Source organism: Lepidothrix coronata, unplaced genomic scaffold (assembly GCF_001604755.1).
Source record: "Lepidothrix coronata isolate B3197 unplaced genomic scaffold, Lepidothrix_coronata-1.0 Scaffold21, whole genome shotgun sequence".
Taxonomy (NCBI): domain Eukaryota; kingdom Metazoa; phylum Chordata; class Aves; order Passeriformes; family Pipridae; genus Lepidothrix; species Lepidothrix coronata.
In genome coordinates, this window is record NW_016690201.1 from 6,768,253 (window position 1) to 6,840,341 (window position 72,089).

The following is a 72,089-nucleotide window of genomic DNA, read 5'->3' on the forward strand; positions in this document are numbered from 1 at the left end:
GTGTTTGCTGTAGCTGCAGCACACTAACTACAGTCAGCAGGGTATGTGAGCAGTCAGTTCCTGCAGTAAAATATATGTACTAGAATATATGTAAGACTGCTGATGGAAAATCCAGATCTAGTCTGGGAACCGCATGGGTGAGCCTACGGCTGTGTCCTGGCTGATAAACCTGGGCAGAATGCAGGCTCTAAAGGCACAAATGGATTTGCCTGCCCATCTGTCCTCACAGAGAAAAATAATTTTGAGGAATACCACATTGGATGAGTACTGAGGTGAAGAGATGGCTTTATGGAGCTTTTTTGGAGCTGGGCAAGTCTGTAGCTGAATGAATCACAAGGGTTTCTTCTTACCTGGGTGTCTGAGAGGATTTGAATTCAAAGGCAAAATTGCCATGCAGGAGTCAAGGTTTGATATCCACATTCCTGAAAGAGCACGCACTTTTGGAGAGTGGGGATGGTTAAAATATAACTTCCCTTTTTCAGCATCAAACATAATATTTGATATGTGGAAACACAGTGAGATGATTGATTAGATCTCAAGGTTAATTTTTGGTAGTCAAAAGAACTAATCTGCATGAAATTGAAAATAATTAACATCTTGCTCAGCTACTAAAAGCCTGATAATTACCTTTTTTTTTAATACTGTCAGTGATAGCAGTATGTCTTTCTTTGCTATTTAGTGCTATTATTAAAGATATTTCCACTGGTTTGAATGTATTAGTATGTTAAAAGCATAATTCGGTCCATTTTTGTTTCTGAATATTTTGTTTACAGACTAAGCGGATGATTTCATGATTTTTTTTTTCCTCCTCACATTTTAGTATTCAGGATATGAAGAATTGTGCCATAAAAAAAAATTGGGAACGTGATGGTCTGAAATGAATCCTGAAATTGAAATTTTATTCAGAAGTTACTGTTTACATTTCTCATGAAGATAACTTTCAGTATTTTTTTCCAGAGATAAAATTTTAGTTTGAATATATGTATTTGGATAAAACAGATATTTACATTAATTATTTTTTTAATATAAATTAGGAAATTTCCTTTGCAAATACGAATTTCCCTTTTAGTTTCCACTTATATTGTATTATTGGAGAAATTGCATTGAAAGTAACTACAAAAAAATGCATTTTTCTTCTTTTGAAGTTAAACTTAGAGCAGGGTTTTCAGATGTGTTAAAATTTGTATGGTAGACTTCTGACTGTAGAAGTTTAATTTTAAAACTGTTTTTCACCTTAATATGAGAACAGAGGTGATTGATAGCACAATTTCTTCATATCTTTGACAAAAACCTCTTAAAAGGGGACAAAAGTAGTTTCTTATAGCTCAGGAGTGAAAAATTGGAAAATATGTGTAGAATATATGTGAATCATGACATTTATGGCAAGTTATAAAAATACAGACACAAACACAAAAATGTTTGAGTTAATGAAGATTAAAAAAAAAAAAAATTAAAAATACCTCACAACCGCCAAAACACCACCAACAGCAACAACAAAAAACCCCATCACTAAGTGGAAAAGGAATTGCAATTATTTTAGGATTTTTAGGAAAAAAAAGTCCTATATATTTAAGGTTATCATTAATTATTGTCTCACCTTACTGACTTCTTTTTAGAGCTAATTTCCTTTCTAGTGTTGCACACAGTTATGCCTGAAGTTTTGTGAAGCTGGGGGGGGGGGTTGTTCTGTGTTGTTTTGGCTTTTTTACTTCCACATTTATTTGCTTTTTCTTTAACTCATACAGCCGTGGGATCTTGTAGGTAACTATGTTTGTCTCTACAAGACTAATATATATGTGGACTACTATAAGACCCTAACTGGTATTTTCTGATGCTTGTTTTCTAGATCTTGGAACTCTGCTAGTAGACCTCTCAGCCATGTCTTCAGCCAAGTAAAGTGTAAGACAGAGTAATTTTCCAGAACTGTTGAAATACACTTGTCCTGCAAATGACTTTTTTTTGCTATCCTAAAATAGGTTTTAACCTCAAAGAATTTCTATTCCCTTTTGTTTTGTGAAAGAGATGATTAAACATTCAGTGTCGGGATATGTTGATATTGACTGGATACTTTTCCTTCTAAAGAGAAACTTATATAAACATGTGGTGATTAGATTACACAAATAACCAAAATCTGATCCCAGAACCATTAAAGTTCTTTGAGCCAGAATTCTTCCTTCCCATCTGCAGCAAAAGTGTATTCTTCTAAGATTTTGGTCCAGTAAAGAGGCAGTCAGACTAGAAGATATTGGTACAGCATGGAATGTTTCATTGTCCTTTTGTTTTAATGGGAAGATTAAAGACATCAAGAAATATAATTCATTAATTAAATCTATTAAAAGCATTTTTGAATAGACTGTTATGATAATTTAATAGAAAAAATGAATGAAGATAAAGAGTTAAAGGAAAATAGGGACAGGAAAGAAGAAGTAAAAAAGTTGAAATTCTATTGAAAATAATTCCCACGTTGTCAGACTCATATGTCATATTTCAGAATGTTTTTAAGAACTGTTCAATAGTGTTCTGCAAATAGCATTAAAATGATTAATTTCTCTACAGAGGTAAAAGTCCTTAAAAGTACTTTTTAATGCATGTTTGAAGACTATGACTTGCAACATTTGTGAGCATTACCCAGCTGGTAGCAGCTCAAAGATAGCCCAGTATTTCCAAGTCGGTAATGGTCAGCTTTACTGCATACAACATCACTCTTACAAACACCCAAAACATCTGTTAAACCATCAGTCTTTGCAAAAGAGTCATTGCTTTTAGTTCTGCTTCTCCACACAAGCTCTCAAATATTTCTAGAGTGATAACTTAGAATCAGGTGGCAGTATATGGTTCCTTATCCAATGTCTCAAATTTTGTTCGTAGTTGATAAGAATAGGTTTAAAAACATTGAAACAGATGTTTTAAGAGAGAGATCATCTAAATTACTAACATTCTATATAGCAATGTTCTGAAATGAATAAAGATGAGAAGAGTTTCATACTTTCTCATCAACTGTACTAGCCCAAAGGCTTGGACTGCTGCTGGTATGAAAGCCAGCTGTAGATAATATATTCTCATTTTAGCCCAGTCAGTGTACAGCTTTTGGATATGTCTTATCATGACCATCAGACTTTATAGATATGAAGTTCTGTGAATATATAGTTATGTAGCAGCTAAAAAAAAGATTGACAAGAATCAAAGAAAATCACAAGAGATTCCATTCAATTTCTTAAGTCTTGTATTGTCTGGGTCTGCTATGCTGATGCTTTCTAACATTAAAAACTGGCTTAACAAACACTTTTATTCAAACTGTTAAGATAAAATCAAGAAAAGAATGCTAACACATGATGTATTTGGTAAAGACTTTTCTATATTTGTTTCCTCTTCCTTCCCTGTCATTATTTCACCAAGATATGAACAGTTATGAAAGCATACACACTATGAAACAGTTGTGTTTAAGATCTCCTGATATTGATGTAATTTGGTGACAGGATCCCAGCTCTAGAGGTGGACTGTGGAGTCAGTGTTGTACAATGGGGAAAACAAAAGGGTACATGTGACTTTTATAAACCTTTTGCTATGCAAGCAAAGCACTCAAAACTTCTGCATGAGAGATTCCCTTCTCCAAAGTGGTGTGACTGGACCTTTGGTCAAGGCTCCTCTATGTCTCACAGAAAGTTATCCATCCTCCTAAGGCTTTACCTGAAAGGCAGCATACTTGGGCACAGCATGCTTTCAGACTTGTTTGTCCTCTGAACCCAAAGGAAATTAACTGTAAATTTGGAGACATGAAAAAGGAATACAGATCCATCTATAAGTTCTGTAGTCAGAGCTGCTAGTCATGAATAATCTGGTTTTTTTTACCTGGGGCATGTGGAGCTACCTTATTCCTACAGACACAGAAAGCACTTCAATTTGTGTTCCTTTTTTCTACCAGACTTTGTCTAGAAGCACTTTCACCCTTGAGAATGCATCTTGCAGTAGGAAGACGGTGGTGGTGGTTTTGGTACTTTTTATATTGCAGCAACCCTTCGATGTGTTTAATTTTACAACTGGGTTAGCCAGTCTAATACTTGTGTCCCCAAAACAAATGTAAAATAAAGCCATTCATGTCAGCTTGATATCCTTCAACAAACATGTGTGTGCATACCTACAGCAGCTGGCTCAAACACTAAACTCAAACCACACCATTTTTCTGAAGGCCTTGATTTTTTTCTCTAATTCAGGAACAGTTAAATAAATACCAATGTTTTTAAGCTTAGCTGTGCATTTTGAAAAATCTTTATTAAACGTTGGGTTTGACTTAATTCTGTAAAAGAATGTTCAGAGACACTGCTTCTAAGGAATAGGGATCTTTTATACAGTGCCTGGCTAAAACACAACACTAATTTTTTTAGCTTAGAAATAGCAAGATAAAAATTCAGCATTAACTGTATTTGTTACTTTACAACCAATTAATGAAAATCCTTCCTTTTCCTCTGAGTCTGGGGTAAAAGTGTGTGTATGAGATATCAAAGTAAAATTTGAGTTAGTTTTCCTCAACTTAGTGAAAATCTGGAATGCACTGATTTTACTCATAGAGGATTGAAGCTTAATTTCCCTTTGCATCTCTAAGTTTTAAAAGTCATTAGTTATTAATTGGGGAAACTTTGTAATGAATTAATTATTTCAGTATTAAGTTGTTCCATACAAAAATTTGCAAGTGCCTTTTCAGTTGAGTGCATTTTTTGAGCGGCTCGATTTTGTATATCTCTGTTCTTTTTCTTTTTTTGGCGATATAAAAACTGCATTTGCCCTTTTTGATCCTGTTTCTTTTTTAGAATATTCTCTATGGCCCAATTGAATGCTCAGCATCCTCTCTCTTCAGAAGAATATGTCAGGTCTCAAGTGTCCAGTAGTTCTTTTTATCTGATGTGGGCTCTTTAAAACCCACAAGCATGTCTAGGATATCAGATTCGTTTTTAAATGCTGCCATTCATCCGCTCAGTTTAATGCATTCTCGGTTGGGAGTTGCTCTATTGGCTAAAGGCTATGCCACACTGCAGCTTAGAAAATGAGAAAAGAAAGGCAGCCAGGCTCAGGCTAACTATACCATTAACTTTCCTTCAGCCTGCAATACATCAAGAGAGCATCAGACCTAATCATGTGGTTTGTTGTTGGTTTCTCTTTTTTTTTTTTTTATAGCTGCTCTACCGCAGCAAATAACGATCGGAGATATTTATTCAGAAAGGAACACTGTTTGGTCCTCTGGAAATTTGCTGTTCTCTTAAACATAATGTGCAGTGACTGCCCATTAATCTTGTCATGCATTTTTCTCTCTACTTTTAGAAAGCAGACTATTTATGCTTTGAATGCTAGAGGAAAGGCGGAAAGGGGAAGTCTCTAGCTGTAAATGGTAAGATAATGTACTTGGCTAATCCCACAGAATATCTAAAATAAATGGTGTTATTTCCTGATAGTGAATATTGTAGAATCATGTATATTGATTAACTAGTGATGCAAACCAGTTTGTTTTGTGTCCTATTGACTGGATCTGTGTTGTACTTGCTAATATCTAATTGGGTCTCAAGGCAGTGAAGCTTGTGTTTAATTTATAGACAGTTTGCTTTCATTCCATGTTAACAAAGTCAGGTTTTAAATACCATGGGAGCATAAGATTCAAAACTAATCATCTCTAAACCTTGAGAAAAAAATGAGTTTGAGGCAGTATTTCTGAAAAATGTTTAACTTTTGGAAAGAAGGAGGATGTGTCAATAATAGCTGAAATGTGAGTCTACTATGGGATTTGTCTGTATGAGACTTGTGAAAGATGTTTAGTAAATTCAGTAAAAATGATGATAGAGAGCTGCAAATGAGTTTCAGCTGGAACATGAATTTTCATGAATTTTATGTTTAACAGTACTATATAAATCTGCAAAATAAAATTCACTATCAGAGGTTAAAATTTGGATTTTAGTTTAGAATATTACTATTCAATTTACTTCAGAAAGCAGAAAGCCAAGTGACCTATTTAGAGTAAAATAGTAAAGACTTTCCATTTTCTTTTATTAGAATAAATATGTGGATAACTATCACCATAATTTGTGCAAAAGAGATCAACAAGCAATATTTTCACTTCTTCCTCTTCATATGCACACCTACAAATCATCTGTCTCTGTAAAAAAATACTTGAAAGGTTGTATAAAATTTGGTATGTGGCCAGATGTGTTATGTTTCACTTGATTGCAGATGTTAAGTGACATCACTTGAGGCATGCTTCCTCATTCCTGAGCAAAAATAAAACGGAAGAAACAAAATCTAACACCTTGTGGCCACCACCCTGCATGGTAGTTGTTCTCCAGGGAGCTCCCATGCTACTCTGTGTGTGTCAGCAGTGGGGGACACAGGAATTCCCAAGTATTCAGGAAAAGGCTGCTGAGCAACAACATGAGAACATTAAAGACCGGTTCTCCTCCAGCTGCTGCTGCTCCGTGGTTTGAAAGTTGCAGCTGGTTCCTGGTGCTGCTGGTCGTAACTACCAAAATCACTACAGGAATAGACTTCATTTCTTTATTTCTACCTGGGTGACAGAAAGTCACATCACAGATTCTCACAGAGCTCTCACAAAGATCAGGGCATACTGCTGACAGGGAACATGGACAACAATTCACAGAGCTTCCAAAAGTGTGCACAAACACCCCATGTCTGTTCCATAACTCATTTGCTTTTTCTGCATTTCTGGTGCAAGAAAAAGCAAGGAACTAGTCTTACCAAACTTCAGTCTTGATATCTCTGTAGGAAATTATATAAGAGTCTTGAGACTAAAAATCATACTGAGGTGAAAAAGGAGGTATGGGTGTTTGAGGAGGTAGAGTTGTCTTTTAGCAGCATTCTAATAACTATGCTGAGAACAATTCTTATATTTTTTGAGGGTTTCCTGTTGACCATCCCAAGGTTCATGCCACTAATGTGTTGCATATCCATTGTCGCCGCCCTGTGCAATCGTGCTCAGTATGACAAGCACATACATATCCATGGCTCATTTTCTCCTAGCGAAGGTACTTTCTCTAGGATGGCAAGAGAATAATGACACAGTGCTGACAGAAAAACATTTACCCACTCACCCCAGCCCCATTCTCCTCTACTGTGTAGTGACAGCAGACCCTGTTCTCTCAGATCATTTCTGCTGCTGTGCTGACATCAGACTTGGTTATGGTTCCAGCGAGGCACAGCCTGGGAGCGTGCCTGGACTCTCGCACGTAGCCTATCTACAACTCAGAATTTCGTGCTGATAACTCCTGACCAGGTACGAGTTTTGATCCCTTTTGACTTTTCCCTTCACATCTTTTTTTTCTGGATGTACTGATAAAACAGGTTCAATGAGACCAACAGTGCTTCTCTTGATTTCAGGAGGTGTAACCTTGATATCATTTCTCATCCTTACATTTCTGTGCTGTCAATGTGTGTTGCAAGGAAATTGGTGATGAGCTTGGAATAGCCAACTGTTGAATGTTTAGAAAATAAGGGTGAGAAGAAGCTGCAGGAAAATATCAGATTTTAAAAACTCAGTAGAGATCTTGGAGTGCCAGTGAATGTGTAGACTCTTGGCATAGAATTGATAGTGGTAGTTTAGGAGGCATATCTTAGTCCTTTTTATGCTCTTCCTCTCAATCAGAAACAAGATATGATTCAGACAGGAGACCTTCAAGGAGCTGTACAGCCAAATTCCTCCACTTTCATCTTGATACCTCTCCAGGGCTGGGTGCCATGTAATCAAGGGTGCAAAATAGTTTAGACCTTAACAACAGCTTCAGAAACCTTTGTGTTCTCTGCTTGAACTGTTCCCCTCAGCCCTGACCAATTCTGAAGAACACACACATTTAAAACTCTATTTACCAAAGGAGACCTAGCAACACTTGTGATCTGTTCCCCAAGATGGATAGGAAATGAGACTGGGATGGGAGAATATGGACATCAATATGGCTTGTGCCATACCAAAGTGAAGATAGCTTCTGTTTCTGTGCTTTCCTTGTGATAACCACTGTCCTGAGGATCTTTATTATCTCTCTGTGGAGTAACTGCTTGTCTTGTTCTTAGCTGGGGGCTCTCATTGCTGCTGGAATGGTAATAATAAATATCTGCTTTGCTGTGTATTCCCACTGAGCTGCTTCTGTGAGGTTACTTGTGGTACCAGTGCCGCATCCGTGTTCGGAGATTTTGTCTTTAATCACCTGCCTGAGTCCACCCACCATGTGGCTGGAACAAAGCTGAATTGAAGGGAGCTTTTACTGGAGGCCCAAGAAAAATAACATAGGCAAATTATTTGAATCAAAACCATGTCTGCATTTGTCACATGCGTTACTTAAAGTCTATTTCTCAAATCTCTGCAGAACGTTTTTTTTTCAAAGAAACTCTCATTTCCAACTGAACTCTGTCTTCTTACTTTAAAATTATGAAAACTTCTAAATGGAAGGAAGAAATCCATATATGAAGTTAGAGCTCTCTGGGTTTTGTTAGCTCTTTATTTTACTAAACTATGCTTAAAGGAAAAAATGTTTTATTCATGTAGATTGCCTATGTGCTACAATATGTCTTAAATAAATATTGAATATTTAATATATTCTCAGTATACTATGTAATTCATGCTGGAAACCTTTTCTGAAAGCAATTATATAGTTATTAGAAAGCTTAAAAAAGAACACAAAGCATCTAGTTGATAGTTTATCCTTAATGGCTTGCTCAAAGTAGTATTTTGCTGAACTTAAAAAAAAAACACTGTTGTGTCTTTATTTCCTCTGTATAGCCTCCAGTAAAAATGTGTTTTAGAAATGGTAGCTGAGAAGATCTTGAGAAAAGAATTTTTTTTGTACTTTACGTGTATGCAAATGTATCCTTTTATAGATGTTGGAATGGACAGCAAGAAGAAATCTCACTTCATTCACATAAAAGAGTATGTACACTGTTTCTTTACAGTTCTTTGATTTGTCAGAATAACCTTGTAGCTCGTTCACACTGAGAGTTTTTGTCATAGAAGAGATACCTCAAGGATTGCAATGGCATGCACTATTATCTTCTAATGGAACTGGAGTCAATACTGGTGTGCAGACTGTATCTGATCAGCCAGGCTGGCAGGGACTAAAAGATATTGATTTGAAGAAAAGCTTGAGGGAGTGACATTGGCAATACAATGATGTATGTTTAATGAGAAGGCTTATGACTTACCAATAAAAAGCTTAACCATATCCCCATGTTACTTAGGCATTATTGCTCAAAATAAGTTAAATGATTCGTTGACTACCTTTAAGTGTCTTTAAAGAAAATAATTTTTTCTGTATTCTTAATGTACAATCATCATCAATATGCTTACTGTTTCTTATTTTTAAAGATGATGTTTCTTCTTTAGTAGCTTAGTGTAGTTTTAAAGAAAGGATTCCATAGCATCGAGTTGTCCCAAATCCGGAATCTTTCACCCCAGGTACTTTCTATGTGCATCAGTCTTAAACAGTGACAAAAATCTACAATTTCAAAGGGATAAAATGCACGTCTAAAGTCACTGTACATGACACATTAGGAGTTTAGTGATCCTGAGAAAGACAGGCTTGCTAACTTCACAGTTCTTAAACATGGTCATTACTCCTGCAATAGTAAGTAAATTTAGAAAGTGCTGAGAAATTGCATCCTAAGAGGTATAGTCCCAACTCTGTAGCCATGTCATCCTGGGAGCCCTGCCTTAATATGCATAAAGCCTAATCACTGCTGGAAATGAAGTGAGCATTAGTCTTCTTGGAAACAGCATACTCGAAAACCAGTTCCTCTTCACCTGGCACATGTGCCAGGTAATCACATCCAAACCACGTCTTGAATTGAATTTCCATATGGCAAACTGTTCTTTACATTTTCTCTTCAGAAATCCATATTGTGAAAATTTCATGTATCATTGGAGTTGCTGTGTGAGATGTGGTTCTGTCATCAGCCTGTGTTTCACAAGGGTAGGATTAGCAGAATGTGGAAGAGAGGAAGTGTATCTCTTTGGTTGCTCCATTCCCTTCCTCTGGGAAGCTATGATGCTTTTCCAGCTCTCATTTCAAACCACAAATTCCCAGAAATGAATGAGATGGGTTCTTCTGACTAATGCTGAGCAGAGCAAGAGCTCTGTTATTGTGCTTAACTTTACTGAGTACAAAGAAGTAATGACAAATAAAATCACAAAATTGGGGGGAAAAACCCAACAACAACAGTGTTTTATTTCAATAGGTATATTATTTAAGACAAATGCTTTTTTAGCCAGTTTCGAAGGCTCCTAATACTGCCAGCCTAACTGTTAACTATGGGACCACAATACATTTTTCATTTAGTAAATATTTTCCCAAGCCAACGGAACTATAAATTATAAATAAGCCTGTAATGAAAATACATGAATAGGTAATACCAGCTACAATCTCTTATTATTAGCAGCACAAGATATTGCCTAATGCTGTATTTAAATTATGCAGATCAGAATAATTTGGTATATATCAAGGGATAAATTATATTGTTCTGTGCCACCTTAATTATAACTTTTGACATGAAAGAAGCTATCTAAATGCTTTGCTAATTAATCTTGTCACTCTTGACCCAGAAACATACTGTGTGTGGGTTGTTTCAAATTGCTGCAGTTAAAAATACTAAATATATAATTTAATTAATATGATATTAGAAGGAGTTCAAATCCATCCTGCTGTCAAGGAAAGTTTGAAAGCTGATTCTTTCTACATCATCATGCAAATGATAGGGGTGTAGAATTTATTTACTTCATTTATAAGGTTTTTTCTTTACTGCACTTATTACTTTCTGTTACACTGACTGGTCATTCTTTTTTACCCATCAGTGTCCAAGATGATCAGGTAGTTTTGCCTGTTGCAAGCGTTTGTTTATGCCAATATCTCACATCTCTCAAGCAACTCTTCCTTCCTATACCATTTTCTTTTAAAAAAAAAAAAAAAGATATTGTTTAGGTAGGATCTCCTTAAAGAGGTGGTACTTTTGCAAATGAAGGAGCTAAAATATATACATTTGAGACAGAAAAAAAAGCTAGATCTTTTCTCAAGCTCAGTATAGAAAGTAAATGGGAAAGCCTCTTTAAGCACTCATTATGCCATCAATGGATCTAATCATTTTTAACACCTCAGTTATATAAAATAAACAGGTTGCTACTTACTGTGTTCAGGGCTCCCTTAGCTATGAATTATACCCCCAGAGCCCCTGGATATGAAACAGACTCTTGTTGCTTTTCTGTCCTTAACACAGAGAATGTGTTTATTCTTTCACTGTGGTCATCATCTCTTCCACTGTTTGAAGGATTCATTCATGCATTCTTGCAATACATAAATGCACTTTTAAACGTAAAAAACACTGTTAGAAATTACTTCCTAGGCAGAATAGGGGAGTTTAAGATAACTCAGAAAAGTTTTAGAGAAGATGATGATTCGGGCCATTTAGATGTGTCTCTCCTTGCTCTGTAGCAGGCAGCCCCCAAAACATGTATTATAAGGCAGCACAATATATTGAAGATGTTACTGATTATCTTTGTTGTTCTTTACTGTCAAAGTTCAAAACTGGTTGTTCGTTTGTTTGGATTTTTTTTCCCTTATTTTGCATGTGTTGCAGAGACTGCCTAACTTAAAACTATCTTGCTTTAGGAATAAGTGGAGGAGATATTTTAATTTGTCTGTGCAAATATTCAAAGCTTTTTATGGTAGTCTAAGAACTTACAATAGAAAATCAGAAGAATCAGTGGATTACGTGAAATTATATTCCACCCCTTTATACCTCATAAAAAAAACTAGTAAAGAGGTTGGAGTGTTATGGATTGGTTTTACTACTTTTGCTCTTTCTCTTCTTTCCTGGGGTACTAACACCTCCAATTTTTTGAGTGAGAAACATTTTCAAATGCAAGGACAACAAAATTGTTCCAGGTGTTCCTGAGACAGCTGTTGTGGTGGCATCTGTTTGGTCATTAGCAGACTAAGTCAACTAAAATCAACTATCTAGAGATCTTCTCATGTTCTTATTTGTGTGTCAGTATACTGTGGTTTTTTGTTTGTTTGTTTCTTTTTTCCTGAGGAACTCCCTCAGGAATATGACAGAGGGAAATAAGGCTGCTAAACACAGGGATGTTATAGAAAACACCAAGGACTGGGTGGTTCCTTTAAAACTTGGAAGGAATTTGAAGCAATATAAATGCAGTCTACATCCTTTAGAGAAATGTTTCCAGATCACCAGTTCTGTTCAGCTGCAATTAATAGATCAGATATATTCCAAGATCGGAAAGATTAGTGTATCACAATGATAAACATTCAAAATAGGATCCAGTTTGCAATATGAAAGTCTTAGCTGCTTTAATCTTAGGACCAGTAGTACTCAACTTGTCTCAGTCCCTCAGTAAATTTGCAAGGTGTTGTGAGACTCCTGTGCCTTGGTCATACAGAGCACACAGGTACATTTATGTGAAGAACAGTAACAATCATCCAAGCAAGAGAGGAGAGAAAAGAATGTGGATTGTATCAGGTGCAACTCTTCCTGCTGAAGTTTGATCTTGCCTTCCTACAGAGAACTGTGTTAAAAATCTATGCCTTGATTTGCAACAAGTGTGAACAGGTAATATGGAAAGTCTGGTTTCTAGCATGGGTTCTGATGCTTTCCATCAATTTCTTTGCCAAAGACAGCCAAAGTAATAAAGTCAGGAAATAGCAGGTAAACTTGTGCTCTAATTTCCCTTATTTCTCCATATTTATGTTAAAACTGCATAATATTCTATAAATTTCAGTAAAACAAATCCCAATATTGTATTAAAAAACGTTTTAGCCAAACCAGATTCTCACTGCAGTTAAAAGCCCATGTAGCCCAGATATGTAAATATTATTTTTCAGACTGAACTTAGTATATAACTCAATGATGACATTGGTTACACTTTGACATTTTGTTATATTTCATCACATGATAAAATTTTCTTATAAAGAAGCCTTAAAAAAATTATCAGCAAGATGTAATTATTATGCAAAAATAAATTTGTCTTAATAAATTAATAATGATCCCTAATTTTTAGTGGTCACAAAATCATTGTGTTAGCTATAGTCAGAATTTATTTAGGTCAATACTACAGTAGCCATTTTTAGCATGTATCAGATTACAATGAAATCTAGTTTTTATTGGGGAGTATTGTAAAATAGAGCCATTAGTACTGAAAATGCACACATAGAATCAAAATGTTATATATAACAAAATTACATTAAGCTCAAACAGGAGATTTTGGTGATCAAAATGCTTAATGGGTGTGGCCAACGGCTTCAGAAATGCTGCTTTGTAAATGAACAATATTTATTAGTTAGTTGCTGGAAGACTATTTCCTTTCACTTTAAGGTAACATATAGGTTTATTTTTCATTGGGCAACAATTTTGAAGAAACTATATGGTGATTATAAGGTTTTCTCAGTCTGCTAAATGGGAGTGTTGATTCTTTCTTATTCCTCTAAATATAATACAACTTTTTGCTGGGGTTTCTTGGACATACTTCATCATAAAAGATTTACATCACTTTTTTTGCTTAGACACTGCAGCTGATCCCTTTCAGCTTTCCATTTTATATATAGAGAGAGATCACAAACGAGAAAACACATCTAAAAAAGGCACTTTTCTATTCACTTTTGTTTATTTATCTAGAAAGTGAGAACAATTCCCCTGCAGTAATCATGTTTTTAATTACCTCATTAAAAAAAGACATGCAAGAGGATACAATGAACACTTTATTTATTACTACGAAATAGATGAAAGTGGAGAGATTCCTTAAATGTCCAACTATAATCTCCTTGTCATAGAAATTGTGCAATTTTAAAGTGTGCAATGGCATCTTATTAAAGTCCCCCATGGCAATTTAGGTTTTATTAGCTAAAAAAAAATTACAATAATCAAATTACTGGTTGGACTAGAGCAGACAGATAGAAAATACCTTCATATAAGTCATGCCTAAGCTAATTTACTGGCATTAGAATGTTTGTAAAATATTCTTTGGCTCAAGGTCCTTAATGTTTTTAGCTCTTAAAGGAAAAATTTACTCCTTCCTTAATGTTTAATTAAAAAAAAATTACTTGTAATGAAGGCAAAATCTCATTGTGTTTTAAGGGCATGATCTGCTCTTCTCTTCTTTCCTTAAAAAAAAAAAGTATTTTCTTAACAGAAATTGATTTTTCTGTAGCCTCCTGTGTTTAATTAATGATGTTATGTATGCTATCTCATGGTGTTATAGGGTTTAATTGGAATAATTTTTGTAATATGATGTAGTCTTTTAGTGCCACAAGTGTTACCTTTTTTGTATCAAAAATCATGGTCGGAATCTTTCTTAGTGTAGAAGCTCAGTAGAGAAAAAGTGCATCCTATGTAGCTATTATTTATCTTAAATGCTCATTACCTTTTATTGTCACTCCCAGTTTCTCCCTCTGAGTTTTCTCCTCTTAGTCACACAAATAATCTTTATTCTCCATATAATTTGAGGTTTTTCCTTTTTTTTTTTATCCCACAGTTTCTCTGAAATAGATGGCAGTAAAACTTTCAAAGTCAGGGCATCAGATCCAATCCTGTCATAACTTTGCTTATGACATAAACATAAATCTCAACCCATGGTATTTGATCTGACAATAGATGAGACAATATCATCCATCCCCGCTTCGTGACAACATTATTTTAAAATATATATGTTGAAACTCCCTAATAGTTATGAAGTATTAGCTCTTCCTTTCTTTGTTATAAATCAGATGCTCAGAAATTAAGATGGGTTTTGAAGGGACTTTCTCCAAGACGTAAAGTAAAGTATGAAAAAGAATTCAGAGTTTTGGAAATTTTTTTTAAATAAAACAGAAGGTAACCTGGTGTGCTTAGTGATGATAAACAAGGCTTGTGTGATTTCAGGCTTTTCTCATGCTTTATTAGTAAAAATAAATCAAAGTAGTACAAGCAGGACTTCTTAAACGAAAATTTCATCTCATGGTAAATTTAAACACTTTCAAATTTCTTATAAATGAGGATAGTTGCATTTTCAGAACTTTTAAAAGGAAAAGAACTCAGGCACTATGTCAATGCAAGCATCAAAATAATCAAATTTTGTTTCCCTATAATACTTACACTATTATTAAATTACTCTTTTATTAAATAGTTTTCTTTCTAAGTTGTCTGCAGCTCAATCAGTGTTTAAGTAAATAGGTATCTTAATGAAAAATTCCACTAAGCAATTTTTTCTCCTATTGGGCATCCTTAAATTTTCCATTACAAGCATGTATAGTATTTTAATCTGCATTCATCCCAATAGACTTTAAGTACAAGTTTCTCTATTTAATCTGAAAAAGCTAATTCACATTAATAGCATGTTAATCTATATGCTTAACACTTGTCTTTGCTAATAATTGCTGTTTAGTTTTATAAAGCATTCATTAAATGTCTTTCTAAATTACATAAAGTTCATAATAGGCGTTTAATGGATGCTTTTTAAACTGAAGTAGAAATTACTTTAGATTATAAGTAACTCTAGGTTTATAAAGCCATCATTATATGTCTATTAAGACCATTTAACTTAAGCGTTCCATAATTAGAGAAGAGCCAGAATTTTAATTGCACATTTGCAAACTGCCAGCTAGGACTTCTGAAAATAGATTTCCTTTTATCCTAGACACTGTTGAAGACAGTTTGTACTTTCTGCAGGTTTTATCTATTAAAGGTTTTTTTTAAAATTTGTAAGTATCATCCTACTAGACTATAATCAGTGACATAGACAGAAATAAGAAGGCATCTAATATACTCGTAGTTCCTTAAAAAATACATCTAATATTTGAGAAAAAAATTACAAGATAATTTTTGTTTGCCAAGTGTTAAAATTGAATTTCAGTGGGAACCGTTTTGATCAGAGTATTGACAAGGGGAACCAGAGTACTTTTTCCTCTGGATGAGTAGCTGAAAACAGGCAAGAACAATAAATCTGACCAAACTTTAGCCTAAATCTCTCTTAGATAGCTGCCCAAATCGTAAAAATATACTTGTCTTTGGTTCTATTTCATTCATTATCACTGGAGATGGTTTTTTTTTTAATCATGGAGAAAATAAAGTGTGTTCAATTCCCAGATACACCTCAGTGTGAAAACAGAGTTCTTGAGGACACCAACATTGCTCGTCTGTTCTGTTCTATGCTTAGCTCAGTTGTCAGATCTCAGTTTTCTAATAGTTGAAACTCAGAATTTAAAATGTTCTTCCATTTTTTAATAAAAAGAGATTTTTCACTTAAAATCTTTATTTAAACCAGTAATATCTTGGATTTTTATTTTACTTCCATGCAAACACAAAGCAGATGTTCCATAGCCAGGCAAATGTGTACAAAGACCATTGGTTTCTCATTCTTTTCAGAAACACCATTAAGTGACCTCAGTGATACATCAGATTGTATTTCCCAAGATGGACATTCAGAACGAGAGATCTTGGAGTGAGATGGTCTCCCATGAAACACTGCATGACCTGCTTCTGTTTATATTGTTTTGAATTTCCCAGTGCTTATTGATGTTCATATTTTCTCTTTAATGTGGACTCAAAGCAAAAGCAAAGCGTTTGCAGTAGTATGAGTAGTAGAATGTTAGAAATGGAAGAATGGCAGGAATGGTTAAACTTCATCTTACACCCATCACTGCTCCCCATTCCATTGCACCCTTTTCCTTTCCATTACCTTCAGCTCGAGGCTGACAAAATTACATTTCCTCTGTTCAGTTTTGTTATGCTTTCTTTTTAAGTCTTGCATCAAATACACTGTGTTAGTGTCTTTGGGCCCCCAAGAGAGAATTAAATGATGTGACTAACAGTCTTGAAGGCCCTTTTCTATTAAAATGCAGTTGTTTTCTTTTGTAATTCTTACCAGTTGATTCTTAATAGGTTTTTCCCACAAATACATTTAGCTTGAGAGCAATTTTTTAGGGCATTGTACTTGGATAACTATGTGCTTTTCTAGTTTGAGGATCATAAAATATTCCATAGCTGAGGGAAACCACAGGGAGTTCTTTCTTTTTTAAAAAAACTTAGTATCTGAAAATAACAAATAAATTTGTCAGGAAGTTTAACTACCCTGCAAAGTGACTGTATTTTCTTCACCTCTGAGCTAATGTTCTTTAAATTTGAGCTCTGGTCAAGTAGTTCTCCAGGTTTGCTCTCAAGGGTCAGTTCCCTCTGTCAGCTCAGTCACAGACACAGACCTATGGCAGGAAGTAACTGCCAAATAATATTATTCTGATGTAGTCTTGCCTACCTACCTTGTAAAATGTTTTTCTGTTTATTCATTTATTTATCATTGCAAGGAAAAGAGGCATCAAACAGTATAAGGAACTAGAAAATTAGAGTGATTTATGAGAAAACAAAATGGCATCATGGTTATCAACTAAAACGGAGAGCAGAAAAGTAATAGTGGAGGAATGAACATATGTAAAATCACCTGACAGTAGGAGAACAGGAAGGTAAAAATAGAAGATGGAAAAACAAGGAGAAAATGGGAAATAAAAAGGGAGTAACACATGAAGTCCATGTTTTAAAAAAAATACAACAGGAGTTGAAGAAACCAGTTAAAGATTTAGTCAGGGAACTGCACTGGAACACATTTAACCTGCAAGCCTGGCAAAGAAAGCAGCCAGACTGTATTAAATCCTCCAAAGTGGAATAAAATAGTCAGTTAACAGCTGTGCTTTGGTCAGGGCAGACTTTCCCTGAGAAGCAGTGCAAGGGAATTGCTGTGTTCTAGTCTCTTCTAGAGATACTGGCATTATACTCACATATGGGGTTGTGCATTGGTATGAAAAAGCAGCTATAAAAACCTTAATTTTTCTCCTTAAAACATTTGAAGGTCTGTGCCTCCTGGAGCTGGTATTCAAAAGGAAAATATTAGGATGTACTGCCTTTGATCTGTTTTGCCAAGAGAAAAGTTTGAGTCTGATTTTGTTTTTCTTTTGTGCTTAGAATAATTTAGAATTTTGTATTATCTTATATATCTCTCTTCTGTGTTTCTCCATTAGCTGAGCTCTTAAGTTTGATTTGAGTAATAAACCTAGTAGAAAACGCTTGCTTTTCCATATTAAGTTTAGTTCCTGATTACTTGATATTTTAAGCATAAAAGGATTTATGCTACTATGACAACTCAGTGGCACTGGTGTTTTCCAACTTCATTAAACAGTAATATACTGAAGGAGGATCCTCCTTCTTGTGTAACTGCACCAGAGCTTTAAAGTACATTAATGACTATGGGTTTTGTCCTCCAAAATCATCAAAAAAAAATCAGTTTGTGCAAATATACAAGTAAAGCATTTAGTGCTGGACAGAATAACAGTATAATACTGGCAACCCCAAGTGAACAGCTACAGAAATCAAGAGGTGCAGACAGCCTCATAATCATGGCACCAAAAATTGTTGTTATGGAAACTGAGTTTCCCAGGACACGTCTGCAGATCTTAAAATACTTCATGTTACCTTGTAGGTAGAAGTTTGCAGCTGCTCTTTAATTACAGTATAAGAACTTACTAAGAGCTTTTCAGCCATCCCTGGTTCAGAAATTGCTTTCCTCTGAGGGTCCAGCAGTATTTTCCCAAAATTGTTCAGTTTAGCTACCTTCTTCAAGGCACTGTTGCTGAACGGAACCACGGCTTTTTGAGTAGGATTCTTAAATGCAGCAAGGAAGTACTGACTTGGTACTACCATAATAAACCCTGACATCTATGACATTTTCTTTAACACAGCAATTCATCAATTGTGACATGTTTCTAAAGCTCCATAATTTTCACTTCCATCAGGTGGATACTATACTCCATTAAACCATTTGGATTAATTTAGCTCTTAATTTTTCAACTGGATGCATATTTATTCTCTCTCAAATGGAATACTTAGGAAATGACAGAGCCAGCAGCAGACCATATGCAGTAATTTCTTTTCCTAGAAGGGGTTTGACAGTTAATATTTGTTCCCTTTAATTTCAGTGCCTGATTTCAGTTGGGTTTTTTGCTTTGCTTTGAGTTTTTTCTTCCTGCTCCAAAACACGACAATTTTTCTAGAAATAAAAACTTCATTATATATTCAAACCTACAATGGATGGTAATATCTGATCTTGGAATACATGATTACTCATTAGTCTACAAGTATTAGCTGATCTTTAGATGATGTGTTATAGTATGGAGATAATAAATATGATATGAGAAAAAAAATGCCTTGAGGTGAAATCTTGGCTTCATTGAAAATCAATGGTAAAACTCTTATTTCCCATCAGTGAGAGAAAGACTTTGCTGTCCATGTGAGAATTGAAAGAGAATTTAATTTCTTCACTTGTGAGAACTTGTATTATGTGATTATTTTATTTGGTTTTAATTCTCAGTTATTTCTTCAGGCAAAACTCCAATTGAAATCTCTTGTCTCTTGTAATCAGTGGGAATTTTTCCTAAGGAGAACATTTTGCCAGTGCTGTGCAATTTGTTCTTTTTCATTGCTTATCTTATGTCCATTTTATTATTTATCTTATGGGAAAGTAAGGGAAATAGGCAGCTTTTTGGAACTGAGTAAAATGAAAAAGAAAAAACCAGACCCTGAAAAGGAAGCAAAGATTAAATAGGGTTGACCAAGGTTAAATTTATATTGTGAATATGGAATTAGGGCTGCCCCACTTACATAGTCCCCTTTCAACCCAAACCATTGTATAGTTCTATGATAAAGGTTCTAGCACTCCTTCATTATTTCTTTAGAAAGTGTAATAAGATAACACAGCAAAAGTGTTGAAGGAGTTGGCCCTCAAGCCTGTGTGTTCCTTAGAGCCATTTTTTTTCTTTATTTCCTCTGTGACTTCCTGCCACACCAGGTCCTCAGGGTGGTGTCTGGCCTCCTGCTCCCAGGGAGCTGCCTCTCCTGCTGGTGCCTGGGGAAGGGGATGGATACCCAACCCATCCCCACTTACCTGTTCTGTTTTACCCCTCTGTCTGCAGGCACAGCCTTTCCCCTATCGGTCACAGTCATGTTAGTGGCTGCCACCACTAATGGACCCCAAGAGGAACCTCTACCATCCTTCAGGAACCTTGCTATGGAGATTTCTGGAAGACATCTACTCTTGCTTTCAATACTTAACATGGAAGGACTCTATTCCTTGGTAACTAGTGGAGTAATGGAATTGCCCTGTTATTACTGTATCTACTTACTGCAGAAGTCAATAAACTAACATGATCCCAGTTTGGAAGCAGAAACTGGAATGCTTTATTGGACTCACAAGTTCATATTTAAGTTCAACAGGGGGTTGTAACTATTACAATTTATTACAAATAGGAGGTTCCAGGGGATGACGTAAGGGAAAATCCTGACTTACACAATTTGGGGTTTTCACAGAAATAACATCAGGGTAAAATCCAAGTTACACTTCTAGGGGTCTTAGGAATTACCTCGTGGAAAACCCACTTTATCTTAGGGGTCTTACATGGGGGGAACAGGTGTCTGGGTTTACAGAATGCAAGGATTCAGATGACACAAAGGGAGAGATAAAACACAAAAGGTTTTCCCACAGGTTTGATGAGATCAGGGTATGGTTTCTCTGGGCTTGGGCAGGACATTCCAAACCCATGACATCCATGGATCCTTGTCTGGACTCTAGATGGAGGCTTTTTCCCAGACTCTGTTAGCCCAAGTCTTTTGTTTAAACCTTGCAGTTTTCTTTTACTCATATCCAAATTTTGGAATCCAGCTACTTTCTAGTTCTACCCAGTTTTTTTCATATGTAAATACTTGTAGGCTAAACCTGATGCATATTACCTGTTATTTCCCATTATAAAAATAGATTGAACTAAGGTTTGTAACTATAGGCAGGTTTTAAAAATCCAAGCTGCTCTTCTACAACTACTTTTAAAGTCTGAACACCCTATTGATGTATTTTGTATTTCGTTCATCAGAAAAATATGTTGTATTTCAGTAATAGTCTCATTATGATTTATTTAATAAACCCTATACATTTAGGATTCATCCAATGAACGGACTAAGTTAACTTTATCTACATCACCTCAAAGCAAGGTACAGTTGTGTTAGTCATTGGAAAATTGCTTATAAACTCAACAAAATATGCTTGCTAATGTCATGTTGCAAGTCAGCCATAAACGAAAGCCATAGAGAAAAATTGCAATGTAATTTACCCCCACATTGCCACAAGACATTGAAATTTGTTAACTTTTTTCCTTCATCTCAGAAAGTAGTTAATATTTGTGCTACTGATTCAATAAATATCAACAAAACTGCATATCTAACAAAATATTTGGATGTTTCTAGGCCATTTCACAATGTAGACCTTTTTTTTATGTCTTTTGTATTTTTACTTCTATGATTCATCTTTTGGTCAACTTTGCAGGAAACATTAGAAGTATAAATCATTATAGATTTTTAACTGCAAAGATTTTATAACTGCTGCACAATAAGGGTAAGAAGTTTTGTCTATGAATTTCCTAAATGTCTCATCCATTTAAAAGTTTCAGTATTGTCTTTTTTAAAGATTAAAGATCTAGTTTATTTGGTGTCACTTCTCCTCCCATGTAAAAATGAAAAATTGTGATATTAATTTTACAAAACAAATCCATCCTTTTCTTATATGCTTAAGACAGGCAAGATGCTGAAGAAATGGGGTGTGGAGAGAGAAAAACACTTATAGTTCTATGTTTCATAATAGCTTCTTTCACTATTTTGTTTGATTCTGGTGTGAAGAACTGCATCTGGGATGGTGCTATGTGACCTGAGGGCTGGCTGGAGGCACTAAACGAAATAGCAAAAGCCATTTCACTTTTTGTACACTGTTAAAAATAACCAGGGGAAAAAAACAGCCTCCAAAAGTAAAGGGAAAAATGCAGTCCCCTGTAGTGTCCATGTATTTTTCAGCACAAAATTATATAACTCTTCAATTTTTTAGCTTTTGTTTTTATGCAGGAATTTCAAAAGGCTTTTAAAAAGAGTCTTTGTTTGAAAAAAATATGCAAATATTCTATTATTTACTATAAAGTAAAAACAGTTTAATACAGAATTTATAACGAAGTGTGAAAATATTTCCAAATTACATATTAGTAGAAAGACATAAATAAATAAAATTAAAATGTGATATGGATACAGCTGTATAATACAACGTATGCAGCTAACATCAGCTATTCTCATATGATAAAACCAGTTCATTTATTCTAGTTCACAGTGCTGATCCATTTCCTTTGTATGATCTTGGGTGATATGGTGACTTTCTCTTAAGCTTTTTCATTGTTGATGGTAAGACTCCAATACTTGTAGAATATCTGTCAGCTCTAGCCAGCATTAACTGCCCTTAAAATGAAATTTAAAAAATAGGACAATAAATATTGTCTGGAGAGATCTGTAGAAAATAAATTGTCTATAGATGCTGCATTTCCATTTACAATATATTCTTTGTTTGTGTGTTTGAATAAAAGATACATAGCAGTTTTTTATTTGGTACGTTGAACAAATACCCAAATAATTATGTGTGACAATAAATACAGGAAAATTCCACTGTATTTTATTTAACCTCAATTATTTTTCTGTTAATAAAGTCAGTATTACTCTGAAATAGTAGTAAAATTAGGAAATTTGCCTCTTATCACAAGTGCTTTAAAGCTAATTTTAATGCTGAAGGCGCAGTACAGGTTAACAGCTTTGGGGTTTGGTTACTATACACTAGCACATCAATGGAAAATATTTACATAATTTTTTTCAGTAGAATAGCTGAACTCCATGCCAAAAAACAGCTAATGAAGGGAAGAGGGAATAGAACAAGCTAAATAAATGATGTGGCTGGGTTTGATTTAAAAAATCACTTTTTATTTAATGATTTAGGCTCAAGTCTTTAAAGTCATCATTGCTTAGAACTTTAATATTAGGAAAATTACACCAAATATTTTAAGAAATTGCAATTATTTACCTCTTTGAAAATTTTGTTTGTATTATTCAATTAATTCTCGTGTTTTATAGGGTTTTTATATACTTTTATCAATGTCATTGTAAAAAGGTACATTTGATATGAATGAAACCATGTGTTTCCAGTTCCTATGGGTTTTCTTTTCTCATCCTTTACTCAACATGACATAGCTTAAAGATATCTTTTTTTTTTCCCTTCTATGGTAAACCACTAAAAAGCAAAAGGACACGTTTTCCATCTCATGCACTCTGAAAACAGCCAGACTGTTTGCAGAGTGCCTTGTTGTTGTACAGGAAAGAAGGCCAGCAGAGAAAACAGATGTCTGGGTATGATTTCCAGGACTTTTAAGACAGGTAGAGAAAAATGTGACTCTCCAGTTAAATAAGCTTTGAAAATAAATCAGAGTTGCAGTTTAGAAGTGCCGTCTAATGTCAGCATGCACACTCAGGGCAACACTTCAGTGGTTTTAGCAAGCCAGGCTGTGACTTAAGTTGTAATATCTAAGAAACTTAATCAGGTTCAAGAGAGAGGCTGTATAAAAAGCCCAGAGTACCCTTTCTCCCTGAAGTTTATCACACATTTTAATTCCTTAACTAGTTCACAGGTGCCTGGTTTGCTATGGCTCAAAAGTTTGCTGAAAATGCCTTTTACAAAACTTAATGTGATAAGGACTGAAGTTCATTTTGTAGACCATTTGTAGGTCTTTGCTTAAATTTAAAGATGTGTAAACTAAATTAATAAGCAATAGTTTATAATAAAAACCACAATATATAAAAGGATATTCTTCCTTTTGGCCAGGTTGAAGAAACCAGATTATTCTTATTCCACTGGGAACACTCAGGGCTTGATAGGAATTTTCATATCTCAGAGTCAGTCCAGTGGGAATATTTTTGACATGTCTTTAGAAAAATTCTAAACCCCATTTCTCACCTTGACTCACTCACAGGTGATGAGTCAAAAGCAGAAGCAATTTCTGGTGCCTCAGATATTGTTTGCAGGATCAAAAGGCCACTTCTGGCTGTGAAATTCTGGAGATTGAAATGTTGTTGTGTATTTTGGGACACAGGTTATGCTTCCCTAAAACTTCATCCTGGGAGCAAATATTCAGAACTTGAAAGGAAAACATGCAGTTACTAAGAAAAGTGGCCTAGATTATTATAAATCATTATTATTAATAATTTTAAATCCCACAAAAATGTGCTCTCATGTATCTCTGATTTAGCATGACCATACACATTTAATAAGCAGGTTGCACTACAAAAATATAAAGTGCATATAAACTGCTTGTTATCAGTTTTTGTTCTCACTTTTAAAATATATCTTGTGTATTTTCCATGTATTTTCTCATTCAGCACAAGAGAGGACTCATGAAACTTGAGAGCAGAGCTTGGCCTTGGGTATTGATTTCACAGACGGTATCTTTGCTGCTCTCAGAATTTGCATTTGGGATCAAAATGATGAAATACACTTTTATTGGAATATTTTTCACAGTTTCTTTTCTGCCTGTCAGTAAGTTCTCAACCTCTAACCATCACAGTTCAAGCAAGAAATGTCATTAGTATTGTTGGGGAAGAACACTACAATAAGACCTTTTAGAAATAAGAAACTTCAAATAAAATAATCCTTTATTGTCAGAAAAGCCCTTCTAACTGCAGACATATCTTGCATGATGACCTTGCAAATATTCTGTGTTAAGCTGGAGAATCTGAAAAATTCAGACTATACCAATGTTGAGGCTTTGTACTAAAATCTGAGTTTCATAACCCTCATGTGTCCCTTTCTTGCACAGTTGCTCTCACACTCGCTCACATGCTCATGCACACTCACATGTACTCATGTACAAGTTCACAGTCAAAGAGCAAAAATTCTTGGTACTTTACCTGAAATAGAGATGGGATAGTAAAACCATTTGCGTTTTGAAATGATTGAAAAACGTTAATGTTATTTTGTGGCTTCAGATGTTGAGACATTTTGTTAATGTGGTTGCTTTCGATTTTATTTTTGGGGTTTTTTTAGATTTCTGAAGTTGAGGTTTTCTTTGAGTTGTAAAAGCAGAGAATTGAAAACAGAATTCAGCTTCTGTCCTTTAATCAGGCTGTGGCCACCAATGTCATTAGTACCAGGTCCATCTGGCGTAGAATCTCCACTACCAAACATCTGATCAAAATCAAAGATGTGCAAGTCCATTTTATGGATTAACCCTGATAATTCAGAGTACACTTCAGAATTTATGCTGAATTTCTGGTATTATTACGTTTTGTTGTTTGGTTTTTTTCCTAATTCCACACCTCTTGCAGAAAACCAGGTGACTTGGTTTATGGTGCTTGATAGTAGAAGAATGGCATAAAACTACCACTGACATCTTTGAACTGCAAGATGATGGTACAGGAAAGAAATGCTCTGCCAGGTTTTTAAAGAGCCTTGGAGGCAGATCTGTGGTCAGATTGCGGTCTAACACTTCTATGTCTGTGAAATGAGAGACAAGCAAGGTAATTACTGGTTTCATGTCCCATATTTTTGATTTGTAACCCCATGTCATTGAATTCTGTCAGAGGACATCATTGTGTCGGGTACTGTATAAAAAAAGACAAAAAAGATGTTGTCTCTTAAGGTAGGTAACTCAACGTGGTTTTCTTCATTCTGTAGAAATCACCTACCAATATTTTTTTCAAGCTTCATAAAGTGACTAGACTTTTAAATAACACTCAAATTTCACCTGACTTTCCTCTCTCTGAGCCTCCTAATCAATAAGATCCTAACCATCTTTTGTTATCATTTTCTATAGATGCTGTCCTCCTTCTTCCTTTCCTTTGCTGTTGTGTCAGCCTTCTTGGGTTGTAGTTACAGAAAGCTCCAGTCTAGTTACATTTTTGAGGCAATTAACATACCAGGTAAATACTTGCACACTTAAAGAGTTGAAGTATGAAATTAATTACAACACTAATGTGATTACTTCTTTTCTGACAGTATTTTACCTTACCAGGCAGTTTTGACAAATCTATTTCATGACATTAGTGTCAGATTGAAGTAGAACCATTAGTGTTGTTAATAGCAAAATATTAATTTCTCTGAATTCCAAATTATAGGTTCCTTCCCTAAACTACAGCAAATAATGGAAAATACATGTCTTTTCTTTTTTCATCAACGAAGTTATCACATCATTTGCCCTAGAGTGGGGAACACAATCTAGTCATGTATGCCATAGTGTAACCCAAAGTCTCTGGGAAATCTGCAGGTAAGGACAGAAAGATCGGAATGCAACAGCCAGAAATATTAGGAATTCAAGTTTGCTGCCTAGTAAATGCTGCCTTTTGAAACTTGGCTTTTCCTAGTTTTACACATATACAGGATTGCCTTTTTTTCTTGATTAAATCTCTGTTGTAACTCAAACACTTGTAAATACTCCTTTATTCAACTTGTGACTGGATAGGTATTTGAGTAGAATCATATAAATTGCTTTTTTTCAGTAACTTTTAGAGAAGTATAGAAGGGTTCCACTTCAGACTATTCTAACTGTTCCTACAGCAAACTGAAAATATTTTATCAGGTAGATTAAGGGTCACAAACTGAAGGAGAAAGGATAACTTACATTTTTAGATGCAAAATTGATACTAAATCTTCCTGTTCATATAAAAAAAAATATAGAGGAAAAATTAGAAAATAATTGTGAAAAACAAGGAGTTTTAGCTTTCATTCAAACAGTTTTCCTTCTCCCAAGGCAGGCCCATGGGCTGTGAGAGTCTTCAGAGCTGCGATTGAATTAATGGAGTGATGCATGTCTACCCCAAACAAAAACTCTGAGAAACCAAGTGAATATAGTTATTCTTTGAAGAATTAAGCATTTAACAAAGCCATGGAAATCTTTAACTTAATGATATAGGGCAGAGGAGCACCTGCTTGGTATGACAGGTCTCAAAAGTGAAGGCACAGGATTCAGGTAGAGGAGTAAAGGCATGACATGGTGGAGAGACAGGACAGAGACTGAGGCTGGAGGGCACAGGGCTATAAATGGACATCCAGTGAACAGATGAGGAAATACAGACCTGGAGCTGGGAAAAGTTAGATTTTGGGAACAAAGAGAACAAATATAAAGTGCTTAACGCAAGTAAAGATCCTCCATATGTGGTAAGATTAGATGTTACATGGAGTTGCAGATCGCAGAAGAAAGATCACAGTGGAAAGTATGCAACAAAACAAATAAACAAAACTAAAACAACAAACAAGCAAACAAACATAAAACTAAAAGAAAACACAAAAAAGCTTATTATTCATCCTGAAATATGAGAGCATTAACTTCAACATTTTATTCCTCCCAGGAGAAGGCTCTAGATGCTGCCCTCTCACCACACCCGTCCAAAGACTGAAGTCAGTGACTTTGGGACACAGGAGGAAACTGTAAGTGTAAAGAAGGGGCAGGTGCCAGGAAGTTTTTGTACAGCACTTTTAAATATTGTGATTTTTTTTCTTACCTGTTTTTATGTGTAATACTAATTACTCAGAAAATCTGAACTTGTTCTGTGATTACATTGTCATGATAGTAATAACACTCACAGCAAATCCTTGGCTTTATGTTTCAGTTGTCTCCTTTTTATCTGTAACAAGAGTTTCAGCATAAGAGCTGGTATGTTATCAGTTTCCTAGACATAAATTAATGAAAACAGTCACTTTGGAAACAAATTTCTGAGACAAATANTTTGTTTAGAGTGACCTTCTCTTAGATGGATTGCCACACAGGGCTAACGAGCTCCATCTGCCCGGGGGGCTGGGAATCGAACCCAGGTCGTAGCGGTGAGAGTCCTGCACCCTAACCACTAGACCACTAGAGACAAATAGAGGGGTCTCTAACTCTCCAGTGTTTTCAGATCACAACAGTGTGCCTTTTCAAAAGACTTAGTTTCAACAAATGCAATGTATTAATTAATTAAACAAAAGTCATTGGTTCACTATAAACGTGATTCCAGAAAATGGAAAATATTTTAAAAAATAATAAACAGGATATCAGAGTGTATGATCTACTTGGCTCATCCGACCTTATATTTTGTGAATGTTATTTGGAAAGGATATGTGTTCCTGTAGTGGATATTTTTCCATCTCCTTCTTCCATGAACTGCTGTACTCTCCCAGGTTTCTGTAATGTCACTTGTTCTGCTTCAGTAACATCTGTGACTGCTGGAGTTCCACTGACTATTCTGGGACTTGGTAGCTTTGGGCTTTGGCCCATAGATTGGATTCTTGTAAGAAGAATTTTATATCATTAATAGAGTAATTAAAAAAAAAAAAAAGTAAATGAGACTGGAGAAAAATACAGGGTTTGTTTTTTTTTCAGAGTTCCCTGGTGTCAAGATTAAAGTAGGTAAAGGAGAAGTATGTGTAAGCTCATATGTTTCTAAAAAAGATTATTATTGATGGCATTTTTATTATTTTAGCATATTCATTTATTGTCTTATTGGTCAACTTTCTTTCTTCAATTATAAATAACCCAGCAACAGGTTTTATTGGGGGGGTTTGTGTGCTTTTTTTTTTCTTTAGAGATATCTTTTCAGACTACTCCTTGATGTTTAAAAAACAGATGGTATCTATTAAGTAATCTCTAATTGCAATCAAGAGTGAATGATGAACAAATTTTAAATTAAATTATGTTTGCAGAAGTATCCTTATATCTTGTTTTGCAAGAGATTATATTTCTTGTTAAAATCCCAGCATTAATCAGTAGATGACTGAATGTGTATGCTATTAAGTTTAACGTTACTCTTGAATTCTCCTAAGCTGAAAACAGTACATTGTGGAATAATAATTGAGCAAGAAGGTTAATCTAAAAATTGTAAATCTCCTGTAAGTGCAGGTTTCATGTGGCTATAAAATTGCATATGGAATTTAAAGGCATTGTTCTGAGATTGCTATCATGGTGATAGCACTTGACACAGACTCATCTCTTCCCAGTTTAATAAAAGAGAGAAGAGAGAATCTAAGTTAAAACATTCAATCTAAAAGGGAATTGCTGACAAAATTAATAGGGATGATATCCAAGCTAGTTGTGACACAGAATTAAATTTACTGTTTGTAGGAAAACTTTGTAGGTCATACTTTTTGCCAGCTACAATGGGTTGCTTATTTTCCAGAGAACATCAGAAAAATTACTATTGAACTGGAGAATCCTGTGCTCTGTTACCTGGGCTATCTTGTGTCCATAGCTGTTTCATTTCATTATTTCTAAATCATCTGTGATGGATGTTCATACCCAGTTTGCGTAGCCTCTGAATATTTATAGCAGTGGCAATTCTGTGATTTCCTGCTAGAATCTAATTATTTGACTGTCTGTTTTGAAAGTTTATTGGCTCTTTCATTCTGTGAAATTGAATCTGTTTTCTCAGCTGCACTTTTGTTTTTATTCTTCTTAACTCTCTTCTGACATTCAAAGCAGCGCAAGAAAATGCCCTGTAACTGTAAAGATCAGCAAAGGGAAGAGAGAAAAATTGAGCAAGGACTTCTTTTTTCTTATGAGGTATAAAGGAAGTTTGGAGATCAGAACATACAGGTCAGTGAAATAGAAATAAGACCAATAGATCAGGAAATGCATGCAAAGCTGACCTGAAAGCTTGGTGAACAGATAGACCACAGGTAGGATTACACATTAGAAACACAGATCGAATGAAATCTGAGTAAATGTGAATGGACAGGTTCAAACTGTTAAAATTCATATTTTGGTGTCCCTTTTTGCTTAAACATCTTACTTTACAAATCCTAAAATCACTGTAAGAAAAGAATTCTCTTATCCAACAGAAGAATGTATTTGACTGGCATGTCCAAGCAATTATTCCAGGTTTAAGGAGTGTGATGCATAGCTGAGTGGGAACACACACTATTTAAGCTGCCTTGCATAGGAATTCCATGTGCAAAGGTTCAAGGGTTGACTTTGGTCAACACCCACAATAAAGACACTTGGAAGTGTTGAGGGATCCCTGTGAGTCACACTGCCTCTGAACCTGGCAAAACCAGATACGTTAGGAGAGGAGAGGAAGGGGAGAGAAGAGGATTAACACACTGGAGGTGGTGGGGTAGCCTTGACCATCAGCCAGAAGCCCACCCAGCTGCTCAGTCACTGCCCCTTCTCACACAGGGTAGGAAGATGCTTTTTGACTATTGGAGTCATGAGAAATACATTATAGTAATTAAGTAGTAGTAATAATGAAATAGGGCTGTTCTATGACTGCTCATTAATTTCTACTGTTGTAATGAACAACAATGTAATTTTGAGAAACTTCATGTCATAAACCGTCTTTAATTTTAAAGTTGTTGATATTTGTTTTGTGGCATTTTCATCTGCCTTCTCAAAATCCATGTCTTAAAAAGAAATCTCATTCAAAAACACCTAAAAAACCCTAGCTACTGCAAAGTAAGGAGCTAGGGACTTAGCCACCTGTTTTGATAGTCAGAGGCTCCTTCATTGTGCAGCTGCAGATACAGGAGTGACTTTGAAGGTAGCTGGCACTGAGGCTGGAATGAAGACAGAGAAATAAGCTTTTCCCATGGTACCCATTGGCCATTACTTCTCTCTGATTTGAGGTCAGGTAGGGACTTTTCTGCAGTCAAAGTATCTGTCAAGAAGATCTACACTTCATGCAGCATGAGAGAAGAGCTGGCCAGAATACTGATGTAAATCTATTGTAGAGCACCTTTCATGGGGCTGTGAAACAGAAACCCTCCTTTGTTTTGGCCGTGACATTTTCCAAGTGTTTTGCAACACTTTTGGGAGAGACAGAGTTTATGAGCTCTACTAACTTCCAGAAATGTTTGAAAATGTCTGTACTAAAGGCAAAAGAAGGCTACTCCTGTTAAAAGACAACACTGAACACAGCCCTTGTAAAAATGTCCCTCTCCAGGTTTTTTGTACCCTTTAGGTACTGGAAGGTTCTATAAGGTCTCACCAGAGCCTTCTCTTCTCCAGGCTGAACAACTCCAACTCTCTCAGTCTGCCTTCAAAAGATTAACAATTTACATTAAATTGTTAATAGAACACTCCCATCTAGGTTGAGAATTTTGTGAACAGAACTACAGAAAATGGTGACACGCTAGAATAAAGGAATGGGGAGATTTATCAACAGTCACACATGTGGGAGATGGTGGCAGTTTAGATGAACAAAAATGAAGCTGGTACTTTAATCAATAAATGCTTTTGGTAGAAATACAGTGGGTTTTCATTTTGTGTAACTCTTGCTCCTTCAGTTTCTGCCTTGATACATGGTAGAAGCAAATGTGAGAACAAGAGGCATTCTCACAGAAGGTGATTCCCAGTCCAAGCTGTATAAGCACAGCAATTCTTCAAAACATTACAGACAGGATTTTTCTAATTTCTGATCCCTCCTCTGTTAGATTTCTTATTATGAATTAAGTAAACTTGATCTTTACCAGGAATTAAATGTGCAATCCTGAAGAACTCTCCCCTCTGACCCAGTTGTTGATGAGAATCAGCTTTGGAAAAGTCAGTTCTAAAACACCCTTAAAAGTAATTCCAAAGATGAAAACTGAAATGCTGTAGCTCTCTATTGTGTTAAAACTCATCATTTCTCAGTGAACTACATACTATGGTAACAAGTATGCATAAAATCTTGTAACAAGTTGCATTGGATGAGTCTGTATATTATTTATTGCTTTGGAAGGCATTCTTCTAGAGAAGGTCACTAACATCTGGCTGTATTAATGTGTGCATATCAGTTGCCATTAGTGCTGTTGATGATGCACAGCCTCATCTTTTTTTGCTTTTTCTGACAAACTATATTTAAAATAATGCCTCAGTTTCCATTACAGTCCTACCAGAATAACCATGAACACAAGGCAATAAGAATAGAAGTAGACTTAAAACCAGTAGTTTCTCATGTTTGAGTACTTGGTCTAATGTTTGTTTCTGTAGCCACCAGATTGTGGCTCCAAGGATATTCAAATGCAATCTTCAGCTGAGGTTTCTGCACGTCACCAGCAATGGGACTGCAGCAAAAAGTTTTCTGGGCATTCTCAATTAATAGTTATTGGCCAAGGAATTGCACCTGTATTTCTAGAGATGACTTTGCAGGGTGGTCTTGAGACCAAGCTCAGCCCCTTCTTGCTGTGTCTGGATGCTGGAGAGTTTGTTGTCTACTGGCCTAGAGTTTCCAGTTGGGAACTTCTTCCTCATCTTAGAGTTTGGAACCCTCTTTTTGTGATTTTTTTCCAGACATTCAAAGGTTTTGTTTGGGTTTTTATGAAGCTTGAGGATAAGGGACTTTGGTTGGTCATGTGTTGTTCAGAAAGGTTGTATAAGGACCCCAGTATGGCTGACTGTGCAAAGCTTGAATGCTTTGCGTGTCTAAAATTTCTCACATAACATACAGTCAAACAAGGAAAAAACTCTCAGTCTTGATATTTCATAAATCTTTTACAGCTTCAGCATCATAAAATGAGAATATCAACCTATGCAAATGAAGCAAAACCGTGCAAAGTTAGTTGTTTTAGCTGTTCACTGATATCTTTATGTGCAGAAGCCAGGTTTGATTAGACTGCAGGCAGAGGTGCTAAGACACATCCAGCGTTTTCTGGTTCAGAATTATATCTTAAAATTAGATATTTTAAATGTAAGCATATGCAACTCTAAATTCACATTCAGTACATAGTAGCCTTCCTGCCTGAGTCATGGCCTGTTGCACTGTGTACCTTACTGAATGAATTCCAATTGGTCAGGGATTAATTTGTGTTAAATAGTCACTGAAAAGTCCATGATGCAAGTCAGAGCCCTGGAACATTTATAAGGCAACAAAAAATTATATGTACAGGGTGATAAAACAAGTCTGTCTGCTGAAATATCTCTCTATTATTTTATTCAGATGCAATGCTGCAGAATATTCCCAACAGCACAGAGCTCAAGGTAAAGCCAATTCTTGAAATCTTATTTTCCCCACCTGAAATAATAGCAAACTAGCCATAACTAAGGCATTCTCAGTGGAGTGAAATTTCACGGAGAAAAAAGATAACTTTGTAACATTTTTTGTTTCATACTACATATTAAACTAACTGGAGTATATTTTCTTTTCTATTCTACTCTGCAGTAGCAGCAACTAATGGTATATTTCTATGTACCTGTGCATATGTTCTCCCTCAAAAGTCCCAAGCAAATTTTCTAAAATTATTCACTTGTATATAATTCAAGGGTGATTTTCTCTACTGCCAAAATTACTGACTGGAACCTCAGATTCAGCACTGCACAGGAGATTTAGCCTGTGATCGTGACAATCCATTTCAACCCAAGACTCTGCAGCTTGCCTGGCACTGATATGCCATCGCTGCTGCACTGTGTGTGCATCAGCATCTCTGAGCTGCCTGACACTGTAACACCAGCTCAGAAACTTGCACTGCACACATTTAGGGTATTATGCTTTAAAGACTTCAGCTGTTGGTGGATTTCTGTAAAATGCTGATAGAGTCAACATTGATACTGTCTCACAGTGTTAGAAAGGGCTGAGATGGCACATTTAAATCCAAAGATACAACTCAGTTGGAGTCTAGGAGCATTCTTTTTACTGAATCACAGTTTTATGTTTCATTCCATTTTTACCTTTACTTTTTCAGATCTATGTGACTTGCTCAGTTTTTCTTCAGAACTCACCTCTTCCCCCTTGGTATTCTAGACTAGATTAAATTTTGCATTACTGGTACAACTTCTCTACTAGACAGTACCACAGGAAATCATATACCAGGGCATCTAATTAGAATAATTTGAAGAGCGTTAAAGCCAGCCAAGTATTTCAGCTCTACTGGGTCACAGCAAGATTCATTTTCCAAGATCTATTACTACATGGGTATAATGGTTTCTTGTGCTGCTGAAGCTTGGTCAATTGACAGGCTTAATAGTCTGCTGGAAGCAGTTGGGTGTCATTCCAAGTCTCTGACCATAAGATAAATATATTTGTCCATCTATGTCCTTTTCCAAAGACTGAATAATAACACAGAAATGCAAAGAGGGACTGTTGAATGCTGGGTCACTTAATACCTTTCTGTAAAGGAATATTTCATTTAAGTCTAGAAGGCAATTTATATTCAGAAATCACGTTCAGGTGTTATTTGGTATATGTTAAGACGATTTAGGTGTGCCCTTTCCACAAGCATTTACTAGTGGAGTCTGAAGCTCTATATTCATGGCAACAGCAGCTGTAGATTGCCTTGGTTTGCAGACTTCTTTATTTATTTTCCCTTCTGCTTACTATCATTTCACATCTCTTTTATTCAGTCTTCTTAGATAAGCTATCAGCAGGTAGCAGGGCCGTGTAGGAAACACGACCTGCTTACAAATTACATCTCATCCTGTGTGGATATATTCTTTTGACTTCATGGAGTACACAGGATAAGACCTTTCTATTTACCTTGGGGACCAGCAACTTCTGCCGAGAAAACAAGTGTAAAGAAATGAAAGGATCCAGATACTTTGTAGGAATGCCTCACTCTCTGTTTGAAGCCGGGAAGTCTTTGATGTTGTGGACATGACAAATCTCTCTGGCCATCACAGCGCTGTAGCAGAGCACATCTAATCTCCAGTGCTGGGGTTTGGGCTAAATGAGTTCTCTCCCTTCAGAATTGCTAACCCAGATTGAGGGGACAAGCCTGGCAGACAGTGTGAAGCCTGTAAAGGAGGGAGGATCCCACTCAAACCCTCCTGTTATATCATTCTGGGGGCTGTGGGAACAAGCTGCAGGGCCACCAGGGTGGTGCAGGACAGCATGGGGTCAGGGTCTGGGTGGTGCCCAGCGCTGAGAGGCCCAGGGCTGGGCAGAGGCAGGGCTGTGTTAGTGCCACAGGGCTGTTGGCAACACCAAGAACTCCTCTTCCAGCCTGTCCATGCTCTGTAGCTGCCCTTTCAAGACCTCTAGGAGCCTGTGAGCATTCTTCTCCAGGGAACTCCCATCCTGACCCAGGCATTACCTCCTGCTTCTGAGGTGCTGCCCTGCCTGTCATCCCACGAACAGATCTGTGTTCACCAAGAGACAGTTTTCTCCTTCCTAGCTGTGCCCCCATCCACTCCAGAGCTGGCAGCGTGGTGCCGGGATGGGGAGCCCCCATGATGATCCAGAGCTAAACTGCTGCCAGGAAAAAAAGAGGGAGGTTGGAGCACCATCCAAACAGCTCAGGAATGACCAGCCTCGGTCATTTCCAGCTGCAAAGCTTTCTGCCAAGGCAAGGGGCTGAACATGAAACCTATAAATTTTCTAAATAATTAGGTTGTAGCTGAGCTATTTTTTGCATATTGTGGGGCTGCTGGTTCTCACATTGGGTTTGTGGTATCAGTCACTTCAATTTCTTGCACACGTTTTCTTGACCAGTGTTTCAGTTTGCCAGCAGGCCTTTTCTAAGCATGTATTTTTCTTAACATGCTGTTTATCTCTTTTCTGATAGACACTTCTGCCTCTCTTTTGCATTCATGGAATCAACAAAGAATTGGAAATATTCATGAGAGTTCATTTCCCTGACAAGAATTTATTCTCTTCAGATGAGTGGCTCACTGTCCTGTATCCAAAAGAAGTCTCATTTCTCTGGCAAAAAGTAAGTCTTCAAACAAATCTGGAGTCTATGCTGTAATCTACAGTACTTGTCCTTTTTTGTAGTCATGTGCAAGAATTATTTAAGGAAAGATTTTTTTTCCCACAAGGCATTTTAATTCCTGTGACATTACTCTTCGCAAGCAGCAATGTTAAAGAAAAGAGAATTCTGTCTAAACTCATTTATTTTCTCAAAGCATATGACTTATGATGGCAGAGTATCTTTCAGTAGACTTTAAAAAAACAAAACAAAACAAAACAAATAAGTCCAAAAGTAATAAATTTTTTGCATCAGTGACTGCAGATTTGGAGAAAATTTATTATGTAATCTGGGTCAAATATTTTTTTCCTTCTCCAAAACTGCTGTATTCAAACACAACTAAACCTCTGCAAATTATTCTATATTCTCTAGACGGTATAAGCATGATTATTTCTTCAAGCTTATGTAAAACTAGTGTAACACCTTTGTCTTCAGTGAAAATACCATTGATTTATATTGGTTAGTTTATATTGGAAACAATCTTGTCAGTAACGTGTAAGTTTTGTAATTATAGGGTGCATAATGAAATTTCCTTTTTCTTCACACAAATTTCCCTCTTAATGTGTCACTTTAAGAAACAGTGGAATTTGATGGGATGTTCAAAATTGATTTGCCATGGTATGCACATTATAAGGATTTATTACAATTTTATAATACTAATGACTCCAGTATATTGTCTTTTTTTTTTTTTTTGCAGACACTGAAATAGCTTGAGTTTATTTTTGGGTTTTTTTTCCAGCAAATGCATCACCTTATCATAGAAATAATGAAATTTAGGACAGGTTGTTAAATTTCACATGGTTGTACAAATGTGGAACAAGCCTATTGAGGTGCTGGAATTGCATGAAATTAACAGAAATTTAAATGCAGATTTGTAGTTTTACAACAGTGAAGGTGAGATTACTTTAATTTTAACAAACAGGGAATTTACATTAGTCAGGCGTGTGATGCATTTTGATTTATTGCATTAGATCAGTCATTTTGATATGATACCTATTCAAAAATTCCATATGGACACAGTATAATTTTAAGTTCCTTTCTGGGCTAAAACTACCATTGATTAAGAATTTTTTAGAGAATATTTGCACAAACTTTCACTGGCTGTACACTCAACTTCTCATTCCGTGAACCAAGCTGATGGGAAAGCATGGCACAAACCCGAAGTAAATAACCTAATATTTATATGGGTTTATTAGCATATTAACTCTAATCTAATGAACACCAATCACATCCAGATAACAATCAGTCATGTCACACACTGGGCAGAATGGAAAATTCGCCTGTTTGAAGCATGGTAGACACAGCCTGGATCCAGGAAAATCTTAAATCCTTTCATTATATCTACCGAGCATTTAAAAAGAACTGCATAGAGGCCCCTGGCAACTTTTAGGTTTTGATTTTCAACATCACATATGTTACACTGAGCTCTAGTTAAACGGAAGGCATCTATTTAACTTTTATTTCTGTATATAACTGTCAATTCAGCCAAATCAAATCTCACTCATGTTAGAAAATATTTTGCCCCAAGAGTGCCTATGCCTTAGAGAATTCAAACTATTTTCAGAATATCTCCTAGAACTGAAAGCTGATCAGACAAACCAATCATCACTGAGATGTTTTTACTCTCTCTAAACTAACTGTGAACTTGTTTTTTCAGTCTGGCTCCTTTATCAAAATAAGCAAGACTCTCTGAGCTACTTCATGAAAAAAATTATATTTTCTAAGATCCCTACCATCATTTTCTTTACCTTCTCCAGGAAAATTAATGTGAATTAGAAATTTACTGCAACTTGAAAGAAAATTAGAGTGAATTAAAAAAAAAAAAGGTTTGTTTTCATTCAGCAGACCACTACCAAAAGCCTGAGTTGCTTAGTAAAGACTTCTACTGAGTATTTCTGCACTGAATATTGTCTATACACTGTGTAACAACTAGCTAAAGCAGAAATGTGTATGATTTTGATAGATCTGATTCAGACCTCAGTCCAGAATAAATCTGAGGACAATTTGATTAAAGTTCATAGCACGTCATTTATGTAGAGTTGGCAAAATGGTAATTTCTAGAAGTTACACTGTACAAAGTTAATTTTAGGTACTGTATTATTACTACCGTTTTCTTTAATTTTCTCCTCAGAAAAAGTGTATTCAAATCAAATTATGGTGGTTCTAAAGCATGAATTATTGAAATGCTACTATTGAAAATTGTGCTTAATCTGTAATCTAGTGACTAATCTGGACCTTTTGGATTTGTTCTTCTCTTTCTTGCAAGTGACTGTTCAGCAACAGAGTAATAAGTACCAGATGCCTTAACAGCAGGCCTTAAGTGAGCTCAGCCCAGCTAAAACCAGTGCTTTAATATCAGTGCAACTTGACATTGTAGTCAGGAATCTTTGTGTTGCACATAGTACCATATTTCCTTTTCTTTTTATATGAAAACATAACCTGTCTAAAATCTGAAATTTGAATTTTCTTTTAAAATATAAGAATGAGGGAAGCAATTGCCACAAAAAGCCACTTGATTCTTTGCCTGAATGGTGTGAATTATGCAAACTAATTAAACTCTTAAGATTTTGTGTTTTACTCTGAAGTCTCTAAGTATGCATACATATTTAAATGTTTTTGGAAAGGCCTGTAATTAAAATAGAATCCATCTAATCTGAGTTTTAATTTGCTATTAATGATATAACTTTTCAGACACTTGTTTTTGCACACACACAGTAGTTCATGTATCCCTTCTTTTTTACATTATGCCACTTAATTAAACTCAATTTTGTAAATTTTTTTTTTTAAGATTTCTTTTTGTTAGTGTTGTAGACCAAAAATCACTTGCCATCTGCAGTGATCAATGCATGTACTGGAAAAATATTTTTCCCTTCATGGCTACATAATATCAGAGTTACAGAACTCTGGACCTGATGAAGCAAAGGAAAAAAAAAGGTTTCAGTTTTGCTCAACATTTGGAAACTGGGAGTAGGTCCTAGTAATATGTTGGGATCTACTACCTAAGAGGGCTGGGCAAGTGTGAAGTGTACTAGGTTAGAAACTTCTCAACTCTTCCATTTATTGTTTAAAGCTATCCCTCAACTACTAAAATCTATTTGTTGTTCGAAAGCAACAATCATTTACAAACTCGTGTTAAAATAGTTACCTGTAGCAAGCTGATTGTTGCATTAACATATCTTTCATCTGCCTTACTTCTCACTCAGTCATGTCCGGGAGGTTGTTGGTTCTTTAGTGACTGACTTTCTAAAAACACACAGCTATCCACAGTGCCATTTTCTCTCTTCTATTTTGTCATCTCTGCTCATTGTTGTCTTCCAATATTGCAGATATTGATCTATTCTCCTTAAGTATTTAAAGAATCTCAAAGGCTTTTTAGACAATGTTTTTGGCAATGATTCAGAACCAGCAAAATGAGGTTTATTTGTTGTCCTTTGTTTTGTTTTTGTTTTATTTTTAACAAGTGAAGCTGATTTTTTTGTGATTTAGAACCACAAAAATCAAGGTAGTTACCTTATGCTCTTTTTCAGTGACCTATGAGCTGTGTGGAACCATGGTGATGATTTGAAGAGATATCTATTGAGAAAACTTAGCAAACAAGGTCTATTTTTGGAGATGTCTGTACTTAGCAAAAATTTTCTGAACCTCTAAAGGGGTACCAAAACCCCTGCAAAATTCATGTTATGCTTTTGAAATGCATTTTCCCTGACCTTTCTGCTTTAGATGTGGCTGATTGCTTGCACAGAATATGAGATATTTTACCTTGATACCTCACTTATTATCTTTGAAGTATTACAGAGCACTTCATAAAGCTGTAAATTAAATACCTATAATGCACTAAATGTGTAAGTAAATGTATCAGCAGTTATGCACTCAGCTGTGGCTTGTGCTCACCTATGCACTTTAGAATTACTTTTGTTAGGAGGAATGCTGCCAGGGACTCCTAAGTCATGTCCTAACCTTTGAGAGGAGTGTTTCAAACTACTACCTGAACAGAGCAGATTTTATAGACAGACAGAGGCTGTCTTAGCCCAAATCTACACTAAAATGCAAAGTATGACTGTATGGCTCTGTATCTCTTCATGACTGAGATGCACATCCAGCTGTGCATTACACTGGATGGAAATGTGAAATTTTATTCCTACTGTTGACACAAGCAGGAAAAAGAAAGAAACTTGTACTCCCATTGTTTCAATCTATGCTAAAGTTGCAAGTGCCCCCTCCCCCTGTCTATTTTACCACTTGAGTATAAACCATTTGAAGAGCCGAGTCCTAGAAATTAGAGCTCAGACTGAGATTTTATTTGTATAACTTGTACCATTCCACCCTCAAAGTAAAAAAATAAAAAAAATAAATAATTAAAAAAAAAATCTGGTCAGCTGAACTGCTCTCTGGAAATCTTGTGAGGTTTTCTTTCTCTGTAGAGTAGAGAGTGAAACTAGAACAATTAGTTTCTAACTTAATGCTTTAACTCATTTGAGATAAATCAGTGCTTGAGATAATGATGGCCTAGATTGCTGCTTTAACCTGACCTACTTCCATTGTCTCCTAATCTCAAGACAAACATTTCCTTTATCAGTTTATCCTCAGGGATAGCAGTGGGCATCCCCTTTTGTTGCATTACTCAGTTTAGAAGAGCTTCTGGAATCTCCAGAGATTACTGCTGAATATTTCTGTTTATAACCACTGTGACCTCTCTTGTATCTCATGTGGTGCTGTAAAAGCCATTACAGCTTAGAGAGGTGTCTGTAGTGAATGGTCTATGAGGCTTGATTGGTCATTCTTATCATTCCTTTCATTGTGACTGTTGAGATCACCTTATAAGATAAGCTTGGGAACCTCACAGATCCCTCCTTCCTGGTCTCCTGGAGCTCCTTTGGCCGCCAGTAGGACCCAGGTTCCTCCTCCTGGTCCAGCTTGGTCCCTGGTCTCTCCAATAGTAAGGCTGAACACATATTCCAGAGAGGAAATTTATGTGATATTCAATACACATATATATGGATGGCCACACAAATAAGACACACAATATGTATTTTCACTATGACAGTCTGAGCACTATCAATGTCTTTTTACTAAAATTATTAACAGGACAGTAATATTTGTGAGGAAAATATACTTGTATTTAAAGATATGCTCTCACTACCACTGAAAGCAATCAAGGAAAAGCTTTTGTCTGGAGAAAAATACAAGAAAAATAGAATAGATGTGTAGATGAAGTAAAAACAAAATTATAACTTGGTTTAAATTGAGGAATGAACTTCAAGTCTTACTTTTTAACATTTGAAGATAAAGCCTCTACAAAGGAGAAGCATGAACACCATATATTTTTCCAAACCACCAATATTTTGTGAATCTAGATTATTTATTTGTTCATATTTCTTGATTATAAATATACTTTTAAGCCTATCATTCTGTTTTCATTTAAAATATAAAAAGGTGAAGCAAACAAAAAATCAACACTTATCTGAAGATCCTTATATATCCTATATATATTATTATTACAGACAAACCGTGAAGAAAAAGAAATATGAAAAGGATTGTATACTATGTGATGTTATTTCTTCATACCTTGCAAAACTGAATTTTTCACTCTATTGTCACACATAGTCTCACAAATGTACCTGAAGACCTTCAAATGTCAGATGCTGTCACATATCACCCACTGAAGAATAACTAGGAGACTACTTGAGGTAACACAGTCACCTTTTTATGTAAACTTCTTCTTTTTTATTCTTGTGTTACGACTAATGACAGTTTTCCATTTACCTTTACATAAAAAGTAAGCATTCCTTAAGTGGTTTTTTGAATGTGTATGACAGTTTAACAATGTGGGCTTCGTATATATTTAATTTAAAAGCAATACTGCTCTTAAATAATGATGAAGTTGTCATCTTCTGACTTGCTTTAGATTTCACAGCTTTATTAAAAAAAACATACTACATCAAAATTCTTCCTATCTCTTCTCTACCTGGCTGTCATTAGCAAAAGTAGTAAGTTTTCTCGAGACGCACTTCACAATTGAACCTCCAAATGATCCTGTGGCAGTGGAAATAATTGGAAGCCTTTGTTCCATTCCTCTTTGTCTGGAGAGCCAAGATATGATAATTCATGCTGACTCCGATGAGGTACTTATTTTCCAGCACACATATAAGCATTCAAGGCCACAGAAAGTCTTAAAAAAAAATCAAATTAAAAATATCTTCCTTCTTCTTACAAAATAGGATAAGAATTCAGTCTTGTCTGACTGATTATGTTCATATGTATGTTAGGCATATTCACTCCCCATATGTACAATAAGTGTGGTTTAGCTCACAGTTATATAAATTTCAGCTAATATATTCTGGGCTGAATTTACTAAACATGGTCTAGTTAGGAGATTGATTTTTCAATCTAGTACTTACCACCATAATTATTAACAGCAGATAAAGTAATTGGGAAAGATCTCATGAGACAATTTATGAAGACTCAAGGATTTGTTCTGCCTTCTTTATTTTTTTCCTTACAAGATACTTCATTCTTTAAGTTGTTTCCTATACACGGTTATGCTTTTTATGTTTATGAGATAAACAAATGTATCTTATGTGTAGAAGTTGACATAATAGTTTAAACAACCTATAAAAGTTAGATAATTTTATAGTAAATCCAAGAGTAGCTAGTGAACATCTGATTTCATCTATTTCTCTGCAGTCCTCCTTAGTTAATTTTTCTTTTCTCTGCACAAGCATACTATTCAATTCCCCAGTAACTTTAAGGCAATCCAGGGAAGTCTATCAAAATTCCTAAGCCCCCTTCTGACAACCTAGATAAGAAATTAAGCTCAGCTTTGGACCCACTATTTTGCTCCCTTTACAGGATAGACTCCAGAGAGAACTGAGCCTCTGAACCCACACAGGCAAAGAATGAGAGAAAAAATATTCCAAGGCATACCAAAAGCAGATTGTAGGTGGTGAAACCTTTCACATTCCTCCATGTGGCTATATGGAGTGGTGGGAGTTGCTCAGCAGGGAAAAATGCTAAAGAAAATACTTTCAAGTTAAAGTGTACTTTGCAGAGTAAAATGTCATTTAATAAAAATTTAAGAAGTGGTCAGGTCTTTCCTTAAAGCAGGCTGTTTGAACAGCCCCATAGCTGAGAGAGTCAGGGACTGTAAAGGAATAGCTCCACTCAGAGTCCAGCTGGGAGCAGATCACTTGCACTGGGTCCCATTCTTCCTTCTTCCCCTGCCAGGAAAAGAGTTACAGTTATGGTTTGACCTCTGGTTTGGGCTGTACAAGACCTCTGTCACCTGATGGGGTAGAGCACACTAGTCCTCATGTCACAGGCTCAATTTCTGAAGCAAAGACTTTAACAAGGTTCTAAAAGAAACTGGAAATTTATATGGGTATTCAGGCCATCATTTCACTTCAAGATTTAAGATGAAAGATTAATCCATATTTCCCATGGGGGTCATATACAGACTCCTGAAGCACTTGAGCTGCTCCCAGCATTATACTCAGACCAGAGGGTTCAGTGAACCCTGGCTTTGATGCAGTACAGCAATTACATATTCCTAACTCTTCCCTGAGGAACCAAGGTGGCTCACTGTGACCCTTACAGTGAGTCAGACTCACTAGCAGATTATATCCTGCTCTGAAAGCATCCTATATAATTAATGAAACTACTGCACGGTAATAATTAAGCATCTTTGCATGTTCAGATTGCAGAACCATGACAGAATGGCTCGAGGGACCTGCTCTCAGGAAATGTAACTCCAGACTGGTCAGAGGCTGTTCCACAAACACAGAAATGACTGGAAGAAGAAACAGAAAATTTACTCTTTAACTGTAATAAATTACTATTTCCAGGTCTGAAAACTGCATTAAAAAAACCAAAGTATTAGTACAAGATCAAACACTTTTCTTCCATTAAAATCATAGTTAGTCCTGTATCTAGAGCCACATATTTGAAGGTTGACAGTACTTTGTCCTTAAAAAGGAAGAATTTAGAACAGGTGCAGCATTATGGTCTTTAGACTGTTATTATGGAAACATGAATAATGTCGTTCAGAAGGTTAGCCATCTGCTTTCTCAATATCTGTTACTGCTGCAGCAGCAGCAGCAATGTGAAAGAGCTACATAAGGTTATTTCTGCAATGGATTTAACAGCAAGCTTGTGTATTTTGTGGAGAAAAGTATGTTCCTTTTTCTGTTTGGTTTTAATAAGCATGGGTAGAGTACGTGTTTTGTAAATATTGTAAAGATGACTGCAATATGATGCTTTTCACTTTGGTAGTTTGCATCCTGTTTTACTGAGATTTGCACGACCTTTTGTGGAGGGTGAAAACTAAAATTCAGTATTTTTGTGACTTAGAATAGTTTTACTGAAATGTGGTTATATAGAAAATATAAAATATTAGAAGGGGAGTAGCTGAGATCTCAGATGCCAGCTACAGATAGCACACTTCTAGAGCATCAGCTGTGACATGAGTACTAAATTAGCGCCTGATACTCAGGGCAAGTGTCATCTGGCAAAAAGGGAAACATGAGAGAGCAAGCTAACTTCAAAAACCAGTAGAATCTATCAGTTGGAGTCAGCATTTACAGGGGCACTGTTATACCAGATTTATTAACAAGCTTTTTGAAAAAGACAGAAATACCACCTTTTAATGTTGTGAATAACAAGTAAATCTGTCTTTACAGGGACGAAACGTTTTCATTATGGCACAGAGAATGAAACCTTCCTAGGAACTGACAGGAAACAAGGAAAACTAAATAACTGCTTAGAGACACGCAGCAGGAAAATAAATTTTAACAAGGTCAGGACAGAATTCATATCGTGCTGTAAACACCACAACAAAAGAACTGCAGATGCACTGCTGGCTACCAGGGATACAGCAATCACAACTGCCCTAAACATGTATTTACAGCACAGAAACTTCCACAAGTATTTAGTGAGTGATAATGAGGGTGCATTTATATCAAATGGATTCAAAACTTGTATCAAACAGAATGTTGTTAAGCACTGGAGCGATGGAAGAGGAAACAAGCCCACTGTGAGTGCAGGAGGTAGAAATCAGACACACAAAGCAATTTGCCAGGCTCAGCTGGAGTAGAAACACTTCAGGGGGCAAAAAGTGTGAAATTCTTTCTAGGTGGCTGGTGATGTGCTCTGCACACAGTCTGAGCAGAGATCAGCTCCCCAGAAGGAGGGCTCACCTGTTGTTGTGTTGTACAGACAGGGCAATCAGGAGGGGGAATCATCACTTGCACTGTCAGGGCCCCCATTACTATAAGAAATATGAAATGTACCTTCTGCAGGGACCTCCCCCCTGTGAGCTGTGATGGCAGAAGTGCAGATCTGGGTGATTCATTGCTCTGTTGTGGCCTCCCTGAGTGTGAGAGGAAGCCACTGGCTACACAGGCACATGCTTATCTGTTGTCACAAGGGAATCCATCAAAGAGAGCTGACCGGGATGCTACATGTGTGTCCTGGAGCTTCAGACAATGTGATAGGAAAAATATGAGTTCCAACTGCAGGCCCAAAGTGGATGATCATCACTGTAAGGGGCAATGCATGGACTACTTAACCAAACCACTGTATTGCCTATGCATGATGGAGTTCAATTAATGTTGATAAAAATACAACAGTCTGACTTTACCTGGTTGTGGAGTGTTTGGCTGTCCAACTTTATCACTCCTTTAATGCAGGGTTTCAGTTGCATAATTCCTTTTGCTTTCAATCCTTCATTTCTCTGGCCTATAAAAATGCAACTGATCTCTAACTTGCCGCGGTACTGAGGAATGAGGAGATCAGTCATGATGAAAATTAGACATTGCACTAGTAAATAATTATTTAACAGACAGGAAAACTGGTGCTTAGCAGTCTGAAACAGTAAGGCAAGGAAAGGAATCTACCGTGATATGCTTTTGAATTTCCCTTCACTCAGATGAGAAAAGGCTCCAACCGAGACTACCTTAGAAATTTCATCAAATTCATCAGCATTCCTCTTGTGTACAAAACATTGGATTAAAATTAAGGATTAGGAACGCGTTATTTAATTAGGAATTAGAAAACTGCAGATCCATTACTAAGATTCACAAATCCTGTCCCTTAGCAGTATTTCCTTTTTGTAGTTCCATGGCAGTGAGGCAGTATTTTTTTGAGGCTCAGGGTTAAAAAGTGAGAACAATGTGTGTGTGACGCTGCTGAACCACAAGGACATTAAATATCTACAGCAGAACTATCACAGAGGAGGAAAAACAACCCTGTCCACAATAACTGGGGGAACATTTGGGTAGACTTCAGCAGCAATACAAGTCCCATGTGCAAGTGGTGACTGAGGTCAAGCCTCACACCATATATAGAAAAACTAATCAACAACAGTCCTACTTACTGAGATGTGTGAAATGGACTAAAAGAGACCAAGTAAGTGAAATATTTTTTGTGAAGCATGACCATTCTTTTTTTTTCTTTTTTTTTTTATTTTCCACTTCCACTCTGCCAAAAAGAAAATTCCTTGGATTCTGGTATAAAAATAATATTCTTTTTACATGCCCACAGATACTACTCTCCTAATTTCTGTCCCCTGGACAATCTAGTCAATTTAAAGTTTAGCTCATTTCTCAATTAATTTGCATGATCAAATTGGTCATGATTACACTGCACAATAATTATTCACAGATTTACTACAAATGTGCCTATAATTGTCATGCTGACCGATAGAAATGAAATGACTGAAGACAGAAGAACAACTAGAATATTTAAATAAAATTTTAGATAAATCGAGTCTAGAGTAGATGGGTTCATGAGAGTAAACCTAAGATGGAATTCACCAGGCCAAATATGCACCTTGAGCTACTGGGAGTTACTTTTCAATTTCAACACTAATACTTTAGTTAATTCTATCACAAATATTTAGAAGAGGTCAATGTGAACAGTATTTTTAAAGTGCATTTACACTCACCGTGTAAATAGAATTTTCTTATGTTATTAGTGTTACTATTAACTAGCAATACATCAGCTGGCTAGTTGCTTGAAAGAAAGGAAGTAGTGAACCTGGAAAAATACTTGAACTGAGAGGTAACTATGGCCTCTGACTGCCTTTGGTGAGGGAAGCCATTTGTATGCAAATGCTCTAGTAATGATCATACAAGGAACATGCTGACTTATCATGTAGAATAGAGAACTTGACAGGGAATTGAAGTTTCAAAACTAAAGGTTAGAATGTAGGAGAAGCTTCAAAGAAAAGGAAGGCAAGTTGGAAAATCACAGGCAGAAGTTTTTAAGATTTAGTGAAGGGGAACAAAAAGACAGGGGGTGTGGTTAACTTTAAATTATACTCTTATATTTTCTTTGAAAATGTTAATTTAGTGAATTTTGTCGATATTTGTTGTCCTGCCTCTCAACTGTGTCCATGCAAAGGACCTTGAGTAGCAACACAACCATCTTTATTATGTCCTGAACATTAAATTGTGCCAAATGATCATGGTCTATCACATTTTGTCAGCATAAAAACTCTATCAGGTTTTCACAAATACAGTAGAAATACAGCATTGAGTCTGTGCAGGATCAAGTGCACTACAATTAAGACAGTAAGTACCGTGGTGTGAAACTGAGCAGACTTTTTAACGTTTATTTGAATCCAAAATATAGAATTATATTATAAAATTTGGGAACACCTCATAACCTTATATATATATATAATATTTTAAAAAATAAAATATATTTAATAAATATATATAATAATATATATATTATGTATATATGTACAGGAAGCACCTAAAGATGCAGAATATTTGTCTGATAGATCAGATTTCATAATTTCATTGTATTTATTTTTTTCAAGTCCAGTTAAACATCTGTAAGCATCACAAATGCAACTGTCTGCATGTGAAATAATTTTACAATGTATATATTTACAATAAAAACTGTATTTTTTTGCTTTTCAGATATTTTTCTTTATTTCCACAGGAATTCTTAGTAGATACTGTATTGGGTTTAAGAGGTAATGTTTTTGTAGCCCGACAGCTGCTGGAGTAACTTCTTTGAGAAGGCACCAGAAGCTGCCCCCATGCCTGAAAGAGCAAGTTTCAGTCGACCCAAAGACAAACCTACCACAAGCCAAGGCTGAGACAATCAGTGATGCTGGTATCATCACTGTGATAAGAAATTTAAGAAAGAGTAAGTGACTCATGGAGAGGAGCCCATGGAGAAGCAGCAGCAGTTGGTTCCTGAAGGACTCTCTGGAAAGGACCCATGCTGAAGCAGTTCTTGAAGAACTGCAGCCTGTGGGAAGGACTCAGGTTGAAGAAGTTCATAAAGGATGGTTTTGTGTGAGAGACACTCCATGCTGGAGCAGAGGAAGAGTGCGAGGAGCAAAGAGCAGCAGAGATTAAACATTATAGACTGACTGTGGCACTCAATTCCCCATCCTCCTGCATCACTCAGGAGTTAAGAGTAAAGCTGAACCTGAGAAGAAGGGAGGGGTGGGGGGAAGGTGTTTTGTTCTTATTTCTCTCTCTCCTACTCTCTTACAGATGGCTGGCAATGCATTAAATTAATTTCCACAAGCTTAGTCCATTTTGCCCATGATGGTAATTCATCAGTAATCTTCTGTCCTCATCACAACCCAAGAACTTTTCTTTGCACATTGTCCCTCTGTCCAGTTGAGGAAGGGAAGTGACACAACATCTTAGTAAACATCTGATGGCCAGGTCAACCCACCACAGAGACTTTAAAGAATTATTATGCTTTAAAGCATAATAATAAAGAAAAGTTTATTTTTGTCTTGGGTTATCCAGAATAGTTGACTTTATCACTTTAGAGTGATTATCTGAATTTCTGTCAGAAATGGGTTTTAAATCTCAGAACAGCAGAGAATCTCTTTTTGTCCTTTCTACAAGAGGAATTCAAATGCAGGGAATTAGGTTATTCTCAATTTAAAAAAAATGAAAAAAATTGTGGCCCAGTTTTCTCCATTCCATAAAAAACAGCACTATCTACAGTTTCCTGCAAAGTGAAACATTTTGGTTGTTTGTTTCTGAATATTTTAGTGAGCCTTATTTTTATTTCTCTTAAAAGGTGATGAAAGGTAAAGGCCTAGTTCTACATTTCTAACATACTTTAAGTTATGGGCTGGGTCTTTCTTGTTGATTGTGCTTGAAGATACTGTTCTAAGGTGTGCTTTCACCACTAGCAAGACTAGTTTTAAGAGGCTTTTCTACCTTTTCTTTTTCTGGTGAAATATGTATCCCCTTGAGCTGAATCAGTGCAGCTCTCTCTGTGGCCCCTTCTGCACAGGACCTTGTCACTTATTCATTCTACAGAGTATTATCTAGCGTATGATAAACTCACTGGAAAAGCAAGGTCTGGGAAACAAAACGGGGCTCAGAAATCTTTTGAACGAGATTTGCCACCAGAGGAACTGTGACTTGCAATTCCACCCTGGGATCTCCTGGTTACCCTCAGTTACCATCCACCATGAGGGCAGATTTACCAGGGCTCAGCTTTATTGAGGAGTGGAGTGTGCTGTCAAAGCGAGGGGACAGAAATCCTCCGTGAAGTTCTCTATTAAGTGACCCAAAAGGACACACATTTCAAAGCTGCTGTCAGATTTCTATCAAACGCAGCTACATATTTACTTGTAACTAGATGTAATTGATTTTATGAATCCCTTCTACACACAAAACTAGATGGATAAAGGGTATCATAGGGGAAAAAAACCAGCGCATATGTTAGAAAAGAAAAACATATACATTGTTGCATACCCATGCTTGTTTTTAAATTAGTCCATTTTTTCCGCTTCATTACACATACTTTGCTTATCAGATAATTATTCAGCTGTCTGAATGCAGTCATTCTTGTGATTAACACAGTTTAAATTGGAATTAACCTTGTTACAGCCTATAGTCTTTTATAAAGAATGATCTTCATGTCTGTAGACTAATTGCACTGAGAAAGTTCACTGCAAAGACATAATTAATAGTCCATAATGTAGGGAAGGTGACATTTCCCACTTTCTTTGAACTCTCAGTTTGGTATTTGAAAGCCAGGATAAGGTACTGAATCTGGGATATTTAATCTGGAGTGGTGTCTAGTCGATAGTTAACTGAAACTGCTTCCTTTCCCCTAACAGCAATAAACCAGAAAGAACTAATTACCCCTTTTTATAGGTGCAATTTGAACTTAAAACTCTAGAGAGAGCATGAGTAGTAAACCACCGTTATAGTCGACTTCACCATCTGCACCTTAAAATTGGGACTGTGGAACTAGCAAAAGAATACACATAGCATTTACCACTGAAATGCCCTAAACAAATTTTGGTTTGTTGTAGGGATATTTTTCGGAAGACTGTAATAATTCAGGAGTATTTTCTGATTCTTTGTAAAATCACTTTCTTTAATTAAATGCATATTCCATTTAATCCATCATTAGTACTTAATTGAAGCTCGCTCATCTAAAGATAATGTATTGATATTTTTGTAAGTTTAATGAACCCTGCTGCATTAACGCATTTTTTGCTTCAGCCTATCTGAAGAAAGAGGCCTTAGGTGATTCCTCCAGCAAGAATGGCAACCATTACTTTTCTAGATCTAGTAGAACTTATTACTATGTTTTTGTTTTCTTCTGGTGTTTAATTCTTTTTCTACGAATAGACAGCATCTATTACCTCCAATATAATTCCTCAAGTTTGATCCTTTTTATTACTTCTGCTTTACTGTTAAGTTGCAAAGTTCTAAATGTTTTTTTATCTTCTTAGTTGTGTGCATAAAAGAGAAACTATTAAACTTGGGGTTTATTTCTTAAATATGTATTTTTGCTAGACTGGAGTTTTCAGAAAAAGAGCAAGTTTTCTGATTGGCAGGTAAAGGATTTATTTTGTCCACTTTTCCCATATTACCACTCCTTCTACCCCTTTGCTGCAGAGTTTGTAGTCTTGAACTCTGCATTCATTATTTACAAAATTTCTAGCTTTCAAGCACAGATTTTGTTGCGCTTTTGACTCTTAATGTTACCAAGCCACCTCAAAAGAATTTCCTGAATCGCATTCAGAATGTGCATTCTTCAACAGCACAAGGTATGATTGTGGCCTTTTGATTCATTGTATAAACATCCACTTGAATTTTCTTAATGTCTAGAAGAAGTTTCTGTCCTGAATTTGAACTTCTTGAAGAACAGGAAAACTTCATTTTGGACAGTATTTTTCCCTGTTTGCTCGCTGGTTTTCTTTTTTGGTTATTTTCACTCCTTCCACAATTCCCTGAAATAAATAGACAATCTAGAATTATACCAGAAGAGAAAAGTCAGAGATTGTCAACATTTTGTTTGGATATTTGGGTAAGATATACTGTGTTTTGCTTTTGGGTGTGGGGTTTTTTTTTCAGCAAAGGAACTCTGAAATTTCAGTGGAAAAAAAAGTATAAGCAATAGTTGTAATGTTTTAGAGGATAAAAAAAATCCACAATCTCTAAAGAGCTCATCTTTGCTTTCTCTGAAAGTCTGGATATGGCATTATTTTGCCCTATACATTGACTTAATAGGAAGTCTGAGAAATGTTTCTGACTGTGTGTCTTTCCTAGGTATGACTTGAAATTAAGTTTCAAAGAGGTTTTAGCTTCAGTGGTCAGTAGTCTGAAAATTGAAACCTGGGGGTCTTGATTTTTGAGATACAAGAAAAAGGTTCAAAGTAATTTTGCCAAAGAGGCAAAAAATAATGTAAATTTGTTGCCAGTGAAGGTAAACTTTGGAACAGACAAAATGCAACTCGATTTCAAGCAATTTCTGAAAAGCATAGCCTGCTTGATTTGGGGAAAGAGAGAACTTACTAGTACTTCATTAAGTCATATATTTGACGTGTATCTGTTGCTGTCTACAAAGTTGGCTCAGTCATGAGTGTCCTTAATTCACAGTGAAAAATGTTTATATATAATGTATAGAGGTAGTCTTAGGTGATTTAAAAACAATACTTGACAAATGTCAATTTACTAAAATTCCTCTAATATGCAAGGATTTATTTCTCTAGTTTTTTTTGAAAAGAGGTCTCACTCTCTTGCCTCAAATAATCTCCTAACAAGAGAAGGAGCATTCTTTTTAAATTCATTTGAAAGAAATCAAGATGTGAAATCTGGAATCAACCCCATTTTTTGTCTGGAGAGTGTATGAAAAATTGTCAGAAATCTTTTTTCTAGTGGATTTTTAAAAGACATCACAGAGCTTCCTGACCCAGAAGGCAAAATCTTTGTAAAACCAGAAGGAAAATAAGCAACCGAGAAATTGTAACTCCTTTAATCCGTAGTTTTCATCAGATTTTGGCAGAGCTGGGGGCAGTAAATGACAGACAGCAGAAAAGGTGGCACCAGACCTAACATATTGAATATGATACATTTTTCCAGGCCCAACAGTGTTCTTTACTCTTTTCTGTTGCACCCCCAGACCTTCCAGTTTATTCCTGACATCTCCCCCGGGACAAAGCTGTTCCTGTTGATTAACGCTGCCTCAGAGCACTCTGCTTGCCAGTACTGTTGGCTGCTGCATTCCCCCATGAGCTGTACTTCTAATATAAGGATATGCCAGGAGACGGGAAAAGAAATTTGAGAAATCTGACGAAGAAAGGGCAGCTGGTCAGAAACTTTGCCCTGAACTGTGTTCTTCTCACACACGCACGATCTGTGTATTGAGAGATTCTCTTGTGCATAAGCTTCACAACAGAAGTTTCATAAAGAAGGAGGCTTAGAAGCTTGTTTGGTGTAATACTCCACTTTTCTGAATATTTATCTTGAGGTTTTGGGTCTACTAGAGCAAGAGTGAATTGAAATTGCAGTCATCTCAGCTGGAGATTGGATTTGTTGTGTGCGAGAACATAAGATTCCCCTCTAGTCAAACATACAGACGCAATGGCATAGCCCCAAGTTGCATAATCTTCTCTGTAGTGCTTCTCATTTGGCTAAACACCATTGAGCTGGCTCAGTGGGAAGGCTTTGCCTCTGCAAATTCATCTTCAGTGGCCAGGGACAGGCGGAATGCAATGATCCTCTATTATTGAGAACAGTCTGGTTTGGCCTTACAGAGGCTGAGAAGATACCTGGTGTATTTAAGGTGTGGTGGAAGAGGGGGGTCCTGGGACTTCTGTCCCGGGAAATCTCTCACAGTTCCTCCAGTGACATAGGGGTGAACTATCTGAAGATGAAGAGATGAGCTGACAGAGCAGAAAATAAAAAAGGTACTTTGAATTTTTCAGTGGCTGGTTAGGGAGGTAATTGTCCAGCTCTACTTTGCGCTGCTGTGGCCTCACCTTGAATATTGTGTGCAGTTTTGGGTGCCACAATATAAGGAAGATATTAAACTGTTGGAGAGTGTCCAGAGGAGAGCTACAAAGATGGTGAAGGGTCTGGAGGAGAAGCCATACAAGGAACAACTGAGGTCAGTCTGTTCAGCCTGGAGAAGAGGAGACTGAGGAGAGACCTCATTGCAGTTACAGCTTGCTCACAGCAGGAAGAGGAGGGTGACCAGTGAAAGGACCTGAGGGAATGGCCTGAAGTTGTGTCAGGGGAGGTTTAGGCTGGGTATTAAGGAAAGGTTCTTTACCCAGAGGGTGGTTGAGCACTGGAACAGGCTCCCTATGGCAGTGGTCACAACACCAAGCCTGACAGAGTTCAAGAAGTGTTTGGACAACGCTCTCAGGTACATGGTGGGATTCTTGGGGTTGTTTGTGCAAGGCAATGAATTTGACTTCGATGATCCTAGATGATCCTTCGATGATCCCCTCCAACTGAGAATATTCTATGATTTTATGGTTCTAATAAGGTAGGAGCTGTAATCAAGCTTTTCCCACAGTTGAGGCATTTGCAACAAGTCCTAAGGGATGGTCTCTGATTTTTTAATAAGAGGAAAGCCCATTACTGTAGGCTTTCTTGTGTTAGAAAGTAAGACAGACCCACCACAGGGCACAACTGAGCACCTCAGGGAAAGTCTGTGTAAGGAAGGGCAGAACCTGCCCAGCAATGAGGGGGAGGGGAACATGGTGAGAGACAGATGTCCAAGCAGGAATCCCATGCAGCCCCTGGAGAGACGATGGTGGAACAGAAAAAATGAGTGAGAAGGAAGGAGCAGTACTGACCACAGCTCCCTCTCTGCACTGGAGGGGCTGGGTGTAACATGTGGTGATAACGAGGTGGGGAGGAGAGATGCTTTGGGGGAAGCTTAGCCAGGTGATTTTCATCTTATTCCCCTCCTTATCCTGTTGAGGGGAAGGAGACAGTGAGTGGGTGGGCTTCTGGTAACAAACCAAGGCTAACCCGTCACGAGGTAAAACATCATGCTCACTTTTTCTGGGATGAATCCAGTTGCTAAGCTCCATAGAGGTGTGTATAATCGTTTCTCTCAAGATTTAGATGCAGATTCTGTTGCTGTTGTTATTATTATTGTTATTAATTTCTATAATAGAAATCATTAACAATTTTTGTTACGCTTTTCATATAGAAATTTGCATTGTATTATATCACGCAATGAAAAAGCATAACCACGTGTTTTTGTTTTAGAATTGAAAAAGTAAAACAGAAAAAAAGTTAATCTCTTCCCAAAACCAAATGCAAACATAAACTGAAAAAAGAAAAAGTCTTAAACAATACGGAGATATTGCAGAAGTATAAGCAAAAAAAACCAGATTGAATATATCCTGTATTTGTCTTCAAGGAATATCACATGTAGGTAATACATTCTTGGGACAGCCTGGTGTCATCACAAAAGTAATTATTTGATTGTTTAATCATATCAATATCTAATTAAATTAATGCATAGAATTCTATGTGCAATAATTTTTGTTGTGATTGTTCAGTATTTTACCATGTGCTCAAAAACTTACATACTGTACAAGAAAACATCTGATACTCCATTTTGAAGGGCATCTTCTAGAAATGTCTGTAAGATTTTGAATAATAATGATGAAAGATTTTTTTTTCATCATAATGATCTGCCTTATCAGTTTGTCAACAAGGTCATGTATTTAATGAAATATTAGCCATATTATTTTTCATCTATTGCCTGGTGGTGGAAGGCATTGCCACAGGTGTGAGAATTTTCATATCCTAGAAACAGGACATCTGTTTTTTGTGAGGGTTTTTTTGGTTAGTTACTGCCATTTGTATGTAGACAAAGTAATTAGCAGTCTCAACTGTAAGCATCCAGAAATAATGTTAAATCATACTCGTATCTATTGAAATGTAATACTTGGATTAGTTCCGTGAGGTTTCTCTCTGTTTCGTTCCACTGATGATCTTTGTTTATACAACCTCATGATTGGGACCCAATTTGTAAAGAAAATGTTCACATTGTACACTATTATATTTTCAGGATATATGTATCTTCACAGGTGTACCCAGACATCCAAAGATTTTGTTCAGATTCAGTTTTCTCTGTTTGACACAGCATTATATGGTAGTGCTTTTTGAAGAAGTTATGTTATAGGTTGGAGTGTTTTGTACTCTTGAATAATTATGTTTTGAACAATCATGCTTTTATTATGAAAATATAATCCCCTTATTTATTTTTTCTTTTGTACTTCCACTGCCTTCATAATTATGTTCGTAGGATATAGTTTTGACATCTATGAGTTTAGTAAATTGAGATTTTAATGTATAAAACAATACTGATAAATGCAGAACTAAGTGGTCTAAGATTCCTTAGGTATGAATATGGCTTTGAAGTCTCTGAACGAGTCAGATGAAAACATTGGTAAGAATAAATATATCTGCTTTTGTGGTACAGACATACTAAGAGCCTTGAGGTGATATACACATTTTTGGGTGGATAACGCAGGGCTATGTTTCAGACTTACTGAGTGTTGGTTTGCTCTGAGGTTCTTACAGCTGATCATAACCGCAGTCACATCTTCCTTCTCTGGTGTCTGTAAGGGAGAGTGTAAGAGTGCAAGTGAAATGTTGCATTTAGTTTTCTTATGGACTCCAAGGCTATGCTTAAAATGGTTATAGAGTGGGATACTCTTTGTGTGCAAAGACTGTGTGACACACAAGTTAAGCAGTGAGACAGTGGTTTGAATACACCATTTCCCCCATCTTCTTTTCCTTTTAAATCTGTTATGGGAGAGGGTTTAAAGGAATGTGAAAATGAGTGTCTGTAAGTGGAAAGGGATTGTTGAAGGAATGTAGTAAATAGCAGCTGCAGGCAGCTCAGTAGCTTGTTCACTTGCATATTAGCAGTGATATTTCAAACCCAGAACTGAAAACCTCACCTGAATTGCAATACTGCCCACAATCATGCAGCAGGTCTCACTTCTGAAGAGTTTCTGGAATATGTGCTCTATTTATCATCCCAGGACCCTCTGTGAATTTCTTAGTCAAGGATATAATCTCCAACTATGCAAACCGAAGGAGAAACCATGAGAAATCAAGACCAGTATCCAATGTACCAGACGCCTTCTGTGTCAGGAAATCTATCGGGCAGTAACAGCAACCCCAGGAAGCAGGGCACCAACTATGCTACAAAGAAGTGGAGGGGCAAAGGGGAAACCGGCAATAAAACCCCAACTGTTTTTCCAAACTAACATGAAGAGATATCCTACCCTGACCTTTAATCATCAGCTAAAATAGTAAAGGGCAGGCTGAAAGAGCTCACGTTTCCATGCTGTGTGAATGATGTTAGAGAGGGGAAAGTTCCTTCTTCCTAGAGCTTTTGCTCCCATGTTGAAGAGAGAAGCTTCTACTGATATTACTGGGTGGGCTTTTTTGGTTTGGGTTTTTATGTGTTGTTTTGTTTTGATATAAAAATCCTTAGATGTAGTGGGATTAACTGAGTTAGTTAGGGGCTCTGGATTTCTTTAGTCCAACCTCACACAGCTCATGTGAGCCCAAGCTCTGATCTCAAGCACTGCTGCTGTTACAATCCAGCAGTGGGGTCTAGTTTCACAACCAGTATCTGCAGGATGTTCTTAGTCCTTTCTACTAATTGGCACAGGAACTATCAGTTGTGCAAGAGCTGTCAGTACCACGGGTGATCTTAAAGTGAAGCCCAGAAATGAAAAGTAAGAAAATATACTCCTCTCTATTTATCTGCTTGCAGACTTTTGCCATTGAGGGTGGTGCCAGAGCCCAGTACTGCACAGAGATTTAACTTCTCCCTCTATTCTTTTACCTGCTGAACTTCCACAGCTAACTGTGAAAGGCAGATGGGAAATCTATCACTTAAATACTGTTTAAATCCAAAAATAGAGGCAAGCCATTCCCACCACTTGAACTCTGTCTCGAGGCTGTCCTGATTCTTTGGTGAGGCCGTTACCAGCCTAAACAGGAGATTAACCAGCCTGGACTTGGTGTTTATTTTCAATATATGTTTTGTTATTGCAGACTCCAGCATTAATATATGTTGAGCATCTCAGCACTCACCATCTGTCTTCCAGGGCTATACAGGTTGACATTGTCCCCGCACAGGCACATACCTGCAGTTCACAGTCAGGCTCCAAGTAAATATGTGTTTAATGTGTGCCGGGGAAAGTCACTGTAATGAGGATTCCCAAAGGTACTGCAATAGCACTGGATATGGTAGGAACTTCTGGATGCACAGTCCCTTTGCAGTTTCATTAGCATAATTGGAACTGGAACTTATTTTAGTGCTACTCAAATTTGGATTGATTGTATAATTGGATGATAATAGTAATGCTTAGCACCTTAACAGTACTTTACATGGTCAGAGAGCTGTGCAAACATTAACTAAATAATCTTCACAGTGCCCCTGTGAGGTAGTAATTAGAGATGGAAAAGGCCCATTGTTAGAACACAAAATTCCATTCTCTTGCCAAAGCAGCATACATTCACCCAGCAGAGGACATAGCAGACACTAAACTACTGCTCTGTTTGATCTTTGCTCCCCCTGTGACATTATTTCAATCGGGGACTTCCCTGAGACTGTAAAGGGACTTTACAGAGTTTTTTAAGTGTTGTAGCTGCAGTACTCCTTTCTGATGAAGGTAAAATAGGTTTTTACTGTCCTTCTCCTTGCCTACTTTTCAACATCAGCAGAAAGGAGTGTATTTGATTCTCCTCAAACGCAATAAAGAAAAGGACGAAACTGCTTAAAGGTGAGTTAGCAATCTCTTACTTAGAAAAAAAAGAGACAGGAAAGACCCCTGCCTTTTCAAAATAAACACCCCTAATACTAGCTATCTGCCAATAGTTCAACACTGATGGTATGAAAGTGAGACATTTCATCAGTACCTATATAAAATCTCTTTCCATTACCAGATGCCTTGATAGAAGCGCTACTGAATGTTTATGTCTTGTATTTCATCAGGTTTCCAAGGTTGCAAGGCTCTTTGGATGCTAAATACCTCCTCAAAATACAATAATCAATGCAACAATAACCCTCACCACTATCAATCTTTATCTTTTTAATGTGGTTTTGACTGACTATTTTCCTTGACAGTTCCTAGACATTGACTATAATCATGACAAAACCACTATATCCTCTGAATATGTCCTAAAATTTTAGCCATAAAATAACTTTCAGAGTGTTCAAGGCCATTTTATTTTGTTTGCACGAATATCCATGCATGTTAAGTCCATGGAAAGTGCAAGGTCTCAGGAGCACGTGTGCTCTAGTTCTGATGCTTTGTGGCAACAGCAATCGGTCTGTTCAGGGAGATGAGCCAGGGATAACAGAAGCAGTGGCTGTTGGTCTGGTGCAGACCAGTTCCCTAACTGGTCCCTAACTCCCAGTTTCTTAACTCTTGATCAGAAGATAGACTTCCCACGAGCTCTGGCAAGTTTGGTTTTTTTTTTACATAAATGCTAATTTCTTAATGTTACCTTTTTAATATGAAGCGGTTTAGATGATCTGAACTCATGTCTGTCCGTGGGGATTTCTTGAAATTATTCCTGCTATAAAAACAGGTGGGCTTAAGTCTAAATAAGATATGTTGTATGCACTAGATAAATTTCTTCTTAAGTTTGCTACTTTCAGAGTATTAGGTTTTGACCTATATTCACAACTCTGAAACTCCAGGCAGGCAGCTGTAGAAGTTGGATACCTAAGGTTCTTGGTTCATAATTTTCCAGCAAGACCAGGCTGCAAAGTGAGACAAGTAGAAACTTGAAAATTGGGGGCACTTATCTGACACACTGTTGTGCTGATAAGCATGAAAGCCTTAAGTACTTCTTAGTTCCTTTGGCTTGTAATTTGCAAATAATAATCACTATAGAATCAACAGAAATCATTATCTGTGAATGCAATAGCACTTTTGTAAACAAAAAGCTTGATTATTTTTTTTTTTCAATTATCACAGTTTTGCTGTGGTTTTGTTATCAACCTGAGGCATTGCTTCCAATCTACTTTGATGTAACAGTGGAAAGATCTATTAAGAATCGGGGGGGAAAATTAATACTTGAGTGCACTTAGTTACTACAGTGTTAGCTTCTGTGTTAGTATGAGGTTCTTTCTCCCAAACATGTTTAAGACAAAGAATTTATTTCTTTCCATCAAATTTTATTGAACTAATAACTGTAACTATCCATTTTCAACATTAACAGCTGTCTTGGTGACCTAATTATTGTTAAGTAGCTTTGAACAGAAGCCAGCCACATCCATGGCATAACTGTGGATGTTTTTCATTTTTAGTATTAATTAATAATTTTAGAGAGCATAGATTAAAAAAAGTGAAATATAGAAAACTTGGTTATGAACATTTCAATGCTTGTAAGGATACTGAAAAAAAATCTACTTACTTTAAAGTAGATCAATGGCAACAAAATATGGTTTTTATCTCATTGAATACATGTGGCTTTGAGTCAGCTACTGATAAATATAATTTGAGTTTATGCGAGATTAAAAGTCCATTTATATACTATTTTTGTACTTTTGCCCTGATTTTAGGCAGCACACTTTTCAAGTAGTAAACAAAATGTCTGGGAGCCTCAACTAAAGTCAGAACACAACCATGAAAAGTGCTAGTCAAAATAGAGCAAGATAAGTAGTGTGGTTTGAAGAACTTAAAATTTCAGTATTTGTAAATTTGAATGTTTGAAATACCCAAGCAAAGTAAAAGGATCATTGACAAATTATAAAACAAATTAATTTGAAGATCTTTTATCATCTGCTTTTGCTTATTTTAGAAATCACACTTTCAAACTCTTTTTTTCAACCTTAATAAGAGTCTTCGAAGCAACAAAGCCGAAATTTGATTTATGAGACCTTTAAATCAGATTCATGACAGCAGTGTGTGAGAGCTGGCATCTAAGTAGTAAAATGACGTGGTATCTTAAATATATCACTGATAAAACCATGAGTATAATTCAGGTCACCAAGCTGTTGCTCTGATGCCACATGCACTAGACTGCCTTGGCTAAATTTAACATTCTAGGGTGGACCTCTGCCAATTTAGATTCCTCCTTTCATTAGTGTATTAGAGGAACATGAGGATAGAAACCTCCTTCTTAAACTGTTCTAGGAGATATTAAAAGTAGAGAGAAGATGGTAAGCGCCATGACAATGTTTTTATATTGGAGAAGGAAATTGGATTTGTTTTGTTGGGAGCTTTGAGGTAGCTAACTTGATACCAACAATAATAATACGCAGGACAAACTTGGCCGTGCAATGGCAAGTGCAAAATCTTTCTGTGGGAGTGAATTTTTGCATCAGGGATGCAAGAAATTAAAAACATGATTAAGTTTTGATAGACCAGAATAAAATAGTCATTGTCGGAATTGGATCTTGGTACAGTAGCTGATAAGGGCTCCAATGTTTTATATAAGTATAAAATGTGTGATACCATGGTCATACCTTCTTGTTTCAGACTTAAATTATCCTGTTAATTAGACTGGTCTTATTCAAAACATCTTTAAAATAACTGTTTGCATTTATTTGGATATTTTCATATTTATGAAAAGTTTATCTTACCTTAAGAATGAATTTAACTGAAGTTAAATTCTGTGATACCTGTTATTAAATTATATCTAATCTGAGGTACATCTGTGTAATCTGCAATAGGAGAAAGACTAAGGGACCTGCTTCCTGATTTCTGAAAAATTAAAATCCTGAAAATTTTTCCATTTATTTCTCCTTATACTTTCGCTGACTTTTATTCTTCAGATGGTTCTATTTCTTTGATTTTTCTCAATTGGTGATTGAATGGAAATGGATACAAATTTGAATGGATCTATACAGGTATTTTAGGCAAGTGTCACAACTACAAGCCACAATTTAAAGGACATTTAGTTTCAAAGGATTGATAGAATCTACTCTAGTGACCCAGTGATAAAGCTTCAGGGATAAGATGAAATCTGAGCATGCCACATCTGATAGACTGACTACTGTAAATGTGGTTTTTTTCACCTGCATTGGAGGACATACACTGGGATGCAAAATATCTGAAGTTTTGCTTAGCTTTTCTGTGTTGGTTAATATTATTTAATTTATTTTAATGACTAATCTAAGACAAGACTTATTTGTCAAAGTGCTGAGGAAAATTTGCCATACAATTCCCTTCTAATTAAATAAAGGAAAATGAAGAGTGCTAAAGTAAATTTTGAATAGGAAATCTTCTACACTGTGCTTGCAACTTTTTTTTTTTTTTAATGTTTTGTGAATTTGTTTGTAGAGTTACCAATCCCTTCAGTTGTGTAAGACTGGTCAGATGAGTGTCTGTCTGGATTTTAGAAGCTTGATGGGCTATGGAGCACACTTCAACTACTGTATAGATTAATAAAATCTAAAGATATTCCATTGCAATGCTCAGAAAAATGCCTGAATATTAGGTTGTATCAATGTCCACTGTCAGGGTTGTAAAAGTGTTGCTCTCAGAGGGCTGTATATTAACTGGATATCCAATGAAGGATAAAGCTATTTGGATGTGTAAACCTTGATTAAGAAATCATGGTAGCTATGCATGGCACCAGAAATCCGACAATCAAAACTGTTTCCTTCTCCCCTAAACATGAGTCTTGGAACCAAGTTCAGTATCCTAAGATTTTCTCCTCTCTGTACTACACAGCTTTGTGTTGCAGTGATGATAAAAATCAAACCAAGTTTGAGGCCATTAGTGAAAAGGACTACTGTATTTCTCTGAGAGTACAAATGTCTTAAAAGAAGAAGGATAAGGCTTGAGAAAGTGCAATTTATTCTCTGCAGATTCAATTCTCACCTGTAGGAGTTAATTAACAAGGATCCAGCTCCAGTCTTGTTAAAATTTCTCTCTGGTTTGGATTGTGATCAGTACTTTAACAGTAAATGAGGGCAAACAAGCAGTGACTGAAGACATAGTGACTTTACAGCATCTTTCTTGCAGATAAGGAAAAGGTTTTATTGGTTAATGTGGACAACTGCCCTGTCTGCTGTTTGATCTTTTTTGAGTTATCCAAAAGATGTCTTCCCTTCCAAAGAATAACTCTTGAAGTGACCTCCTCTAATGAGATTTCTCTGCTAATGCATAGCACAGAACTGAACCTGGTGTGGTATACCTTGTGATATGGTTTAACAGATCAAAAAATAACGAAAAAATGTTAATTAAAAAATGTTCAATACCTTTAAGTTTTATATCAGTTAAATTGGAATGTCAAGGGCGATGTTTCTTTCCACAGCCTCTGGCTTCTAAGTCTTTAATCCTTCTCAGCTGAGTTCACATTAGAAGGTGCTTGTTTTTAACTGAAAGCTCCCATCCCCTCAGTCTCCTGGGTTATGCCAAAAGCATGAGAGCTGATAATGCTCCTGCAAGGCAAATGCACACAATAGCTGCAACTATGATTCTCTCACAGCGTGTAGGATGTGGTGCTGCAGATAAAGCAGCCCAATACAATGTTTTCTCCACTGTGTCTCAGAAGTTACACTTGAAATCACATCCGATAAATGATTATAGTTTAGAAAAGTAAACAGTAAAAAAGGCACACAGAATAGGAAGTGACCTGAACTGAAATTGCATCGCGAAGATGTCGGCACTGTGTGGCGGCTCAGTGATAAGTTATTTCATGCCAGTATTTATATATTCATCTTTTTTTGCTTCTTAATAGAACTTCTAAAAGCTTTTTACTCTCTGACCTCCAGCTGTCAGTAGTAACCACCAACAATATTTCATTTTATCATTTTTTTTTTATTACAGCAATAATTGTGCAAACATATGTAGATTAAATGAGGGATTGGACATACTAAACAGCTTTTCTAAATTCCATTTTGGGCACTGCTTAAGATAGATTCCCATAAAGCTCCACAGGGGTTTGAGCTTTTCCTGTGGCTTGCCAAATATATTTTCTGTTCACTCCTGACAACTAAATGCTTCAGCAAAATTCACTCTTGGTTCTGTGGGGGTGGAGAAAATATTTTACAAGAGTTTATGCAAGGGTGATTGGAACCAGCAGCAAAGTCACTGCTGATATCACACATGCACAGATGTTTTAAGAAAAAAAGTACCTTGAAGCAAGCACATAATTTTAGCAATTGATGTGGTGGCAAACACTGAATGCAAGATAATATTTTAAAATATCGTTTTATGTAACACTGCATTGACACATAATAAATGTGTGGTGGTGTGATTGTAAACAACATTATTGCCCACACAGTACACAAATATGCCTTTGTGTATTTTCAGGCAGTCATCTGTTGCTTGTTAGATTATTATCATTTTTCTTAACCCTAATGATCCCCCAGTCATTATCCTCTCTGAGTATCCTAAATTGTAGGCAACAAATGAGCTATGGGAATCACAGCCTGTTCCCCAGACCCCTGTTAGTGCATTTATGCAATTCTGACCCTAACCCTTGGATCTGAAGTGCTGAATCATTGGCACAGAGTCCTGACTTTTCCCTTTTCAAGCTGGAAAGCACTTCCAAAAAGTAGCCATCTGGCTTTGGCATAACAGATTGAGACATTCCCTGCTCAACTAAAAGACGACTGCCAGGCCTGACTCAGCTGTGCAGCGTAATTAAAGGTCTCAGGAGTGAGTAGAAACTATATTATAAAATTTCAAAGCTGAGGATTGGCTCCTTTTGATTTAAACTCCTACCATAGGATTGTTTGGTTATGCTCATGCTGTAAGAGATGCATAATAAGCTCAAATGAAATAAAGACACCACCAGTGACCAAACGTCTAAGCCAGAAAAAGAATTACAGTGAATGTTTCTAAATCTTCTCTTGGTTCTGCACATCATGGACTTAATTGGAAGGTCAATATTGGAAAATTGGTCCTTGAGTTCTTTGTTGGCCAGAAGATTACAAATGATTTTACTTTCCACAAATGCTGCAATCAGCCAGCACAACAAAAGGTGTTCTTTTGAATCCACCTACTTGTAAGTCTTCACTATGAGGGATAGAAAAATGAAAGTATTTCCAAATATTAAGAAGAATTTACTTTTACTAATCTAACCCAAAGTAAGATGAAGAAAGGTTGCAGATGGAATTTCCCCTGCTGTTCTGTTCCTTTTATTCAGTACGAGAATAATTATCAAATGCCCCGATAACATAGGCACTGATATTACACTTCCTTTTGGCTCCTCTTTTTTTCCAGTGGAATGAAAAGGCATCCTGTACTTTAAATACGTGATAGCTTCCTGGAAATACAAAAATGACTGTGACTCAAAAGCTTTCCTTATGTTGTTTCCGGCTAAATTCCAACTTTTCATGTCAACAAAGGTAATTAACCTAATGCTGACTACTCTGTGTATTTCTTATTGTGGTCCCAATGGACCTAATTTACCGCTGACACACCAAAAGGATTCCCCCTTTAACTTGTCCCATTCTCCTGATAACTCATTAGTGAGCCCTGGCTTTGCTTCATGCCTGCAACACAAAGAGTAAATTGGTTTGCATAAATCATTCACTACCTTCAAGGGAGAAAATATTTTGGCACACTCGAAGTTTATATTTCCTTCATTTTCTGTTCAATGTATTTAGAGGCCAATTTTGCAGTATCCCCACAGGCAGACCCTGTGTCTAGTTTGGTACAGCAAACACTGAATTTATGTTGAAGTAAGGCCATATCACTAAGCAAAGTGTTTAAATATAGTCTGTCATGAAGTAGAACTGTACCTGTGGGATTCAACAGTGACTGGAGCAGCCTGCTCACCAATGCACTGAATGTAATAAACAGTAATGAGGATAACATCTCTAAATGGGACATCTCCCATTTCCTTCTGGATATTATCAATTACTTAGAAAATCTCTATATTCCTGATTTCAACATACAGCTTTTTCTAATTTATAAAGTTAAACAAATTTTAAATACTACAGGATGATGCTGCTACCTATTATGGCAGAGAATGCATATAAAGCCCAATTAAAATGCCGGAGAAGTCTTGAAAAATATAATTAATTAAAAGAAAAAGAAATTTTAGAAAGTCCCATCATCCTTGAGCAGGCAAGTTAGATCAGGTTGAATCTGCAGACATATTTGGGTGCATCTTAAATTCTTTATGTTAAGTATTTTTTATTATAAGATGAAATTTGCCTTTTGTTTTTAATTTGCTTTTGTTGTAAGATTTGACTAAGGGAATTTGAAAGCAAAGCAAGTTTTTCTCCTTTCTCCTCTGATTTTCCTTACCTTTGCCTCATGTTTTATTTTGTTATTCCCCATCCAAAGAGATGGTGTCTCCTTTCCTCCTTTTACTGCTTATCTTGTTTTTGGCATTGCTAGTCATTCTTCTGGTGTATTCGGTAGCAAGTTTGGCCTTTTTATAGTCCCTTCTGTTTAACTTGTCCTCTTTCTAACAGCTTTTTTTTTCTTAGTTAGGTGTCTCTGACATGTAACTCTGCCTGTCTTTAGTAATTGCTCACACACTTAGGTAAAGTGCTTACACAAAACTTATACGCTATTACCTCTTAGACTATTTTAGTATGCTCATATTTTAACTCCATGCAAGGTAGTATGACTTAAAGATCTATTTATAATTTATACGTGTCACAGGCTTCCAGTTTGTCTACATCATCCAAATTACTTTCTGACAGAAAATGTGTATGGAAGGACTTAGTGTGGTGATTCGAGATTTCCAGCTGTATGACAGTTGCTGTGCAGTTCATCTTCACATCACCTCAAGGTTTTTGTTTTGCTCTGTAATGTGCATGCAGAGATACAGGACTGCACAGGGAGCATGCCTAAAACCATAGGATTTATTATAAAAGAGCTCCATGGACTGTGCACGCATCTTTCTGTCTGAAATCTAAGGAAAATATTACAGCATCTGTTTGTTGAATAGATTCATTCCTGTCTGGTTGAGGTAGAGTTTTTTTAATCTGAGTTATAATATTCACATGGCTGAACTCATACTGATTCTATGATCTGCATGGTGAGGATCATATGATAATGATAATAGGAGCATAATATGAGATCATAGATTATAGGAGGGTTTGGGTTGGAAAGGACCTTAACACTCCTGCCATGTACCACCTTCCACTAGACCAGGTTACTCAAAGCCTTGTCCAATCTGGCCTTGAACACTTCCAAGGACAGGGAAGCCACAACTTCTCTGGGAAGCCTGTTCCAGTGCCTCACCACCTTCTCAGGGAAGAATTTCTTCCTGACATCTAACCTAACCCTACCCTCTTTCAGTTTGAAGTCATTCTCCCTTGTCCTGTCACTACAATTCCTGATGAGGAGTCCCTCTCAAGCTTCTTTGTAAGCCCCTTTCAGATACTGGTTGGGATAGAATGTTGCCTAGTACAGTTTGGATCAGTGAAGAGTTTTTTTCATGTATGTGCAACCATTTTATTTAAATGGTGTCAACACTTCATAAAAGCTCAAGAACTGAGGAAACAAGCTTGAAAGGAAAGAGCTTAGAGCAATGTGTTATAAAAGCTTAGGTATAAATGACTCCTATGATCAAATATACTGAGGTTCATGTGGCACTACAGTGACAGCACTACTATTGGAAATGAAAGTAGTAAAGCAGTTATAGGATCTCATGGGGAAAAGAAATGAAAATGGAGTATGCCTTCAGCAGGAAAACCCTTACTCAGGAAGAGAGTCTAGAGAAATGCCACAGGCAAGTAAGTTATATGTCCTCCTAAGAAATATATGTTTGTCCACTAGGGTTGGTGAATTCCTCCACTTTCAGCTTTGCAGTCTGAGTCAAATTGTGTAGATTTGGGGAAATGTGCAGCCTTTGTCTTGCTGCTACAAATGTTGTGTTATTGGGTATTTTATCTCGAGGCTGAAGAGGGTGGAAGCACATCAGCAGTTAGTGCTCTGAAAGGAGAGTGGAGTTATTTCTATGAAAACAAATAAAGTAAAAAAATCTTAGCTACTCCAAGACCAATAAAAGTAATGAATGAGCTATGCTGCCCCATTGGATGCCTTTTTTTGTTAGCTAAATAGCAAGTTTATGCTTTACTGTTTCTACTTGGTTTTGCTTCCTCCCAGCCCATCAAGAAATCTGCTGAAAAAACAGAAGGCGTTTTTCTTTCCTCCCTACACTTATGGCATAAGCCTTAAAGGGAGCATAAAGAAACTTCCAAGTGATTTCTTAACAATACCTTGTACAGCATTAAAGATAGTAACACATTAATTTCCCTTATGACTAATGTGAGCCTTTGCCTGTCTCCCACCCTAAAAATTAACAGCTTGTTAAAAAGAGAACTCAAGAGAGAACTCAGATGCCTCATTTCTTTCTGCTGGGCATCTGCCTGCACAGGGAAAGCTGTATTGATTACTGCAATGATCTACTCCTCTTTTTGAATGGAGAGCAAGCTTGAATGTCAAGCAGATTTAATTCTTTCAACCATCAAAATTAAACTTTTTAAATTGAAACTTGGCTTTGTAGAAGATCCTAAGCAGCCTGAATATCTGAAATGTGAGATATGAGGGAAAGCCCCTGCTTGGTAAGAGAAGTTAGGGAAATGAAAAGGAAAAATGGATTATCTATAAGTGGAACCAAAATTGCTCAACTTTTTTTTCCTTTCCATTGTCTTTTCTGAGCAACAGAACATACATTTGAATGTTCAGAACTGTACATATTCACAGAGATTTGTCTGAAAAAATAAATCAGTGAGGGCTCTTAGCATTGTGTGTAAAGGGCCTGATCCTGCAACAACTGAGCATGTAGTGACATGAGGGAACGGCTTCAAACTGAGAGTAGGTTTAGATTAGATATTAGGAAGAAATTCTTCCCTGTGAGGGTGGTGAGGCACTGGAATAGGTATCTTAGAGAAGCTGTGGCTGTGCCCCATCCCTGGAAGTGTTCAAGATCAGGTTGAATGGAGCTCTGAGCAGCCTGGTCTAGTGAAAGGCGTCCCTGTCCATGGCAGACAGGTTGTAACTTTCCATGATCTTCAAGGTCCTTTCCAAATGTGGCTATTCTGTGATACATCCTCTAGCTGATGTTACCCACTGCAAAAATCTACTCTATGAAGCATAGGGAAGGGCTGTCCCAGAAAGGGGAAGGTGAAGTTAACGGGAGAAAGAGTCAAAAGATAATAAATAAGGAGACTCCCGCCAGTTGGAGGAACTGTTAAAAGATGGGGAGGATCTTTCCAGTCCTCTGAGCTTTAATAGGTGTTTTGGAGGTGCAGAAAAGGCTTGAAAAGGCCTCTTTAAACTTCCCTTCAGCTTTTGTTTGCACATATATACTTTACACCATGCAGAGTGTCACAGGGATTCTTAAAATGCATGACCCAAAGTTTTTAAGGTAAATAGATGCAAAGACATGGCATCTATTTATCTCACAGGCTGGAATGGCTCTGGAGGAAACAGTTTCTACTGAGAAAGTTTGAAAAATGTACTTTTTTTGAGACATTTCCCTTAATCAGCATAAAGCTTGGAATAAAAGCTTTATCTGGTTATTAGCCTTAAATCTTAATCTCCTTAACTTGTCAGGTCTCTGCCATTACTTTCTGATGTTTAAAAATAGATTAATAAAAAGAAGGCCTGTCTATCCACTGCAATCATGTAGCTCTTAGAAGAGCAAATATCTTATGAGCTCAAACAGATGTGAACCACAAGAGAGACAAGGTTTAAATTCAGAAGAGTGCAATTTTCAATTTAGGTGAAAACAGGGTGGATTATGAATTGTTTGTCACTACCACCTCACTGTTTATTTTGCTGAAGATTTGTAGCAGTAATTAAATGATGAGTTCCAAGTAGTATCCATGGAAATAAATAGAGCCTGTCTTAATACACACAAAGATGAAACCAGGGTATTTGTGGAGTGGGAATTTTTTTATTTGTTAATTTAGCTTGTAGTACTGTGGGAATATCTGTCTTAATTTAAAATATTTGTTTATTTGCAAGTACTGTGTTTTCATTTTTGTTTTCGTAGTGGGAATAAATCAGACTTTCAGGTGTTTAACAGAACCCACAAAACTTCAACTTCGAGCAGATCTCATTCTGGAGATAGTTTAGACTGAAGCTACCAAGGTATTTATTTGTAAACTATGGGCTAAACTCCGCAAAATCGTCCCCAGTTTTGATGTCCATGAGTTTTCAGTAGATTACTCTGTCAAGATAACTCTTGCAACCGAGGAATAGCAATTTTTCCTCTGTTGTTCAGTTGTTTTCTACCTTCAAGTTCTCTTCTGCGTACTTTGACCTTTGTAGTAACAGTCTGTTAGATAGTTAGATAGTTGCATGCTCAGTACAATTGTATACAATAGGAATTTTCCTTTGACTTGAATTCTCAACACTCAAGTTGATTTTTCATTAAAATGCTGTTCCAGTTTTGACTGGATAAGTCTGGGTTTGACCATAAAACAGGGCTAATTTCCATTCTCTCCTAAAACCAAAACAAACAAAATAACAACAAAAGCCAGAAACACAGGAAGAAGTGATAGCTTATGTTCAGAGCCAAATTCTATGCCTACTTTGTGTCACTGTTAGTGCCTCCAATTGCATATGGAGCACTCCTGAGAGAAAATCCATTCTCTTCCTCAAATTAGCAAAGGAAGAAAAAATGAGCAGCTGGTTTATTTTTCTGGCTCTCAGCTGAACATAAAGCTTCCAGGGCTTGTTTGAGACCATTTTGATATGACTGTTGTGCTGCCCTCTTTTCATTTCTCATAATGAATATACATCAAAGAGTGTTTCCAGATTTCTGGATAATCTCCTGGTTTGGTAACTGATTTCTTTCTTTCAAGGCTATATTGGCAATGTCTTTAAAGCATTTCCAAAGGCAGTCTTTACAACACTAAGGCTTAAGTTAAGTAACAAAGAATAACAGCAGAAAACATGATGCTAAAACATAATGAAAATCAGCTACATTGCCTGCACTTGTGACTGGGGGAAAGCTTTTCTTTTTTTTTTTTCCCAACAGGAGGTTCCTTTTTGTCTCCTCTTTCTTCAATGAGCAGAAAAGGGTAAAAGGATTCATAACTAAGTGCAAGAGTTAGATAAAGGAGGGCTGGACTAATTGTGGTTTGGTTGGAAACCAGTGCCTAACTTGGTATATCTTTACATGGATAATACAAACAGTACAATGGTTAATATATGGCCTGGCCCTTAAATCTTTTCCTGTGGCCATAACTGACCTTCATATACTAACAGTCATTGTTGGCAGTGATGTCCTTGGTTTAAACGCTTCAGAGGAGACTCTGGACTCCCTTTCTCTTTCACACTGTTTCGAAGTGCAGTGGCTGTTGCTGGGCATGCAAGGTTGTGGCTGAAATGCCATTGCTTTAGCTGTCCACACTCAGTTATTTCATTTGCTGATGAACATCTGAGGCTAGTCAAGCAATTAAACTAAATGTAAAAATAATTTTGATTGTAAAAATAATGTAAAAATAATTTTGATTCAGTGGTTTCCTCATGAGAGTGTTATGCTACTTGACCAAACAGTTCTACAGACACAGTGCTCCTTACATTGCCTAATGACTATTTTCAGGTGTTCCTGGAGATTCAGGAGACCAAAACCACGAACAGCAACTTCTCACTGTGGCTCCAAAGCAGTAGTGGTGTTCCTTGGTACAAATGAATGATACTTCTGAGTCAGGGTCTGGTAATTGAAAAGTTGTCATAAAACAAAAAAAAAGAACAAGCTTTCGGGAGTGAGAGTGAATACAATTTCAAAATTATTATTGCTGATTAAAAAAGGGAAAAGTCCAAAGATATTGGAATAAAATGGTTATTATACTGTATTAAGATCATAATCAATCATATTGATCCTGAACGTGGAACTAATAGCAGTAAAATTAGTTTGAATGCTCTGGACTTGTGTTCTTTCCTTCTTTGTCTTTGCATGTATAACTGCATGATATTCTCTGCCATGAGGGACCTCCATGGCTCTGGCAACTGTAACAGCATTTAGAGCAGTAGATCTTTCATGTTTTAAAGTAGGAGCTTTGATTTAGATTTCTCTTCCTCCATCAACCATCAGTGCTGTTGTAGGAATATCCCCCCTCATGTCTGTGTGTGACAGTGACCCATGAAATGACACCTGTGATTGTAACAGAGACACACACAGAAGAGATAGAGCATGTTTTTCTCTCCTTTCTGATTTCTCATGGCATCCTTATAGACTCTGAAACAATTGTCGTCCTGTGCTGATTCCACATGGCTGATCTTTCACTTTGGAAAAAGTTAGCACATGGAGTACAAGGGATTAAGAGAGCCAAGAAAACAGAATTCATTGTTTCTTGCCTCTCTGGATACCTATTTCAGAATGCCTCATGGATCCACTGTGGCAGCCACAGAAAATTAGTGCAATTTTAGCAGTCCAACAATCTGTCTATAAGTTGTGGCATTTGGTCTTGTAAACCTCAGCAAAGCCAAAAAACCTTTGCCATGTTTGACATAACGTAAACTAAAGTCCTAAATTGCTAGAATTATATGAACAACCTAAGGTGGAATTGTTATGATATGTTCCTGAATAAATTTAAAATTTCACATTTCAGGCCTAGATGCGTCCTCAGATTGCAATCTTTCTTTATGAAAATCCCAAATGCAAAGCTAAAGTGTTAATATCTGATGAGGGTAAACAGCATTACATTTCTAAAGCAAATGATTTAAACCCATCCTAATTCATGCAGAATAAGAACAATATTAAGAACAGGAACAATGTTAAGGGATGACATGTCAACTTGTTTCTCCATGGGGAAGACTGAAGATTGCTGAAAAGTGGAAAACCACGTGATGGGTAGGGGAAGAGTTTCATAGCTTTGCAATTACATATCAGAATACCAGTAATATTCATACTGATTCCTGAAACCTGGACTGTGCTGCTTAGGAAGCAAAAATGATCATTAATCAAATAGGGTAACAAGTAGGAAACAACCTTCTAGGTAAACTTCTGACTTCATTTTTGTGCAACAAAGTAGAATTTTCTAGAGTGGTCTAGATTCACCCCCCTTTTTTCAGTAACACATTTCAAAAAAAGTGTTGTGAATGGCTGTAAAATCACTGAACAGTGCAGTGGAAAAAGCTTCCTTTGAGTCTGCCTATCTAATTTTTGGGTGCATAGCCTGTGCTCTCCACAGGCTGACTGTCACCAGGACAATTGATCTCATTTTCTGCCTATTTCAAAGATACCCTATGCTCTTCTAATAGCTATTTTTCCCCCAAGGATAGTTGCTCACAGCTGCTATCCCTACCCTTTCTAGATGCTTGGCAGCCCCTCTTCTGTCATGCTGAGAACAAACACCTGGTCGTAAAACTGAGAGGCCACTGGGCCCT